Source organism: Mercurialis annua, linkage group LG1-X (genome assembly GCF_937616625.2).
Source record: "Mercurialis annua linkage group LG1-X, ddMerAnnu1.2, whole genome shotgun sequence".
Lineage (NCBI taxonomy): Eukaryota > Viridiplantae > Streptophyta > Magnoliopsida > Malpighiales > Euphorbiaceae > Mercurialis > Mercurialis annua.
This window is the reverse complement of record NC_065570.1, coordinates 53,152,337-53,222,689: the sequence shown is the minus strand read 5'-3', so window position 1 is coordinate 53,222,689 and position 70,353 is coordinate 53,152,337. Positions and strand designations below refer to the sequence as shown.

Sequence of the window (70,353 nt, the reverse complement as noted above, 5' to 3'; positions counted from 1 at the left end):
GGGATAATGTGATTTAAATCCCTTTATATAAGCATTGTAGTTTTTACTATATAACCCTTTTCACAAGTAAAAAATCCTTTAAAAAAAATAAAACATCAACATTAGGTATCAAAAACATATATTATAACACCAACGTAGTTTAAAGAATGGAAATATATTACTTCATTTAACTTTCTTAACGGTAATAGGTGTGTAATATAAATAAAAATGCTATTAACAGAAAGACATGTGAGAAAATAAAATAAAATAAAGCACAATTCAAATAAGATACATATATATTAGTAGGTTTAAATGTAAAAATTATAATTTATCAAAATTAGTTAGACATGAATATTATATGTAAAATTAAAACAAATAAAACATTCACATTTATTGCTTAAAAGAAGGTATTACCAAAACTAAATTTTAAAAAAATATTTTTTTAAAAATAATAATTTAATTAAAAATATTTAATATATATTGCAGAAATTTGAAATAGTAAGGAAAAATAAAATAAAAAACTGGTATATTTAAAATTTATTTGTAATTATAATTGAATAAAACTAATCAGCCTAAAAAAAACTAAGATTATAAAATCAATTATCAATTAATTTTGACTTTTTATCAAATTGGTTGATATAATAAAAAATATAATTACGTTTCTTTTCATAATTTTAAGTTGACACATTAGCAAATCATCAATTAAAGTAGTTTTAAATTACAATTGTAATTATACTTATATATTGGCTTAAATACATCAAAAATCATCAACTTTCGCGTGTTTTTGGTATCTAACATAATATTTTAATTTTGACATATTTAACATGAACTTTCCAATTTTTTACAATTAAGACTACATGACTTTTCCTTTGAAAAATAGTGTTATTTTACATCCAAAATGGCGTCGTTTTAATATAAAACGGTGTCGTTTTACATCCAAAACGGTGCATGTGTCTTTAATTGCAAAATTTTGAAAGTTCATGTACTTTTTTGCCAAAATTAAAAGATTATGTTAAATACTAAAAACACGCGAAAGTGGTGAATTTTGGTACATTGAAGCCTTATATATTTATCAAATCAAATTAAGTATTCAACCAACTAATACGATATATTAATAATTAATCAAGTGTTTTTCATATTAAGTTAGAAAATAACTTTAACATTGACAACTATTTACTTTCATATTAGGTTAGCAAATAAATAAAATTAGACAATAAAAAGACAATTATCATTTCTCTGATTGTAAATGAGATAGTGCAGAGTAAAGATTTAAAAAATTTTAATAAACAAATAAAAGAAACGTGAAAACTACATCGTTCACATATACATAAATTCAAAGAAGAAAAAATAGAAAAATAAAACAATCATTATCATCGGTATTTTGCTCTTGATGCATAAACTACAAATTTAGATACATATAAATAAAAAAAATTATCTTTTTCCCTTGTACTCATTTAATTTAACTTTAACACATTGCTCTTCCATTAAAATATTTATATCCACTTGAAAGAGTGAAGTGCAGTTGATTCTTTGTACTTATTTTTCACATATTTTCTATAATGATGGAGTAAAAATACTTGCAACCAGCCTATTTATATTAATTTGGTGAAAGAAATGATTAGGCATAGTTGTTACAATAATTTTGGCATATGAATTAATTTTAATTATGTAATACAAATAAATGAGAAGGTTATTTTTTTAGACTTAAATTATAAATTACTATCATTAACGCAATTAATGCAATCTTACGAAAAAATAAAAAGGCACAATCTTATTTCTGTAGATTGAAATTTATAAAAAAAATTAACAAAACAAAAGCTGTAATGTTAAAAAAATAATTTAAAGAATAATACATAATCTTATTTAGTTTTAAAATAATATAAATATATTTTTGATCTTTTATACTAAAAAAAACACATAAAAATATTCATTTATTCAGCAGATTTTTGGTTGCATATTCTGGGTCTGGAATTTTTGCTCTTATCTTTTGCATTTCCGCTGCTTACATTCTTTTTATATAAATTCGATGATTTATGAAATAACATCTAACAATATTGATATAAGGAAATTAAAAAGCTTTTATTTTAGCAAAAAATAACAAAACAAAATAATTAAAAATGACATATAATCCAACAATTTACTATATATAAATCAATTAATATATAAGAGATAAGACTTTTAATGAAAGAAATATTTTTCTTTTTCTACTTATTTTGTTTGTTAAATAATATTATAATTGTGTAATCATCATCAAGATATATCTCATTTGTTTCTTCAAAATTTCATCCCTTTAAATTCAATTATAGTAACAAACTTGGAGAGTAAAATAAAGGCAGAAGGTACAAAAAAGCCCTCGAATTTTTCTTAAAAGTACATATTAGCCTTTTATTTTATCTAGGCACAATTAAGCTCCAGTATTTTTAAAATTGAACAATTAAATCCTTATTATTTTAAAATCGAACAAATAAACCCTTTTAGTTTACTTTTAGGACACTTACCCCCTCATATTTTTGGTAAATATTTTAAATATTAAAATTATTTTTGAACTTTTTTTATATATGATTATGAGAGACATGTCAGCCATTATCGAGTGTTTCTAATGATGTTGGATGAAAGGGGTTATTTGCTCTATTTGAAAATAAAGAGGGCTTAATTATACCTCAAAAAAAGTAAAAGGGCTGATTTGTACTTTTGTAAAAACTACGAGGTTCTTTTTGTACCTTTTCCCTAAAATAAATAACCAAATGTTTATAAAAATTTGAAGATTTACAATCAATAAAAAAATAAATAAAAAATTATTTGAGAAATAGAAATATCTTATTTAGATATGTAATTGTTACCGAAAAATAATAAGATTTTTTTAAAAAAAAATTCATTAGTTCTTTTTTGTAAAAAAATTCTTTTTTATTTTTCAAACACAATTTCATTAGATATTTTTTGTAAAATGAAATGTCATTCAACTTTTTGTTATGGTGAATTACTTATCTATATTTCATATATCTCACGATCTAAGTAATATCAAATTTGTCAATACCTGCAATCAAACACAACATACAACACTTAAAAATTAAAATTGTAAAGATATATAGAAGTTCACTAAAATAAAAATGATAACCATCAAAATATCTCATTTACTTCATCAAAAATTAAATCTGTCAATACCCTTCAAATTTGATCACAATACAAAATCTACACAACAAAATCAAAATCAAAATCAAACTTAAAATCAAACTCATGATTGATTATTTTTTTATATTAAATAAGAGAAAAAAATAATAGAAATACTTACCTCAAAAGAATTCAGTATTGAGAAAGAACAAAAATATGAGAATGGTTGTGAGAATGTGAAGTATTATAAAGAAAATAAAATTAGATTAACAAACCAATTAAATCTTATCAAATCAATTAAAATGAAAAGTTTAAAATATTTAAAACAAATAAGAGTGACGTTAACCAAAAGATGCAAAATTAAAGAACAAAAATATAAAAATCGAAATTAAAAAAATAAAATAGAAAGCTAATGAAAAAAAAACAATAATTTTGGATGGACTTAATATTTACCTTCATTCGGAGTCTATTTTCTCTTGATGAGTGGATCTTTATTATGAATGAATCTTCACAATACCTGCATAAAAATATAATCAATCATGAGAAAATATTTCATCAAAATATAATCAATTATGAGAAAATATTTCATCAATAGATAAAAAGAAAAAAAAACCGAAACAACTAAAAAGCTACAACATAATGAAAAAGAAGAAGAAGTTAACTTATCTAAAAAGTTAGTAAACAAAGTAAAAGTATGAATAAATATATATATATATATATAATGATAAATTATAGGTTAATCAAAAGTTTTTCGACAGTTATTAGGGTTTAATACTATCTTTATAAAGTAATTGATTGAGTGGTTACCAAAAAGAACATAATTACCCCATTTTCTCAGTATTTAAATAAGGTAATTCAATACCAAATAATAGCATTTACAGCCAAAATAACCTACAAAATAGAAAAGCCTTACTTGACAACGTATTTAATAGGCTAAAAGTGTTTACTGATAATAAAAAATTATTGGTATATTCAATGTATTTTGTATCTACTTTCCATAATATAAATTGCAAAAATTAGTAACAGCTCTATAGTTATTAGCTTTCATTATCTCTGTCTCCTAATTTTATAATAAAAAAATATATAAAATTATTTTAGAAGTGCCACTTGGCATTTAAAAAAAAGGAAAAAATATTAAAAATACATGTAGAAATATCACATGTCAATCATAGAAAAAAAACACTCATATTTATCTATTTATTTATATATATATATATATATATATATATATATATATATATATATATATATATATATTAGAATGAGAAATCAAAAGTATGAAATCAATAAAATTAAAAAATATTTTAGGTTTAAGGAATGATTTAGTGTTAAAAACGGTAAGAATAAATAGCAATTAATTGAAAGAGAGGAGAGAGAACATAATTTGCCTTTCAAATTAGAAATGATTTAAAAAACATATATAAAAAGTAATAAGTCTATTATTATGAAAATATAAATAACTAAATCAAATTCAATGATGCTGAAGAAATTAACCTATAAGAATTTTTTTTTATTAAAAAAGATAGCTATTCAATTATTGATATAAATCTTGACAAAAAAAATCATTCTTAAAAAAAAAATTACTGTTATAATTTTATATGTCAAAGTTTTGAAAATTATTAAATATTAATAAAGGTCAATTATTGAATAGTTTAAATCAAATTCAATGATGCTGAAGAAATTAACCTATAAGAATTTTTTTTTTATTAAAAAAGATAGCTATTCAATTATTGATATAAATCTTGACAAAAAAAATCATTCTTAAAAAAAAATTACTGTTATAATTTTATATGTCAAAGTTTTGAAAATTATTAAATATTAATAAAGGTCAATTATTGAATAGTTTAAGTGCCATTTGGCATTTAAAAGAAAGAAAAAATATTGATAAATACATGTGGAAATGACACATGTCAATCATTTGGAAAAAATGTCATGCTTTATATATATACTAGCTTTAGGCCTGTGCGTTGCACATTTTTTATTTAAAAACTAATTAATAGTATTTTTTTTTATAATTGGATATGGTAAAACATATGTGGGAGATTTTGAATTTATGATCTAGCAGTTTGTTGTGCAATGCTAATACCATTTGAGTTATAGTCGTTGGTAATTAATATATTATTTTAGCTATAGTTATAGGAATTTGTTATGCATTTTGATAAGTATTCTTTTAATTAAGTATCAGTAGTTGTTGAATTGTTTTCAATAAATAAAATTTATAAATTTATTTTAATTAAAAGTGTTGGTTTGCTTCTTATTTTTTTTAAAAAAAATTCATCTCAAACTTATACAATTCTATCTTTCATATTTCAAATTTTTTTATTTACACAAAACGACTCGTCATTTCATATCTTTCATGCTAAATTAATTTCATAATAAACTAAAGAAAAAACATGGTTTCAATTATAATATTAAATTATCCATTGTAATTAAAATTTATATATTGTACACTTCTTTTATTAGCTATTAAATTAATTAAAATAGAACAAAACATAATGTATATTTAAACAGTCAATTTTCAATTACTTTATGGATAAATGAATATAGTCCTCTAGCTATATATTACTTAGAAATAAAGTATATATATATATATATAATTATATCTACATTTTTATTAATAATTATTTTAATACGTTATTTGGCAAAATAAGTTACTTTCAACATAATTAGACCTATCAAAAGGTTAAAATTAAACATAAAGAAGTGATAATAGACCGGAAGGTTTAATAATTAGAAGAAGAAAAAATAATATAGTCTATTTATATATATTATGGTGAGATTAAAAATTAAACATTTATTTTTAATAAATTTCATTTAATTGTCTTAATAAATAATCTATTGTAACTGACTAAAGTTAATTAAGATTTTATAATTGCATAATTTTAAAAAATATAAATAATAGTAATGTGAGGGTGAAATGAAATGTTAATATTATTTTTATATATTAGAATTAATTTTTTAACGGATATTAACATTAATTGATGATACATTGATAGTTTTAACTTTAATATTATTAATATATTAGCATTGTAACGTTTGAAACTCAGGGGGTTAATTAGCTAAGGAAATTAGTAAGTTAAAGAATATGAAAGATATACAAATTTTTAAAAATCTCTTCACATGCCTAAAAGTATATTTTATTTGACTCCAAAAATAACAATAAAGCAAATATGTCAATGGAGATGATTATTATTTTTAGGCGTACATATTTCACTCAAATTAAATTCATAATGTTTTTTAAAAAATGAACCAACACATATAAAATAAATAAAAATAATGATGATAATTATTGGCCATCAATATTATTTTATTTCTGTTAGTATTCAAAATAATAACATTTATATAAATAATTTACATAAATAAAATATCATGAATCATTTATAAAATAATAAAACAATGTCAAAAGAAAATATATCAAATTTGTTCAAAAGTAACTTTCAAAATAATTACCATTTATACTTTAAATTAGCATTTTAAATTTCCATATTTTAGCAAATGGTGATTATTTTAAATGTTAACATCTTTTAGAATTGTAATTAGTAAATGGTAATTATTCCAAATATAAATGGTATTAAATAGTGAAGAAATATATGCATTTAATAAGATAATTAATAGACATTATAAAATATATTTTTAAATTTAGCATTTTGAATAATACAATTTTAGTGACAAAATGATTAATTAGGAAAGAAAAGCCAAATAATTGTTTTTACAAACAAAGAAACATGAAAAGAAATTCTATTCTGTAAAATATAAAAAAAGATATAATTAATATTATCAATTAATTTTTTTTAAACAAATATTAGTAAATAGATTTATATTGAAAATATAAGAATAAAACAATGTGGCTATATTGCTCTTGCATGCTTTATATCTACTGGAATTGTCAATAAACAATTGAGATATAGGGTTATTGGTTGTTTTTAATTTTGATATTTTTATTAGATTATGGATATTTTACAGTTATAGATATTTAAAAAAAATGCAATATACATATTATAATAGATAATTAAATGAATAAATAACCACACGTATTATATAATAATATAACATAATATAGTTAAATTAAAAGCAAATAAATCACTAACCTTTTCAATGTCATCTAATGGCAAAAATGACAAATATTTAAATTTCAAAGGAGAAAATACTAATTTTAAAGAAGAGAGTGCTAAATGTAAAACACTGAAAAAGTAATATATTAACGAATAATACTAACTAAATCATTACATTTGGTAAATTTAAAAGAGAAAAGATCTTCTAAAATATGAATTGAATAAATAACATATTCATATTTTTTTTATCTTATATTGTAGAACTATATTGCTAAATTCACAATAATTTTTGTCAATTTCAATTGGACAAAAGAGCAAATAAAACATAAGAAGACAAAGAATAACAATCATATGAACAAATATGCAAAATATATTACAAACGATCTAAAAACAAATGATATAACCACAATATGAAAAGAAAGAACCTTAGTAGAAAAAAGGGTGAATAGTGGTCATCATATATAAGAGCAGAGAATAAGAATTTACAAAAGGAGCATTAAATTCACTAATCATACCATATTAAATAGTATTAATTAGAAAAACGTTAATTTCAATAAATTTTCTATAAAAGAGTTGAAAAAAACGTTATAGAAGTTTTAAGAAAAAAATGTTAATAACTTATAGTAACAATTTTAAAAAGGAATGCTATCTAATTAAAGTGCATTAAATTTATTAATTTTATCATACTAATTAAAAAGAAATATAATGAAACTTTACAAGAAAAAATGTTAAGAGTTAACTGTTTCCATAAAAAAATATTGGTAATTAATTGTTTCCATATTAAATTAGCATTACAAATAAACTTTATAAATCAATTAATATAATATTATAATATTCAAAAAAAGATGATTAAAATATTCTTGAGATATGAATTGTCTAAAGAATAATGTCAAATAATAAAATATTTAATTTAATTGTTTCAATTTCTTTATTAAGATGTGTAGTCATAATCATAGTCTTAATGGTTTCTTATTATTTAGATAAAAAGCTGTAAATGAAAAATATAAAATGTTTTTTTAAATCATTTCATTTAACTACTTCAATTTATTGATATACTTTTAAAATATGAATTAAATAAAACTTTAAATAGAAAGGCTAAGAAGTTTTTCCATTGGTGGCTTACCATTTATAGTCATATAATCATAGCTATAAATTTTTAAATTATAAAAGAATAAGAATCAATAACATTAAAATAATAGATGCTAATTTTTTATGGAATAGCTTAATTTTTTTATTAATTTTTAAAAATATACAATTAGTATGTTTATTTTTTTTATTTGTATAATTTTTTATTTATAAATTAATACATAGTTCATCCCTACTTTTAAAAAGTTCAGAAAATTAAAAAGAAATATTATCAAATATAATATTTTATATGTATTAGAAGTAGATAGTAGTAGATTGCACGTGGAAAGTTAAAATTTCAATTAAGTATGCCTTTTTTAGGAAGTGTATTTTTATATAAATATTTATTATATGATACAAAAATTAAAAAAAATTAAAATCTTATAGTAATTGCTAGTTTTTTTTAGAATGCAAATAAAAGTTATCAAATAAATGATTAGTCTATTATTAGCAATATTCTTATTTTCATATCAAGTTACCAATTTATGATGAAAGGTTAACAAATCAATCAATGTATTAAATTGTGAGAATAATGATTAAATTGCAATGGAACTGCACAGATGTACAGGGTGTTTCAAGCCGTGTGACTCCTAAACCCTGCAGTTCACTGCCTGAAAAAGCATCCGATTGCCCTTTCCCAGTAGATAAACTGCCGATCGAAAGCATTCAGCTCAAAACATGTTCAGCCAAGAGCATTATCCCTGGGATATAAATCTATCATTAAGAAATAAAATAAAGCACATTTGTAAGCTGCTGCTATTTAGGGTAGTTTATTGATACATGAATGACTTTTTGTTATTGTATGAAATAATTTCAATTATAAATAATATCTTATTTGAATCTATTTATTTAAAATCGGTAGTTTATCCCATTCTTTTTATACTACTATAATCTTTAATTATGATTTGATAAATTAGCTCCAATTTAGAGCCTCATTTGGAAACAATTTAATATTCTATATGGTTATATTTGCAATTTAAAGCTATATTGACTTCTCAATAGCCAAACTGCATATATAACCACAATATACTAATATAAATTTCAGAATTTATTGATTTTCTAACCTTATTTGTAATTTAAAGCTTTTGAAACGTTTTCTTGTTTGATGTTACTCCATTGCTAATGATTTTACTACTATTCAACTTTGTAACCCCAATTATAAAAATTTAATGCACCCTACTACACCTTATTATATATTCTTACACACTCTCTAATCATTCGAAAAAAATTCATACTAATCAAAATCAATAAAAACCAGTCAATTTTAATTTTAATTTTAATCACAGCAAAATTTCAGTAGATTTCATTTTTTTTTATGAATAGATTTAATTTCTTTGTCTTCTTAATATTTACATGCTACAAAATACGAGAAAATCGAACATGGTCGATCGTGAAATTTTGTGCACTTATCAGCTGCCAGTGCCAACCGTGTTCATTTTGTTTATATATGTTTCTTCTACAAGCTCAATAGATCATTGCTAATTAAAAGAGTATCATTTTCTTTCGGACAGTTATTAGCAACAGATCGCTATGATAAAAGTTTCAAATTTTTTTATTTCGGCCACAAGTCTTTTTTCACCAGTGGCTATTAGAAGGTAAATTTTAGTTTTTATTTTTACATTTTTTATTTTGAATACTTTAATTATGTAGTTTATTTTGTATTTTGTTTATGGACGTTTATTTTGTATAAACACGTGTCTAATTTGAAATGATTAATTAGTTTTTAACATTTTTTTAGTGCAATTTTGTTGATGAGAATAAATGTTGATGTTACTAATATGTAAACGTTATATTTCTATAAATGCTATTTTGAATAATTGGCTTTCTTATTAGTAATTACTTACGTTTTTTCAGATATTAAAGCTGGATATTTCATTTGATATAAACAATTCTCTAGACTATATATATGCTTCCCATAACATTGCATTACACTGTAATTTTTTTTTTGTACTAGCCCATTCTACAGGTAAACTTAAACTTTTCTTTAATAGTAGATAACAAATTTAATTATTGATTTCTGATATAATTTAAGCTTCTGTCTCTCCTAACCTTCTATTCTTTTAGATAGTTTAGCACTTTTAGAGGTAATTTCTTGCATTAGTAGTTAATATCCAATAAATTTGCTTGCTTTTCTCTTACATATTTGTTCACTTATATAATATAAGTTCTTTTTTATTTATATAATGTTGCCTTTTATTTTTTTATATTTCGACTATTGTTTATTCAGTTGTTAAACTGGTGGAAAAATAGTATTGTATGGTGATTAAGGTGATTCTCTTCTTCTTCTTTTAATTGGGTTGAGCTAATTTTTTAATATATATATATATATTAAAAAATTCTTTATTAGGAAATTTCTCTCTCTTAAATTTACAATCACAATGTATTTTCTTTAGATCATAATCTTTTAATTTATATTTTTAGATATTTTTAATTTATAATAGTATTATTATCTTTAAAAATCTCTAAATCTATAATTTAATTGGTATGAAGTTTGTAAAAAAAAGTATACTAAATATAAAAATGGTAATGTATTAGATTAGTTTAAAATATTTTGTCTTTTGCTATTATTTTTATTTTCAAATATAATTTAATTTTATAAAGTTTAAGTACCAATTATATAATGTGATTATACATCAAAACATGACACTTCTTATGGATATTCTCCAATAAATATAGATTTTTATTGCTATATATTTTGAGGTAAATTGTATAAAATTTTAAAGATTAACTTAAATGTACACACTATAAAATTTAACATTTCAGTTACAATTCATGAAATCCACCACTAACCCTTCTCTATTATTCCTCTCCCCTCATGCATTTTTCCTATAAAACCACTCAAATATCTAATAATTAGTTCACATTTTAAAAATACAACAAATTTATACACATGAATTGTAAAATAATGTCTCATTTTTTGTTTTTCATGTTAGTTATTTCAGGTACAGCTGCAATTAGAACCAGTGGAAGCTTAGGGGATTGCAATTAGAACCAGTGAACAATTCATTGGTCTTTCTATTTACGTTTTTTTTGTCGCAGGATTTGTTATGGAAACCATTTTATCATATCAATAAATCAAAAGGCCAAAAATAGTTCTTAAACTTTTCATTTTCGTTTGTCTCCTAATTTATTATTGGAGTTATTCTCTTTTTAACCTATAGATATAAAACATGCCAATAAAGTAAATATTTATTCTATGTTACCTTTTTTTATTTACCTTAACTACCATAGATGTTTAACACACTTTCTTTAAAATTGATTATTTTTCAAAAAAAAAAATCATATAAAGCGTTGATTTTTTAATTGATTTTTAACACTTTCTTGGTCAATATTTATAATTTTTCTTTAAAATTTAATTAAATTATATTAGTTGATTTGTTAACCTTATTTGTATACAAACTTGATATAAAAACAATTAATTGGTTTACAAGTTTTATTATTCTTACAATATCTATGGATTTGATGTTATTAATTAAAATAATAAAAATAAAGAATTTAGATTTGCAACTTATTTCGTGATGAAATTTATATATTTTTTAAACGTTGCCGTACAGTTAGATATAGAATAACTAATATTATTATTTTAAATTATAAATTTGTAGCTCACTAATTAACCAAAGAAAAAAGCAAAAATAAGAAAACAATTCAGATAAAAAAACAATTTATACAAAAATGGATTGTAGTTTCTTGATAAAAAAAAACAATTCGCCTTGATTGGTTAGTGATTGACTTATACATTGGTTATGAGTTACTTAAATTTAGCCTTTATAAATGCGGCATTAAATAATTCAAAAAATTTAATTTAAATAGTTTTTCATATATCTTTAAAAATAATTAAAATGAATATTAATTTGTCAAAATGAAACATAACGACATATTAAAACTAAACAAATATATAAAATATACCTTAGCTTATAAATATATAAAAATTTATCCAAATTTTGATAATAAGGGAGTCCAAATAAAAACAATATAAACAAAACTCTACTAATTCTAATATTTTAGAACGTTAAAAATTAAAAAAAAATCGTGCAACGCACGGGACTAAAGCTAGTAATACATACAAAACAGATGTAGACACTTATTGTTTGTGTTTCTAATGACATTTGAATGTGACATTCTACCTACTGCCTTTATTTTATGGCCTCTACAAAATAATGTTAATTAATTTAATGATTTTCTAATTAAAAGCATTTTGGATTACAAAAAAATTAAATGCATATGTGAAAGAATGTATATTTGGTATCTCATCAGGCTTTTTATAAAAATGAAAAAAATAAAAACTCTAGTCACTACTAAATATCTAAGATAACTATTTAAGCAAGATAAAGAAAATATCAATGCATTGAAAGATAAAATTAGTTGACCTTTATGTCATAATGTCCAAATCACATTTGGGATAGTATTTTGAATATGAAATAGTAAATGTTAATTTGGAATAGTAAATTCAAGGCGTAAGTGAGTTGATAAGTCGGTTTTCTGATTTAAGTGAGATCGCGGATTTAAATTGTACTCATATATGTACCCGTTTAAATTTTAAGGTCAGAGTTTATCTCCCATAAAAGACTTACACTATTCGAGTAGAGATTAATCTAAATATAATAAATTCAAATGTATCATAGTTAAAACCCATTCAAAAGACCTTATAAGTTATATACCAAACATAAATTATATTAAGAGGAAACAAAAATGACAAAGAAAGAATTGAGGTAGAATGTCCATGATAGGTATGTAAAAAATAAAAATCAAACCATAGTGAATAATAGAACAAAATAGTAAATTTGATATTATAAGAAAACTCATATTTAGAGTCAATTTGATTTTTGAACATAAAAGTTTTAAGTTAACTTTATAAATTGAATTGAATAAAAAATCAAACGAATCAACTTGTTTAATTTATATTAAATTATTTTATATTTTTATAGTTAGACTTTAATTATTATTTTTTAAAATTAAATTTTAATTTTATTAGATTGAAGCAATGTGAGAGTAAAGGACAATAAAGGCCCCAGTTTAGACGAGCGTAAGCAAATATATTATATATGGCTCTGTTGTCATGTTCACTGGATAACTGATGGGTTCATAGGTTTTGAAATGTTCAAATGGAGAAGTAGAAACTATCATAAAGGATAAAGTGAGGGTGACATTTTTTAATAAATTAGATAATCTGATTATGTAAATAATTATCGATCAATATAACATAATTACATTTTTTTGGAAAGAAAAAAATGTAAATTAAATTAATTAAAATTAAATTTTATAACTTTAATAATTTATTTTGTAATAAATATTGTAGATTTAATGAATATGACCCCTCATGTTCAAATGAACATGAGAGAATTCTAATTCAAAAGAAAATATGAAAATCATAGAAGTATTAGTAAAAAGGTTCTAATATTTTAATTTTACAGCGATCTATTTCTATTATTTAAAATATTAAAATAAATTTTAATTTTACAACAGTCTATTTTCATTATTTAAAATATTATAAAATAAGTATTTTTTTTTTCATTTTGTAACTTAAATCTATCTTTCGGCCATTTTTTCATACGTGGCATACTGAAGTTCAGACGATGTTTAAACAAATTAAATTCCAATATTTGACACTTTTGCATTCTATAGTCTAAAAATAATTAAATTAATTAAAATTATTGTTTTATTTATTTTTCAAGTTTATTCTTTTATAATTTTTAAAATATACAAATAGTTTATGAATGATTAATTATTTTATTTTTAATTAATTTTAAAGATAAGATATTTCAATTTAATTTTGATAAAAATTAAATTAAAAAAGCATATGAGTCTGATTGTTTAGTTTGGTTGTATTTTTTTATAAAGAAAATTCATTAATTAATTTGATTTAATTGAAAACTTTCTTAGTGTTATTTTGAATTTTTTTAGAAGTTTTTATTATTATTATATATTTATATATAATTTTAATAATATCCATGAATTATTTATGATAGTTTCTAGTCTCAAACATTAATTTAAATACGCTGCTAATTATATATTATTCATATTATAATATATTTTTTATTATAATAAATTATATTAATAATCATTGAAAAATGATGCGTAGCGTTCCTTGGATGGATGTCGTCGGCATCCACCATTATCCCATTTCATGAAAGACTGTCATGCCTGTATTGCTTCCCCTGCGAGTCGCAAATGCGAGGTAAGAACATTTCGACAGCCACATGTGCAAACAATAACTAGAAATAAAAAATGGACTATAAAATACAATACAAAATTGAAACTTGAAACGTTAAAATTTGTTTTGCCAATACCCAATAATATATTAGCATGTACTTCAAAACATCTTCAATTTGTTAGGTTTGAAAACATCAATTAATTAACAATAGTTATAAGATTAAATTATTTCACAAATGTTAAAATTAAAATTTCTTAAAATGATAAAAAATATTAATTTAATTTGATTCATTAAATTTCGTTAGTTCGATCTTTTTTTAGATTATTTTAATTTGATCGGTTAAGTCAAATATAATAAATCAGATTGCAATTGAATATATTTTGGTTTGTTTCAATTTTCAACTTATCAATTTATTTGAGTTCAGTTTAATATATTACTAATAGTTTAGATTTATTTCACTAATTATTTTTTAAATGCGCCAATGGGAGTGAAGGACTGCATAATGACTCGATGAGGAGTTGTTACAATAATCATCACTTTTATGCACACTCCGTAAGTATTGGCTTTATTTTTTCTTCCCATTGAAAGGGACCTTATGATTCTTCATATTTTGCAAAATCTAATATGTGGGTTTTCTTTTTGAAAATAATAATAACAATAAAAATAAGGTGAACGCAAAATATTAATATGGTAAAAAAAATTACATTTTGGTATTCACATTCATATTTATTTTATCAAAAATGTTATGCATTTTAATTTTATAAAATTAATAATTCATGTTTTAGATTATTAAAATTAAAATATGATAACGTTTATGATTCATTTTTAAAATGGGTCAATTTCAATAAAATATCAATTTAGCCCATTTTGAGATAGTATCTTTTATAGCCATTCGTGAATCAAACCGAAAGATTTGCCATTTGTGAATGGGATAAACTACCGATTTTAAAGTTACCATTTTTTATTATATTTAAACATTATTATTTAAAAAATAAGAAAATACAAAATAGATCCAGATTATTAATATGTTATTCATAATTCACATAATATTTATAACTTAAACCTGGTAAATTGCAAAACCGGAATACATGGAGTCATGGATATGTATATTTCAGTTATGGACAATTATATAGACCTTTCTGAATTGAATTGAAAGAAGGGAAAACCTTATGAATGGGTCTCTATACTGCACGCATACTCATCATTAGAAATTTGCTCAGCAGCGTCGGAGAAAGGACAGTCAGATGGTAAAGAGACGGGTGAAGTAAGAAAATGAAAAGTGAGGGTATATAATATTTTATATGTATTAGAAGTAGATAGTAGTAGATTGCACGTGGAAAGTTAAAATTTCAATTAAGTATGCCTTTTTTAGGAAGTGTATTTTTATATAAATATTTATTATATGATACAAAAATTAAAAAAAATTAAAATCTTATAGTAATTGCTAGTTTTTTTTAGAATGCAAATAAAAGTTATCAAATAAATGATTAGTCTATTATTAGCAATATTCTTATTTTCATATCAAGTTACCAATTTATGATGAAAGGTTAACAAATCAATCAATGTATTAAATTGTGAGAATAATGATTAAAGCAATTAAAGTAATATATTTTAAAGACCAATTGGAATGTGCCAAATGTCAACGTATCAAACCATGGGAAAAAACATCCTGCTTTATATATATATAGTAGATAGTAGATAGATTTATATGTATGTCATCTTAAATTTAAATTTTGTATTTTATAGTAAAAAAAAACACAAATGAATAATTTTCTTTTTAATAATGATTTTTATCTTTTTATTGTACTTGAGCTCGAATTTGAACTTGTATGACACATTTAACTTGATCTCAATTTAAAATTTTATTTTATTAAATATATTAAAATCTGTATATAATAACTGAATCAAAAGTTTACTCAACCCAAAATTATATGCCTAAATCTGCCACTGAATTGGGTTATATCCGAATGCTACACCCTTGGTAAATTTGATCAAACGGAAGGTTAAAAGCTGTACCATATTTTGACTTTTTATTTCAAAATGTATTAATGATTGAAGTGATAAAAAGGTTGATGAACTACATGTATGCTGTTGAGCAGAAGATACAAAAGGCCTGGAAATTGCCTCATAGAACATCATCTAGCTCCCTACCAGTTTTCCCATACTTTCTGTATTTACGAACATCCATTTGAGCTATTATGAGCAAACTGAGCTGACCAAGTGCCTACAAGCCAGGGGGTTTGAATAATGGGAGAAAATTGAACATGCCTTCCACATCAACCGGAACCTTAAGAGCACGCTTGAGAAGCTCCGGCGAAATTGTCTTTCCTTTCCAGGTATTAAACCATGGTCCTCCTCCAACTTCCACTGCTGCCATATCACTCGTAACATCCAAAATTTTCTACACACAACACAATAAAAAATGTATGAACAGCTATACCATCATAACGATGCAAAAACGACAGGAAATTGTTGGACCTTTAGCAATTCATGTCAAGATTGGTCATAAGGTATCTTTAGAGAGCCTGTGATCACTGAGGGATTAAGAAACACCCCGGCGGTTTTACTCATAACCATATAGAGTGGGCGAGATTTAAAAAGCTTTTAGAAAATAAAAAAGAAATTAGGTAATGCAACAGTTCAATCAGTATTGGAGTTAGAATAGTCACAAGTTAATGGAATATAGGGATGTGCAACACAATTGAAGTTTTATTTTTATTTTAAATTAAACAGACCAAATTTATAAGGATTTAAAATATTTCAAACTGAACTTAACTGAATCATTTTTCGGTTCTCTTTGTAACGAAAGTGAGCTGAAATTTTCTCACCTTCACACCAAACCAAACTGAAAAAAACCTATTTTTTATAATGTCAAATCAAATCAAATTTATCGGTTCGGGTTGGTTATTCAGTTTTGCACTATGCCTAATGTTATTCAAAGAGTTAGATAAGAAAATGAAAGCGTGAACATGCAAAATACAAGACGCACCTTGCCCTTAGTGCCATCATATCTGCGTTCCCAAATTTGCAATTTCAGATCAGCAAAACAAGTATCTTTGCAAGCTGGAGCAAGCCCAACTTCTGCTGTTGGAGCAAGCAAAGGTGACCCTGAGTCCTTTGTTGTTGCCTCCACTTCAACCTGCCATAAACGGTAAATTACACATCTACCTGATAACTCATAACCCCTATACATCCATTAGATCGTCCACAAAAGACTTAAAATAATCTGTTGGATTTCATGATTTCTACTTTTAGATTGAGTTCATGTCTTTAATGAGAACATAGTAGGTTTCCTATTGCGAATTAGCAAGAAGGCATAAGCTGTAAGAGATCAATCATTACCAAATGTGTCTCATTCTCAGCAGTAAAGAACCAGTAACCCCATGGAGAAACTTCCCAGCTTACAACACCATTCCATGGCACAAATTCATAAAAAATTCCATCATAATGCACTCCAACCTGCAGCACCAACGGGTCATCGAACAGTACTTTCAAGTATCAACTTGTAAAGAGGAAGCAAATTTCGGGGTTAAAAAAGCCTATACATATTAAGGCATATTGACAGAATGAGGTAGCAAAATACAAAGGTACAAGGATTGTACAGTGGGGGAGTAGTTCTAGGTTATCAGACTTCAGTAATAAATTTACTCGGATGAAGAGAAGTAGGGTAATATGGTATAGGAGATTCAATAGAAAAAATACCAATGCAGCATTTTCAAAAGTTTCAGTCAGTCCAGGCAATTGCCTCAAGCCACCGCCTACAGTAAGAGCAACTTCTCCACTTGCACCTTCAAAGACATTACATTGAACCTACAGTCAAACATTAAAAACTGAATATGCAGCCAAACAACAACTATTTTCTTCATTTAAGTAAAAAGGGTAGGTATGTTCAGACAATTACCCAAAACCATTTCCTTGGGAAGCCTCCACCCCAGTTCTTTTCTGAGTAAGAAGGTGCATCTTTGAACTCAAATCTATCACCACCCCACTCTATCCAGCCTGCAACCCAGTCAAAAACCTTATTGCCAAACGAATATATAGCCTCCATGCATAGCACTGTTATCAACTGGAAAAAAAACTAGGATATGTAAATTTCCTAAAATCTATACACTTCATCTAGCAAATTCTTCCCCTCGTGACCTTCAAAGAAACAGAAGCACCACAAACAGAATGCAGAACATCCATATGAACTGATTTATGCTACCTGAACAAGTTTTCCTAAGAAAGAAAGATTTGACTCATAAGTTTATAAGGCCCATTGTGAGATGTGAAATACTGAAGCTCAGTGTTCTCTGTTTAATATCATACAAGATAGCCAAACAGTTTTAATATGTCTAAATGCTGATAAGTGTGATAAGTTAAAAGGAGCTGAGCTAATGCCTGTTGAAAGTCCTCCAGCCATGCATGATTGCCAATGGGGTTCAAAAACAGGAAAAGCAGCAAGCCAGCCTGCAGTGGACTTTTGCTTGGATTCTACATCACCCCATCCATAAACAGGACGAGTACTGTATTCCCAACGTGCAGTTTTCACAATTTCTGCAAAATCTGACCTGCAATTGAAAGAAAATCCGGTCAGACGGTTTAATCCAAGATTTTAAAGAAGTACTAGGAAACAGGATGGAATTCTCTCTGAAAGTACTGCCACGTTTAAGGCCAGAGTTCAACCTGTTGCCACCATGACTTTCATTTTCCATAATGCACATTCATAAACATAGAGGAGGGGCCCTGCTACTTTGAGAAAACATCTCATTGTATCTTCCAACAGATGATAGATTACAATGCAGAATAATGTCCACTATTCGATCCTGGAACAGTGACTATAAGGTACTAAGATAAGTTCAAAGTACCTGCCATCATCACAAATAAAACCTTGGTGCCAAAGTGGGGTGACTTGAAAACCTTCTGAAACTCTTTTATTAAACTCCTGCATAAATCACAGATTAAAAAAATGTAGGTGATGCCTTGCACTAATAGCACTGATCTCAGATAAGTACATGTTTGTCACATTAAAATTCCAGGATCATAATTTGACCATAATTTCAGAAAGGAACCAACTGTTGCAGAACTTTTACATAACTGCTGATCAAAGACTGAGAAGGACAACTGTATAAATTGTTAGAATATTAGAACCACAAATCTTTTCCAAGTGAGATCTTAAGCACTCATTATCTTCCTTGCTGGACAAGGAAACTTAAAAAAATGAACATAAAGCATTTCAACGTTTTAACTAAAAAGGATAAAATTAAATGAATATATATATCAACCTGAGGAGGAACCTCCGTGGTAGGAGGCTGCATGCCTTTCTCGGCCACAAAAGTATTCCCTAGCATCAGTTCATGCCTATCTATGCATTAAGAACCAGTAGTTAGACACTCAACGGAGAAGTTTCCCATTAAAAGCATCAAAATACAAAAAGGAATCGAGAAATACACAAATGCAAAGATGGTGTTAATATACGTGCATCAAGCTTCTTATATAGCATTAACTATAATCGGGAAGTAATGCGATTGCTTCGGGAACAAAATCCTGAAACTTTTAAAAACTTACTTCCCCAGAAATTTTGAGATTCCTCTGAGCGTTGACATATATATTTATCATCAGCCCCAAGAATTTGAGCCATAACCCCAGTTGATCGAGGTCCATACTGTGCAATTTCCAATGGTGTTAATTTCTTACGAAATGCCGGATTTTCTACAGCATACATAAAACAAAAACTCTGATTCTTTTCAGGAATTGAGACCCTGAAGTACCAACCCTCGAAAAATTTCCGCGATGTTCCATCAAAATGGTACCTGAATCAATCAAAAAGCGAGAGAGAAAGCCGATCAAATCAGCATTGGAAATGGATGCCTAGACCCCTATCAAAATTTGGCTTTCATAGAAACTGTACATACAAATAGATAATCATTCTCCTTAAATTCAAACTAATGGAAACAAGACCATTATTAACAAAAAATAAAAACTCGTAAAGTACTCTAATAAAACTAAAAACCAAAACATAAAAGTAGATCTTACTTCTACTAAATTCAAGCTATTTAAATGTAAGAGAATCAAAAGAAAAAATAAAATTATTAATCAAGAACTGCTGTTTTTGGCAGAACACGCCTAAATTAATCAAACAATGCTCAATCATTCTAAAAAAGAATTACCCGCTGTGAGGAGTGCGAAGATGGCGATCAGTAGGAGTAGGGGCATAGACAGGAGTAACAGAGCTCAGTGTTTCAGCAGCAGAAGTGGAAGAAATTTGGCTGTTAGTTAGGGAATTGGAAATTGAAAATGGGAACCCTAGCTTCTTCTTCTTCTTCTTTAGTAACTGAAACTTAGAAGATCGAAAGGGTTTGAGCTTAACAATGGAATTAGTGTTGATAGAGCGACTAAACCCTAAGTTTGGAGAGAATTGGTGCGAGTACGGCACGTTTATTTCCATTCGAACAAGTTTTACTGTTAATCGTTCAATTCGAAGTTTCTTGTTTCTGGGTCAACTCAGTTGTATCTAAAGAGTTGAGGCTGCAGTTGAAACAACAAGTGCCTCTAAGGTGGCGCCAAATTGGACACTTGTCCCAAACATCTGAATTTAGCAGACAAGTTTTTTCAAAATGAAAAGTTCATCCGTCGCCTAAACTTCAGTGTCAATTTTCATCGCCGACACTTTTTTGTTAGAAATTAAAATGACCAACCCTTTAAGATTTAGCGACAATTACCGTCGATTTTGTACTCGTCTTATACTTTTTATAATTACTCTCAAACTATTCCATTTTTATAAAATAATTAAAAAAATTAAATCATAATTTATTAATTATATTTATCCAATTTTATAAATATCTATAAAAAATATATTTTTCTTAGCCAACGTGTTGTACATCATAAATACATCATAAAATACCAATGCAAAAATAAAAAACAATATTAAAAAAATAAAACATAAAAAAATATAAAATGTCATTATTTATTAAAAATTGATATCTTTTATTAAAAAATATAAAAGAGTTTGACCCTTATATGAACGGTGGAGATGGCCCTGGGATGAGAGTAGAATATAATAGAGAGGGATACAGAGAATGAAAACTGAAGCATCATACAGTCTTGAATAAACAGAGTTTGTCGAACAGCATCTTGTAAAAACTTCATCAGGTCAGTTTGCTCTTCTGTACTTGTTCTAATTTTAATAATTATAATCACTAATTACCTTTTACTTTCTTGTTTTAATTTCGTTATTTGATTCGATCCACGATTAAAGATTGCCATTAATCTGTTTGGAAGCCGAGAAACTTACGAGGTTGAGATTGTTTTAAACTATGCGATGGGGTTTTTAATTGTATTTTGGCTTTCTTTTTTCTCTCATGTGCGTTTTGATTAATTAATTTTTGGAATTGAATGTTTACAAAGGATTCAACTTTTTCTATTTTCTTTGTTGCTGCTGCTGTTTGTGATTTTAAAGAAATTGTGTGATTTTTACTGCTCAATAAATTTGTTTTACATAATTTTATTGTAATTCTTTTTATCCAGTAAACTGTCTTCTTAACTCAGTTCATTTATGCAGTTTCTTGAATCTCTGTTGGTTACCAATCAACAACTAGCATGCAGGTCAGCCAAATATGATTTCTTTTTAGTAAATTTTAAAGATTTTGAAACTGTTAAATTGAAAAGTAATTTTTTGTTGTTGTTGAAGCTATGTGTTTGTTCAATTTATGGCAATTAGTTTGTGTTTTATTTATGTATGTTTTTATGCTTACTTACAGGCATCAAGGGCAAGGCTTTTCAAGGAATACAAAGAAGTGCAGCGAGAAAAGACAGCCGATCCTGATATTCAACTAGTTTGCGACGATTCCAACATCTTTAAATGGAATGCTCTTATCAAGGTTTTTTTTTTTCAATTTGTTGAGAGTAATGGTAATTGAGTCAGTTGAATTTGGTTTAATTTGTCTCTTATTATTCAATAGGGACCGACTGAGACGCCTTATGAGAGTGGAGTTTTCCAGCTTTCCTTTAATGTCCCAGAACAGTATCCTTTGCAACCTCCTCAAGTGCGGTTCTTGACAAAAATATTTCATCCGAATGTGCACTTTAAGGTATTTATTATATTGTGTCATATCTTAATTTCCACGCACTCCATCTCTCTGTTTCTGTCGGTATTTGGATGTTTAGCTGAAGACTATTAGGCTTTTGAAGGATTTACCTGGGCATAAAGTTACAGTTGCTATTTTGTATTCATTCCGTCTGTTTTTAGAGAATTAAACGACACTGTATTAGCCTGCCGTAGTCATAATTAATTTTTTGTGACCTGTTTTTTACCAAAATCACATGAATGTTCGGTCTTTTTTATGCCCCTATTTTGTTGGGGTGTACTAAGATAATTGACTGAATAAAACTGTTTTGTGAACGATTTCTCCAGACGGGGGAGATATGTCTCGATATATTGAAGAATGCTTGGAGTCCGGCTTGGACACTTCAGTCTGTTTGCAGGGCTATAATTGCTTTGATGGCCCATCCTGAAGCTGATAGCCCTTTGAACTGTGATTCTGGTAAGTTGATCGATTACGGAATCCTTCTGTCTCGATGATTACAGTTACAGAGTGATTAAAGGAAGTCGTATGGAACTATGTGATCATTGTAGAATTAGTACAGCACATCATATGAATGGGAAATAAATAGATAAATGAGTAATTAAACTATTTTTAATAAAGCTTGACGAAACTTGGAAGATATCTGTTTTTTATTGTGTTACACGTGTACTTGCCCAAGCACCCCTTCTCATCAATGTTGCTGCTCTGTAAGGTTAAGGTTAATGAATAGAGTTAAAGGTTACAGATATATTGTACATAAACTTTTTGAATCCTACGTTTCAACATTTCGTTTTTATTTCCAAAAATACTTTAAGAACTTTAAAACTCCGGAACACCTTTTTATAAAAATTGTCGTTGACATTACATGTGTTTTCGTTGGAGTTTAAATATCTTTTTGATATCACATGCGGTTTTCTCGCCTATGCCCTGAAGATATTCCGTCTGACTGGTTTGTACAGGCAATCTTCTACGCTCGGGGGATATCAGAGGTTTTCAATCCATGGCAAGAATGTATACTAGACTGGCAGCCTCGCCAAAGAAAGGATGAACTTCTCAGTTAGTAAGGCCAATGTTATTTATGTTCAGTGTTGAAATTTGATGCTTTGCTGAAGAGAGTTTCTTACCACACCAAACTATTGTATTTGTATCTTGTATTCTGTGGCTTTAAACTCAAACTGTTTAAAATATTTACCAACTAGCGTAGAATTATGTGAAAGAAGACCTACAAAAGACAAAGGCGAGATTTACATTCACCTTTACATTAGAGGAATTTACATCCTCTACGTTCTTTTTTAGTTTTATTTCAAATATACCTTCATTTCTTCTTGCTCAACACTTTTATGCTTTGTGTCTTATTATTTTACAGATTTACGCCTCCCTTGTTCTCTAACTGCTTCTATTCAATTTTTTATCTTTAAAATCATTGATATTTATGTTTCTTTCATCTTTCCATCAGTTAAACCCTTTTTATTATTATTATTTTCAATAAACAGAAAATATTATTACTAAATGGCAGAATGAGAAAATCACCGTGATAACTCAATAAATTCAAGATCAATTAATTAAAATGCGGGCTTCTCTTTCATTTTAATTAGAGCTTTCTGCGTGTTGACCGTTCCGCTGGCCTGAGGTATCTTATTGATCTCACAAATAAGCTTATTCTATTTGTCCTTGTGTGCGCTAATTGTAGCAGGTTACTAATAATGATGAGAAGTTCAGTATAGGACCCTCTCTCAGTACTCATGATGAGTCTTGAGTGTAAAAACATAAAATGATAAAAATATAATATGCAGGTCCTGCAATTTTCATAGCTTTTAGTCTGTATATGTGGTCAGTGATTACGAAGTGGCTATTGTATTGAGCTGTATTCATTTGATAATTATGATGTCTTATTAGAGGTATGCCAATGGTTTAAGTCTCACTCTCAACTCGCGATTCTCTGTGCCATATAATTTATTTTTCTTTGTTGCTCATAGTGAAGTACAACGATTTCCTTTGTTTAGGTACCAAAATATGGAAAAGGAAGAACAAGACAATGCTAGATAATAAACTCGGATTAATTAGTAAGATGTTTTTTGGCTTAACGTATATTTGGGTCCCTGCACTTTCACACTTTTAACAATTGAATCCATGTACTAAACAATGTTCATGTTGGGATCCTACAATATCAATCTCATCCAAATAATGTCCTTCCGTCCATGCAAATACATTGATCAATACTGCATTGGAGAGCCACTATAGATAATTTACCATCCTGATGAAGCTGGCATCCATGAGCTTTTTATCTCGTCTCTGATGGAATATGCCTCTCCATAACAAACATCCTCTTTTTTTTGCTTCATTGGCTTGCATTCTGGATCCATTCAGCCTGTAGAATACAACACTTGGGTCAACCCCCTTTATCTAGACTGTCGGTAAAGTCGTCTTTGTTTTTCTTTAGCACCCCTAATATCTCTACTTTTCCTTTCTTTGGTAATCCTGCTCCGCCTTTACTATTTTGGGGATATATCCTTCTAGTTCTCTCTCTTCTAGTTCACCATGCGGCTCTACCTTTAGTTCTCATTCATCATCATTCATAACCTCTGTTATTTATATGGATGGTACCTCATACGCACCCGGTAGCATTACCTTGCTACCTTTTGATTTTCTTTTAGCGTGACCATTATGAGAATTTTCATGCATGGTGTACAATATTGGTCTCCTCATGATTGTGTTGTAAGCCAACAGTATGTCTACCACAATGAATAATGCTTTTGTTTTCATTTGTTGCTCCTTTTAGGCCTCCCTCTGCTTCACTGCTCTCCTCTCCAAGTTTTAAGGTTAATTCAGACGCTTCTTCTCGTCTGACAGTGTTCCTCCCAAACTGACTAAAGATGTGGAGACTGGTTTGAGATTTAGGACCGAGCAGCCCAACGCTATGTAAACTTGCTAGCATATTATTTACCAACATCCTTTTTACTCAAAAGAATTCCGCTAAACCTAACACTACTAATACATCCTGATGGGAGAATTCCATCCTTGCACCATCCTTGGCCCTAAAAGATACTTCAGATAATGGTTTGGTTTCTAATACTTACACGATCATTTTTTGCTTCTTCTTTCTTCCTCTTTTATATTCATGGCCAACAATTCCTCTCCTTATTGTATTAATTACTCCGCCTCATTCTATTTTTTGGCTTTTAGGGTTCTCCTTCCCTGTTGTCACTTGGCTCCGACGGAAATTTCCTTCTCTCCGGCCTCCTTTGTTTCTTGGTTCATGAGCTACAATATTCTTTCATCCGATCAATGCTGAATAAGACGATAAATCTCTCGTTTTAGGTGCCTGCATGTGTATATTATATTGGACCAAGATTTGTTTAATGGGGCACATTATCTATCTTCCTTTCTCATTTTTGGCCTGGGAGTTGGCCTTGTATCCCTTCCTTGGTATGGGCATTAATCCCTCAATTCATATTTGTCATTTCCTTTGTTATTCAGAGAAGAAAAAAAGGCGAGGTGTCGAGCTTTGTCCTGCTGAGCTAACAATCTTTCTCTGTTTGCTCGTTATCTAGGTTGATGTAATTCCATGTTTGATCCAATTGGGTGTAGCTGTACACCAGATTTACAATTAAATTGTCTCTTAAGGCTAACACAGTGGTGTTGTCTTGTATTGTGTCAATTGCAGTGTCGTCATTTAGATCCTCAACTATTGTTTCTTAATTATTGAACCTTGTCGTAAAGCTTTTCAAGCTTTCTCCAGGCTTTCGATAACATTTTTTTTCTCTCTCTGTATGCTTACTGCAGAATGTGTTCTAAAGGTTGTAGCTTGTTCATAAAAACTGTTAAGGACCTCTTTTTAAACTTCAGTATAACTTTTGTGTCAATCCGTTCAGTGTTGTTAGGATTATTTTGCAAACTGATGCCTATATATGCTTTGCACCCTCATGGTGACCTGAAAACATGTTGGGTAGGTCATTGGGTCACCCTTTCCATCATAATTATTTAATTGAGGGATTTTATACTTAGTTGGGAAAGGTCCATCTCTGATTTCTCGAGCCAAGGGGGAGCCGATTTGCAGGTATCATGTCGCCCTTGTTTTTCTTTTTCCTGCCTTTAGTTTTTCAATCTCGTATGTCACCCTGTTGGATATATCTCAATCCAGAGTCTGTCTCCAATTGGAGTCGGCATCTAACTTGTGGATGCTCTCTATCATCTTTCTTTTTATCGATGTCCTTTCCTTTGATTAAGGTCTCTTTATTAAGGGTGCTCGACAATTCTACTTAATTCCTACAGAGGCTTGCGATATTGTTTGTCCCTCTTCCAATCCCGAGCAGTCTTAAGAATTTATCCAAGAAACAAACTTGTCTGTTCTCTAAACGTTGCTTGTTGGTATAACTCGTCGTTGGTGGTACTCAAGTCTGAGGCATTGTGTGACTATTTGGGTTGCCAGAAAGGCGGCTTGGTTTTGCTATTGGAGCAGAGTTGCTTGCATTTTCGTAAATGCATATAGATTATAACTATGGTAGTCTATGCATTCTTGGATTTGGAGTAAAGTAGCGTTTAACATTTCAGTCTGTTTTGGGGCCCCTTATCGTTCAGGGGATTATCTTTTGTCGTCGGGTAAGGTTATTTTTTGTACCTTTGACTCAGATTTCACTGTATCGTTATATCTCAATCAGTTTTAGGAATCTGAGTCACAAGTCGCATTGTTTCCCGAGCTTTTGCAAGTTGGGGTACACCTTGAATGAGCCTAATGTGAAGTTGTTTACGTGTACCTTTTTATAATTGGGAAGGAAAGAATGCTTATGGAAAAAATTAAACATAAGTTTGTTAGTTTGCTATTAAACGCTTATACTATCTGAAGTTGTTTCCATATACTTTATTACCGAATATTCTATCCAACTAGATTATAGTATTTACTTATAAACATAAATATTAATAAAAATAATATTTTTAAAAAAATTAAATTTTCGGTCGATTTGGCTTAGCGATAATAAACATATAAAACAAAGAGTAAATTAAATTAAACCCTATATCTCAATTTCTATAAAAGTATACATTAGCGACTCAAAAAAATATTATGTGCAGAAATCTCTCATTTTATTTTTTATCTTTTCATTTATACCTCAAAATATTTTTTTTCCCTTTTTATCCCTGTTATCCTCAAGCCAAGGCAAAGATCCAACATTCAAACTCTACCACTGTCGCTAACCATATCACATGCTCCGACGACCGTCCATGACTTCCGTTTATGCTCTGACGACCACCGATGACTGCCGCAATCAACCAAAAACCTTCCGTCTAATCTCAATCAAGCTCTTTCTCGATTAGGCCAAATCAATTAAATCTATAACATCCCAGAAAATGAGGAACAATCATTGTTTGGATTTTCTCAAAAGGCAAGCCTCTAATCTCTTTTCAATTTTTTTAGGAATCTTTTGGTTTTGCTTTTAATCTTCTTATTTGTTTCCTCTCCTTCTTTCTGTTTGGTTGTTACCGAAAATAAATCTGAAAATATAGATTGATAGTTTTGTATACATAATACAGGAATAGTAGAGGGTTTTAATTAGATGATAAGATCTATTGATAGTATTTTTGTTGATATTCAATCATTTTCATGATGATCTTTGGATTCCGGTCCATGTTATGAGCAAATTCTGAAGTTGTGTGGTAATGTGTTCTCATAGTATTAGGAAGCTAACAAAGGATGGGAGCATCAAAATGAAAAACCGGGTATAACGTGGAAGCGGCCAACCGTTGGTTGGATAAAACTCAACTCGGATGCGGGGAAAGCTTCTGATGGTTTGCGTTGTCTTGGGAGTATTATCTGAAATGCAGATGGGAATATGATGGATGCAACAAGAAGCTGATTGAAAACTGTATTGATATAATTTCTGCCAAAGAAGAAGCTATGTTGGTACTGCAACTTGCGAAGGATTGTGGTTGTTCGAAGTTAATTGTGAAGAGTGGCAATGGCTAACTTATTTTTGCTTTGAATTATGAAGCAGACTGTTTAAATGAGTTAGACGATCTTATTAAGGAACTACATATTTTAGCGAGTAGCTTTGATCAATTTCTTTGGTGCTTTACTCACAGAGAAGAAAACCAGATAGCCCATGAATTGGATGCAATAACGGAGTAGAATACGAGTAGAATATGGTATAAAGAGCATCCTGCAATTTTAGATCCAATTTGGCAAAGAGATAAGATGGTTATGAGTAGTGAAGGGTACTGCTGGTTTGGATCTTAATTGTTTGTTGTTTTAGTGTTTCTTTGAAAAAACAAAGAAAATCAATTGTTATGATCTGTAAAGACAATCTTACTAATTATAAATATGCAAATGTTGGATGTTTGTTTAAATTAACCTTATATCTTTATCATTTGCATTTTATTCTTTTTTTTGGTGTGATTTTTATTCTAATAGATTTATGATTTCTTTTAAAGTCAAGTGGGTGTTTGTTTGTTTATTGGTTTTACTTTTCTAAATCTGTTAAATTTATATTTTTGACCATGTTCTATATAAGGCCAATAAGTGTTTTTTTTTGTAATATGACTAATTTATAATATAAATTAAATGTCAACTTAAAATCAACTACTAATCAACTGAAAATCAACTAAATGTCAACCAAATATCAAAATTTTTTTTTCTTTCGCACTACATTTCTAGACAATTATTACTATTTTTCCCTTTTTAATGTTGACAAACGTTGATTTCTACTGTTTTGACGGATTTGTTTTAATCTGTTGAAATTCTTATTTTATAATTTTTCAAATTGTAAAGATCAAACAAATGTCAATAAAAGATCAATCAAAAATCAACTACATGTCAACCATAAATCAACCAAATGTCAACTAAAATTCAACTACATGTCAACCATAAATCAACCGAATGTCAACCAAATATTTTCATTATCTTTGGCAAAATTTATTTATTTAAATATTAGTTATTATAATTTATTATCACTCACATATAAATTTAAAATCAAGTTAAATTTGATCTCTACATGTAAAATGTCATCTGCAGTGGTCGATCAACATTTGTGATAAAATACTTAAAAAAAATAAAATAAAATATCATTTTGCTCTCAGTGGGATTCGAATTCAAAAATTCTTCCGCGACACATTTTAAAACTATTATTATCTATTTTTTTCATTTCTTAATGTTGACAAGTGACGATTTTTACTGTTTTGACGAGTTCGCTTAAATTTGTTGAAGCCGTTATTTTAAAATTTTACCACTTTGTAAAGATCAATTAAATGTCAACTATAAATCAACTAAATGTCAACCGTAAATCAACTAAATGTCAACTTAATATCTACCGACGATCAACCAAATATTTTTATTGTCTTTAACGAAATTTATTTATTAAAATATTAGTTATTGAAATTTCTTACCAATTTCATTTAAATTTAATGTCTACATGTAAAATATCAACCGCGACGTCCGGTCAACAGTTGTGGTAAAATATTAAAAAAATTAAATAAGAAATAATTTTACTCTTAGTGAGATTCGAATCCAAAACTTTTCTCACAACACATTTTTAAACTATTATTATCATTTTTTTCACTTTTTAATATTGACAAGTGACGATTTCTATTGTTTTGACGAATTCACTTTAATTTGTTAAAACTATTATTATCATTTTTTTCACTTCTTAATATTGACAAGTGACGATTTCTATTGTTTTGACGAATTCACTTTAATTTGTTAAAACTATTATTATATAAATTTACCAATTTTAAAGATCAACCAAATTCAACCGAAGATCAACTAAATGTCAACCGAAGATTAACCATATATTTTATGTTTAAAATATTATATTAATTTTTAGTACATTTGAATTTTTTTGTGTTTATAGATTAACTAAATGTCAATTAAAGATTAAACAAACAAATATCAACTAAAGATTAATCAAATGCCAATTAAAGATAAATTAAATATCAACCAAAAATCAACCGAAAATCAACCAGATGATTTATTATTTTTGACGAAACAGAGAACATGAACCAAAACATGTAATCCAATATTTTAAAAATCAATAACACAACCAACAAGAGTTGATTCTCAATATTCACATTGAATATACATGGCAGTATGCCATAATCAAGATTGGAATGGAATCCATCTTGAAATGCTACAGAGTTATTATATGGTATAACCAAATAATATTTCTGAATAAAAACTCGGGGTTTAACCCATCAGGAATGGGAGCCTTGTCTTGATGCATATTAGAGACCACAACTTTGCTTCTTCTGGATCAATATTTCTCATTGACATGGAATTTTGCTCCAGTATAACTTTTTTATTCACACACTCAATAAAAAAATCACCAATAGAGGTATTAGAACTAAACAAATTCAAAAAAAAAGTTAAGCATCAAGTTATTTAAATTTCCATTAATAACATGCCAAACAATGATAGGAATGATAGTACCTAAAAATTTCCACCAGCCAATTGTATTTTCAACATCAAATCCAAAACCTTTTTGAAATTTTCCAGCTTTATGCATTTCAACAAGCTTCCTTCCTAAGACAGACCGCCACAAGCAAACAATTTAGTCCTACAAGTATAATGTGATAATACCACAATAAGCCAATTAAAGTTTTACCATCCACCTGATTGCCTTTGGATGCACCAAATTCAATAAATTCCATGATGATACATGTTACACTTAGATAATCATACAGATATATAACATAGGTTAGCTGATAAGCAAAATCCAATACAACAAGAAAAGAATCAGCTTAGACTATTCTCGCAATAAACAACAAGAAAACAATCAGCTTAGACTATTCTCGCAATAAACAACAAGGACATATACACATCATTTAACCTGTATAATTCTAAATGTCTTTTTACAATGTTAGTCAACAACAAAAAATTTATCAAAAATTAGAGTTAACTCAGATCACAAATTGTATCAACATTGATAACTACTAAGAAATTTAAAATGCATTAAGAATTCAAAAGGATTGGCAAAGATTCATTCTTTCAAACAAAAGCTTACTAGATCATAAATGCCAATAAAAAATATGTTGAATCTACAGGCTAAAGCAAAAGTTAAAACAAAATGAAAAGAAATATGAAAAATAATAAAAAAATGAGTTATTATTACCTTTCTGATAGTGTGAGCGAGAGGCACCAACGATGCCAGCACCAACATTGATGAAAAACGATAGAACGGAGGAGCAGTGGAACGACGAAGTGGATGGACAAAGGTTTGGCGGAACGGCGGAACAAAGGACAATAGAGTAGAGGAGCGAAGGACATCGGAGCAGAGAAAGGAAGGATAGTGGAGCAGAGGAATGGAGATCGCCGCTGCCACTTCTAGGAGATCGTCGTTGCCGTTTCTAGAAGATTCTCGCCGCCTCTTGAATGAGATGATGAAGCCAGCGATATTTACAAATCTTGTAAATGTGGATTCTTAAAGAAGGGTAATTTTGTCCTATTTTTAATGAAAACCTCTATGTTTGGTGATTTTATGTATTTATGAAAACTATTTTTTTATTGTGAGAGATTTTTGCATTTATTTATTAGCTGATGTATTTATGAAAGAAAGGGGACCATTTGGGTTATTTGTGTGCTTAACCCTAAAACAAACTCAAAAACCACACTTTACACAAAAATCACCAAATTAAAATAAGTTTTGGGTTAATCCAGATCAGATTGATAGTTTAGTTTGATGTATGGACCTAGATGTAAATCCAACAATATAATGAAGAAAAATTAGAAATTTAAAATTTAAAAATTTAAAGGGAGCCGCTCCCGATTACATTATTTAGAGAACTATAAATTAATGGACATTTTATAGTTCTTAAAAGTGTGTTTGGATACATGGATTTGAATTTAGAATTTGAATTTCAAATTTTACATTTCAAATTCTACATTTCAAATTCATGAATTTCAAATCCATTATTTGGATGAACAAAAAAATTTGAACTCTTAATATATATAATAATTAATTTTAAGTTTTCTATTTTTTAAAAAAAAATCTATTTTTTAAATAATAATTCAAAAAATGTATCTTTTTTTACATCGAACCAAACTTTTTTTTTAAATAAAAAAGAATCAAAACTTTAAAAGTAATAATTTTTTTTAAAAATATTGCACCGGTTAATTTTTTTGGTTTGGTTTATATTATAATTTAACTAAATTTTTTATGTTCAAAATCGAACCGAAAAACAAAATTTTTATAAAATTATATTTATCTGAACAATTATATTTCGTTCTTTTAAAATAAAACCAAACCGAAATTTTGAAAGAAATAATTTTTCAAAACAAAAATTTTCCAATTTTATTAAATTATTTTTAAATATTTTTTAAAATTAATCCGAATAAATTTTTAAAATTTTACAAAATAAAATTTCCAAACTTTGTTTTCACGAAAAAGGAGCTTGCTAGCTCCTCCTCTTCAGAGGTATTTGCCGCCGCCCTCCGATAAAAAAAAAAATTCTCAGGAGGGACCTGCTCCTCTTTTTAGGTATCCGCCACAGCCCTCTAACAGATTTTGTTTTTTCAAAAAATTTGGAATTCTTTTTTTAGAAAAAATTATAAAAATAAAAAATTTACGGGGGGGTGGCGGTGGGCATCTTAGAATCTCCTACTCAGAAAACAAATTTCGTCTAACGGCTGCATGGGGTATCTCGAAAGAGGAGCCAGATCCCCCGGGAAATTTTTTTGAATAAAAATTTTCAGAAAAAAATTTCAGTCGGATTGCGGCTGCAAGTACCTCAAAAGAGGAACCTGATCCTCTAGAAAAAAATTCAGAAAAAAAAAATTTATCGGAATTTTTTTTTGTGTTGCGGGCATAGCGGGTACCTCGGAAGATGAAGAGCCTGATCCTTCGGAAAAAAAATTTGGAAATTAATTTTCAAAAAATATACGTGGATTAAAAAAATTCGAAAAAAATTACCGAAAAAAAATCTCGGTCGAACGCCGACAGCCAGTACCTCGGAAGAGGAGGAGTCTGATTGTAATACCCCGTAAGTTCAGGTGTCGTTTAGTGCAACGTGTCCGGCAGAGAAGGACTGGAGTTGCAGAGATAAAGATTTTGGATATTAAAGAAAAGGATAATATGGAGTAGGACGTAATTGTTTATGGAATAAGAAAATAAGGAAAAATGTCAAGAAAAGTCACAAACTAGAGTTCAGGGACTAAAGTGGTAATTTAACCAGTTAAGTCTGAAAATGGAATTATTTCGCCACGGTCCGCGAAATGTTTTATAGTATTGGTGGTAAAAGTTTCAGGTCAATCGGAGACCTTTTAAAATTTGGACGCGGATTCATTTTGGGCTAAATTGTCAATTTTGAAGAGTTCAAGGACCAAAGTGCAAATTAGCCAATTTAGCCTCGAGAATAGAAATTGGAAGATTATCGACGGAAATAATTATTTTTGGAGTAGTATTATTTATTGGGATATAAATAATACGTAGATAATCGAGTTAAAAGGATAATTTAACCGTTTGGTTAAATTAGAAAGTTTAAAAGAGAATTGGTTTAAGTTAAAGAAATGAAGGATCAAAGTGGCTAATTAGCCAACATATATATAAAAGAAAGAAAGGAATCAGATGATTCCAGAGAATGAAAGAAGGCAAGCGAAGGAAAGGCTTCAGTGAAGGGAAAAATGGCGATCGATTACGATCCGCCGCGGTTTCGCCGTTTCTCGTCCGAATCGAGTTCAAGCGGCAATTTCTTCAGAATCGAATTCTCTATCGATATCAAGCATCGTTTTAAGGTAATAATCTGAGAATTTGGTGGAAAATTCGAGTATATAGCCGTTTTGATTATAATTAGGAATTTAATGATTTTGGATCGTTTTTAACGTTTTTGGAAAAAACGAAGTTGCGGGTTTTGAAGGAAATGAGGTTTTATACGTGTATGGCGGAAGATAGCACGACGGGAAGCCGGAAACGCTGTTTCCGGGGGCTGCGTGCAGATCGCACGTGGTGTGCGATCGCACACCCATGGTGTGCGAACGCACGCCTGTGGTGGTGTGCGAGGGACTAAAATGGACTTTTTGCCCGAGGGGCTAAAATGGACTTTTAGCCATAAAGAAATGGGATTTTGATATTTTCAATATTAGATCCTAAAAACGATTAAGGACTCCGATTAATTAAAAAGAGATATAACAAGTATCTCGACTAAGTGTCAGAACACGACCAAAGCTAAGAGTCGTATTGGGAATACGATCGTTTTGACCTAAGTTTATAACTTAGAGTTTTAGTATTAAGTTTACGTTTATGAATTAAACGTACGTATGATTTGAATAGGAAAAGGATACATCGACGAGGTACGAGATCGACGAGCTGGAATAGTTAAAAGAGTGAATGACGTGTGGAGCTTACGTTTGGATATAAGGAATAGCGATCATTGTGAGTTAAACTTTACTTTGAGTATTATTACGCAATAGATAGTTTTTATATTATAAATATAATATTAAACTACATCGCATGCTATAGTATTTTATCGATAGAAATGAATTTGTACATCGTATTATCGAACATATATAGATTGTGAAAACTAGTATATGATCCGGGGGAAACAAGCTACCTATTGGGTGTCAATAGGCTGTGTGATCACCAGCGTCCGGGTAAGTCATAGATAGAGATTGCATTGATTGGTTATCGTACTTGTTCGTGCATGCGATACAAGGCCTACTTGGTTGAACTATCCCGGGGCTTGTATCTGCGAGTTGACTGGTTGAATTATCCCGGACTCATATCGATCGATCGTTAGATGTTGTGATAATGTTCATTATGCATACTAAGATATTAGGGTTTCGATCGGATCAAATGCTTGAAGTATAATATGTGTGTTTTGTTTTAAATGCGATGTTATTTTCTCTAATACCCTAGTAATGTGTTTTCTCACTCAGTATTTCCCCAAATACTGACCCCTCACATTGATGTTTTCCAGGTGTATAGAGTCGGATCAGACAAACCGTCTTTGGTGTGCTGGGTACAAGACCCCTTGGTGCTGCAGTAGTATACGTGTGACGAGTCTTAGCCTAGTATAGTTAGGTCTTATAGGTTGTGTACGTGTTTAATGTTCGTTTGATGTGACATCTTTTGGTTGTCAGTTTTTGTATTGATCGATAGATGGGCTAGTACGTACCAGTTACGGAAGTGAAATGCCCACTATGATTGTATCGATGATGTGTTTATATATGATGTTATGTTATGATTGTAAACGTGTCTTTCTTATTATATGTCTACAGGATAGTTCTGTTTGCGTTTCCGCGAAAAAAAATTAGAGTGGTTTTAGGCTTGCTACGGGTTTCGGAGCTACCACTCCCATTCCCTAGCGCCGGTCTCGGCTCAATAATTTGGGTCGTGACACTGATCCTCTGGACAAAATTTCGGAAAAAATGTGTGGATTAAAAAAATCGGAAAAAAAATTGTCGGAAAAAAATTTTCGTCAAACGCCGACAGCGGTTACCTCGGAAGAGGAGGAACCTAATCCTTCTGAAAAAAATTCGGAAATTAATTTTCAAAAAACATATGTGGCTTAAAAAAAATTCAAAAAAAATTGCCGAAAAAAAAATTTGATCGAATGCTGACAGCGGGTACCTCAAAAGAGGAGTCTGACCTCGGTCGAACGCCGACAGCCAGTACCTCGGAAGAGGAGTTGTCTGATCCTCTGGACAAAATTTCGGTCGAATGCCGACAACCAGTACCTCGGAAGAGGAGGAGTCTGATCCTCTAGACAAAATTTCAGAAAAAATGTGGATTAAAAAAATCGGAAAAAATTGTAGGAAAAAAATTTCCGTCAAACGCCGGCAGCGGTTACCTTGGAAGAGGAGGAACCTAATCCTTTAGAAAAAAAATTCGGAAAAAAATTTTGTCAGACGGCGGCCGCATGTACCTCGAAAGAGGAGGAACCTAATCATTCAGAAACAAAATTCCGAAAAAAATTACTGTCGAACAGCGAAGGCGGGTATCTCGGAAAAGGAGAAACGTGCTCTTTCTCTAGAAAATTTTTTCCGAAAAAAAAAAATTTCAAAAAAATATTTGCCGAAATTTTCATTTTTTTTCTCTTTTCGAATCGGGTTATAGTCGATTTTCGACTGAATTAATTCAATCGGTTAATTTTTATAATAATAAAGATAATGAGATTATAGGAGTTATTTCAAATCCTCAACTTTCTGTGTTAAAACTAACTTGGATTTGACTCAAATCCAAAACCAACAAATATTACAATCCAAACAGAGGATTTGGCTCAAAGCCAAATCCACCCTTATCCAAACGCACCCTAAAGGAACTTGTCGAACCAATCAGCCGCTTCTTTCACCATAAATGGTGTCATCAGATGCCCAATCCCAGGTTCCGCGATTAGCTTCATGTTACAATCGCAAAATCATGCACGTAAAATGAAAACAAATTGATAATATTCTGCAATGTTAGAACTTAGAAAGCACCAAATCAGCTATAAAAGTCATCAGCATAATAGGACCCATAATTAATAATCCTTATAACATGATTTGCTGCTGGCTTTCAGCTTGTGATACCGACAATTATATGTTCCCAAATAACAGAGGCAGGTGTGCAGTCGGTTCAAATCAAACTAAACCAGATTAAAACGTTACAATTTACTCAAACCAAACTGAACCAGTTCAGTTGAAATTTTTGTTTGGCTTGATTTACACTAAAATTTAGTTGAATTTTTTTTATATCCAAAATCGAAACCAAACAAAACCAAATTTATTGGTTCGTTTGATTATTCAGGTTTGTTTGTTTTGTTCAAACTCTACGGACATCCAAAACAATTTGTAAAAATCCAATTTTGTAAAAAGAATCTAGGATCACCACAAAATCATACCTTGAATTTATCCTGGCTACGGGATTCTTCATATGCCTTTTGTGCTCTTAATTTAGGAATTTCTAAACCCGCAATCGGGCAATAAGGATCTTCTGCACCTGTAATTGCAAAGTTCAAACAAATACTCATAATAAAAGAACCTTTTGAAGTGGAAATCTTAGGACGACAGTACAGCTGCATGTCATTATATACCATAGTAGATGACAATCAACATAGACAAAGTTAACAAGAGCAACACTGGAGTTATTGAGTCCTAGGTTTCGCCATTTTGTTTCTGTTTTCAAAACGCTTCTGAAACTATATTTAATAATTTATTGTAAAAAAAAATATCACTTCGTCTTTTTCAGGTTCAGTGTTTATATTTTTGTGCTACATAAATCCAGATCAATTTAAACATCCAAATAATCACCAATAGAAAATTTTGGCAGATATTTCCATATGCATTTTGAACATATTTTTTCATTTTGCACATGCCTTCTGGATAGCAGAAATGAAGTGAAGTATTTTACCATTGAGAATAAGCAGTGGACGTGGTGCAATGGCGGGAATTGTGTACGGTAAATCAAAGCTGGAGGTCAGACCTGGAGCAATTCTATCCCACACCTAGCAAGGAATGTAGAACTGTAAGTAAATGTGTAATATCAAAAACACAGGTCTAATGAAGAGAGGCCAAAACGAGACATATCCATGAGGCCTCCACAGCTAAGTTTCATATGTGGTGATATAAAGACTTTGATAATGAAGAAAATAGAGCACTTATACGCCACATATTGTTTGCTTCAGTGCAGTAGTTCTAAAGCGTAACTGAAAACATGCTTTACAAAACCCGCAGGAAAAAAAATTAAAGGATCATTAAACCCTGAGATCCATGATATAGCTCACTAGCAATCACATAAAACTTATGTAGTAATCCCAACAGGGACACGTGTCTAAAGTGAATTTGTGACTAACCTTTTCCGCCACTTCTTTGTCAATTGCGTTCTTCCCCAAATCTTTTTGTGCTTCTGCAACCAAAAATATTTTACCGGTCAGAATAGTAGAAGCTGCTGGGAAGCCACGTAGTTTTAAACTAGACAGAATGGAAATTTATATCTGAACAGCATCTCTAAATTTTCTCATCCGTCATTCATATGTAATATATAACAACTTGATGAATTTTTTTATAGAATGGGTTATATCTATCAACGAAGAAAATTATTTAATATTTGAATTTTGAAGGATTTCTACATCCTATAAGAAATGCTATTTCACAATGAAACAAATGGAGCAGAAGAGAACCACTAAAATAGCCATTGGATTGTTTTCAGGTGCTTCTCATCACAACTGATTTTCTGTATTACCTTCAAATAAAGGCCTTAAAGTGTCAACCCGAGTTTGCCACTTATCATTGTCAATGGCCCAACGAAATCCCTACAATTTCATTGCGTAAAAATCAGCTAGTTATTCAATTTTAATTAGAAACACTCTTTTATTACATTATACATACTTGCACACCTAACATAGGGACAGTCACTGCATATCTGGTGTCAGCAGCAGCAGCAAGCCATGAAAGCATTCCTGCAATAATACATTAATGCACTAGTTGTTAACAACATGGATGACCTTAATAGTTATCTTCTTCAATCTAAACGAACCAACCTCCCAGTGATATGCCAGTAATTCCTATCCTGGCGGAGTCAATATCTTGTCTCTGGGTGAGGTAATCAGCCAGTTTTATCAAGTCCCAGACCTGCCATAATCGTTATTTGAAATCACCATCTTGTGAAGTACAGTAGTCATAAAGTTAGATCCCGATAGTCTTATCGGATTCGAAATCTGAAAACTTTTCATTTCTTGATAGTCTCAGTTGACCGGAAGAATAAACTAGACAAATGACTAAGATATTACCGTGTCGAACAAGAATGGCATTGTGTCACCTTTCTTCCATGCCGATACAAGGGCCTGCATTTGAATAGTGTAACACATGTCAAAATCATTCTTTAACAGGCAGTCACTTTGGCCTAGCTCATAATAGTATTAAGCTGCAGGACCATAAAAGCTTACATAGAGATAAATTTTATACGCATGCCGATAAACTAGTCTCATAAGTATCAGAAAAAAATCTGAATAAATTCTATAAGAATGCTTCATTTATATCTCTTACTCACATCTTGGTAAGTGGTTTTACTACTTGCGCGTTCACCATGGTAGCGACAGTCAATTGAAATGGCTATGTATTCGCGTGAAGCATAGGCCTGCAGCAACCGAAACCATTACCAACAGTGCAATGCAATTTCATATACAGTGAACAAATCAACATGAGCAGGGTAGCAATACCTCAAGCATAGGGCGAAGCCATTCTTTGCATAAATGTGTGGGATGCAAGAAAACTATAGCAGGCCTTTTATAATTTCTCTCTTTCAAGCTAAGAATCAGCATAGGCAGACGCCCTTGATCTCCAGCCTATATAATTAGTAAATTAACTACTCTTTCTTCATCACATCATAACAATAACAAAACCTCCGTTTCTAAATTCTTGGAATTGAAGTATGATAATATATAATTCTTTTTACCTCAGTAATCAAATAAAGATTCTCCTCTTTAAGTAAATTTTTAAAATCCTTTATCTCTGCCTTCGGACAATGCACCATCGCCTGCGAAATGGAAAACCAAACACACTAGTCTTCAGAACTTGTTTGAACATGAAATCCATTTATTAAAGTAGATGATTGATAGAATTTGCAAATGAACTATTAATATTCAACAAACAATTGAACATGGAAAAAAACAAAAAAAGAATGAAATAATATTAAACAAACAAAAAAGGCGTATATAGAAATTGAAGGCGACAAACCTCGCCATGCGTCCTTGGAGGCCGATTTCCCTGAAACAAAGGATTCACAAAAGGCATAACTATAAATAATTTAATGATTTATAAATAAGTTAAATATTATTAGATATTTTTAGTATTAATTATTTCATTTAAACATTTAGAGCATCTTCAAAGGGTCTTTAAAAATGTCAAACTCTTTAATTAAATATCCAATGGCCTATTTATTATTTGAATTTTCCTTCTCAAGGATAAAATTTAAATTCTCCAAATAAATTGATTACTTTTTCTTTTAATACATAATATTTTTCTTATAATAAATTAACATTCTTAATATTTAATATTATTGTTTATAAAAATAAAATAAAGAGTTAATATTAAAGAGTGTATTGGACTAAAATTATCTTTATTTTTAACATGCTCTTTAATAGAAAGATTCTGATTGGTGATGCTCCTATAAAAGTAAAAACTTTAAGACACCCTTTGGAGGTATAAAATTTATTGATTTTCCTGAATCCATGGAATATAAAATCCATGGATTTATACATTACACCGTTTGGATTGTGTATAAAATCCATGATTTACAGGGATATATTCAGGATAATTGAAGTTGAAAACAATCTATCATTCATAAAAAAATATGATGGATTTCAAGTTTCTCACTTAAGAGATGGGATTTTAAATGATAAATTTTGAAGGATGAGGGTTTTTTACAATGTATTGATTTTCATCCTATTTTTTTTTACCAAATGATAAATTTCGGTGAAATCCATGGTAAGTGCAGAATCCATAGATTCTGTCTCTTAAGAATCCCTCAATCCAAACGGTGCAAAAGAGAAACTACTAAAAAACTTCAACCTTTCATGTAATAGACAAATTTGTTGTCAAAATCGAAAAACATAGTGTATTTGTAAGCTTGAGGCGTGAAATGTTTCACTGCCCTAAAGTACAATTCTCCGTGTTAGCATATACCCCAAGATACAACAAGACCCTCTACAAGATACAACAAGACCCTCTACTTAAACAAAAGTAGGAGTAGAAGCAGCAGTGTTTCAATATTTGATACGATTTTCGTATATCCATTAATCTAGTAAAAAATCATTTTAAAGTTTAAATAAAATGGTAGTGGAGTAAAACGTGGTTAACAAGATAATGTAAGTAGACATATATACAAGTAGGTTCAATATAATTGTATATGCAAAAATATCAAGGTAGGAGATAGTGGGTTAATAGTTCAAACGTGATTTAAAAACGTGCGAGGCTTATTCAAGTTTGTTCCGAATTTTAAGGTGTTAACCAAAATAAATTTATACTTGCTCAAATATGGATTTTCTCAGATAAGTTTTAAATTATGATTATATTTTTTAGCCAATTCAATATCCATCCCACACCCAACACCAACTCTAAAGAGGAGCGGGGGGAAGTGAGCCCATTTCCTTTCCTTTATCATACTTATAGAATTCAAATATTAAAAAATGTAATTTTATTTTTTAAGAAATAACAAGTTAAAAGCAAGATATTCTACTTTATTAAAAATATAGATTATAAATATTTTAAATTATTATATTTTTAAATAAAAATATCAGATTAATTTATAAAAATAAAATAACAAATTAATTATTTAGCCTAGTGTTATAAATTCAAGATGCGAAATAGCCTCTCTATTTTAATAAACTAAAATTATATTACTCACGAAATAAAATATTTATTTAAAAAAAAAAGGCAATGCACAAAATTGAAGGAGAAAACCTGGGTATGAGTCCTTGGAGGTAGAGGTCCATTACCCTGAAATAAAGGATTGGCAACACCCTTTCCTTCTTCAACTGATAATGGAACTGTCACTCCAAATAAAGATTACCCAACCATCAAAAACTAAAAATTAAAACAAAATAAGAAGAAACGAAGGACATTCTGGTAATTAGAAGTTAGAACCTTGAGCAGATCGTCTGCTATGAAGCACTTTAATGAAGTCCGCTCGTATCTTATCGGGATTCAATGATTCGTTTTCCATTCCACCAATTTACCAGAATTTGCAGCTGATTGTCACTTTCTTGGGGTTCAGTTACCGGAGTTCAGTCTTTACAGGAAATGAGAACTTGGCGGTAACAGGTATTTAGGGTTATTTACCTTTTTTATTAGTTTGCTCCCATGTTTTTAGAACCGGAACGGGATCAACCCAGGCTTTAATTTAATAAAAAGCTCCAGTTCAATCGGTTCAATAGATTTAATTTAGATTTTTTAATTTAAATACTTAGCCATTATTAAGTTAAAAAAATAAAAAATGTTATTTAACCCACCATTTTATACCTCTTGGATTTTACATGTCAGCATTTAATTCGTTCAATTACTCTCCAAAAATACATATTTCAAATACCAATTTTTTAATTAATCCACTTTTTTAATGTTACATCATGTGGGTTAAAAAATGTGGTTTAAAAAGGATGATTATATAATATTACTCAAAAAAATATGACATACAATTCTATAATTAAAAATAAAATAATTTAATTAAATAAAAGTTAATTTCTAAAATTTATTATGTTTAATTGTTTTTGTCTAGAATTTAACTACTTTAAAGATATTTAAATGTATAAAACAAATGCAATTTTAAAGCTGACATTTATAAAAATAATTACAATTATTGACAGTAGAACAATTAAGATCAAGTTTATATCTTTTAAAAAAAACACTCTAAATTTGGTATGTTATTTTGTTTTACCCTTTTTAGTAATATTATGTCATGTTAGCTCCAATTTTTATAAATGCTCCAATCATTGTTTCACACATCATTTTGGAGGAGTAAAATGAGTTAAAATGTCAAGTTAATGGTGTTTTTTTTCTCAAAAATATAAACTTGGTCTTGATTGATCTTTTGTGCCAAACTTTTAGGAGGTGATTTTTTTTTGTCCGAAAATCACATTCTTTTCACCTTTGTGTGCATAAATAAAGTTAGACCTATGAGTTTTTTTCAATAAATTCATACTCTTTATGGAGTTTTGGCTTGTTTTTTGTATCGTTTTAATTATAATTTTTATAGATGAAACCATCCTTATGTGATCTATGAACCTTAAGCAAGCTAATCAGATCGTCCAAACCGATACGATAGCTCGCCTACAATGAGTTCACCTTATAGGGACTAACCTTCGCCTATACGATCATGCAATGCCATCGTCCCACTCCCTGCAAAAAGTGTAATACATTTATAATCTCCACAACGTACAAATAGCGCGAGGCGTGGCCTGGATACTGTTACCGGGCCACCGGCCACCAAGTATCAACACAATGTGATCATAAACTGCTCTAAAAGAGGCTGTAAATACCTCTCATTATATGCTAAGACGAGTAATGCATTATTAAGAGAACTATAAAATGTGCACTTATTTACATTCCCCTTGGGACATTCTAAGCAAGAGCTCTTACATTACTGGCAATATACATAAAAAATAACATCACTTGAGGAACTTGTCGAACCAATCAGCCGCTTCTTTCACCATGAATGGTGTCGTAAGATGCGCAATCCCAGGTTCCGCTACTAGCTTCATGTTAAAACCGCAATATCATGCACGTAAGATGAAAACAAATCAATATTATGGTATGTTAGAATGTACCAATTGAACTATGAAAATTATCAGGATAATAGGAAGCATATCAGTGCATCCCTATGACATGAATTGATGCTGGCTAGACATCAAAAAACAACTTGTAAAAATAAATTTTCTGTGGGACTACCACAAATTCATACCTTGAATTTATCCTGGCTATGGGATTCTTCATAAGCCATCTGTGCTCTTTCTTTAGGAATTTCTAAACCCGCGATCGGGCAATACGGATCTTCTGCACCTGTAATTGCAAAGTTCAGACAAATACTCGTAAATGAACTTTTAGAAGCGGAAATCTCGGGACTGTCACTATAGAATTCGTGTATAAATCATCATCGAGTCTTCAAGAGAAACTAAACGTAATGTTGCATAAATCCAGATCAATTCGAACATACAAATAATCACCCAGAGAAAACTTTGGGAGTTACTTCCAAATGCATTTTGAACATTTTTTGCACTTCACACTTGCCTTAAAGGATACCAGAAAAGAAGTGAGGTGGTTTACCATTAAGAATAAGCAGTGGACGTGGAGCAATGGCGGAAATTGTGTTAGGTAAATCAAACTTAGAGGCCAGACCTGGAGCAATCCTATCCCACACCTAGCAAGGAATATTAAACTGTTAGCAAACATCTAATTTCAGAAAACACAGCCATTAGACCAGTCTACTGAAGAGAGGCCAAAACTAGAGAGATCAATGAGAGCTCCAAACTCGTGTTTCATATGCGGCGGTATAAACAATTTGAAAGTGAAGAACATATTGTTTGCTTCAGTGTTGTAGTTTGAAAGTGTAACTGAAAACTTGCGTAGTTGCCGATGACAAGACCGGTAGAAGAAAAAAAGTAAAAGAAGCATTAAACCCTGAAATCCATTATCTAGCAATCACATAAAATTCATGTAGTCACATGTCTAAACTGAATGTGTAACTAACCTTCTCCACCACTTCTTTGTCAACTGTGTTCTTCCCTAAATCTTTTTGTGCTTCTGCAACCATAAACATTTACCAGTCAGAGTAGTAGAAGCTGCAAGGAAGCCACATGTAGTTTTATGCTAGACTACATTATGGAAATTCACATCTATCTGAACAGCATCTCAATTTTCTCATCCATCATCCATTTGTAGTATATAACAACTTGGTGAATTTTTTCATAGAACGGGTTATATCTATCAAAGAAGGAAATTATTTAATATTTGAATTTTGAAGGCTTTCTACATCCTATAAGAAATGCTGTTTCACTATGAAACAAATGGAGCAGAAGAGAACCACTGAATTAGCCATAGCCATAGGATATGAAAAAGAGCAGCAAACTAGGTTACTTTTCAGATGATTGTCATCACAGTTGATTTTCTGTGTATGATACCTTCAAATACAGGCCTTATAGTGTCAACCCGGCTTCCCCACTCATCATTGTCTATGGCCCAACGGAATCCCTACAATTTTCATCGTGTAAAAATCAGCCAGTTATTCAATATCAATTAGAAAAACTCTTCAGCTCATATTAATCTTCCATTAGATATACCTGCACACCTAATATAGGGACAGTCACTGCATATCTGGTATCAGCAACAGCAGCAAGCCATGAAAGCATTCCTGCAATAATACATTAATGCACCAGTTGCTTTTGAACATGATGATCTTAATAGTTATCTTCTTCAATTTAAATCAACCAACCTCCTAGTGATATGCCGGTAATTCCTATCCTGGTGGAGTCAATATCTTGTCTCTCTGTGAGATAATCTGCCAGTTTTATCAAGTCCCAAACCTGCAATAGTCGTGATTTAAAATCATCATCTTGTGAAATAAAGTAATCAAGAAAGTAAATCCCGACCATTTTATCGGATTCTAAATATAAAGAATTGTCATTCCTTTGTAGTTTTACCGTGTCAAATAAGAAAGGCATTGTGTCACCATTCTTCCATGCCGATACAAGGGCCTACATTTGAATAGTGTAACACAGCATGTCAAAATTTAGTACACATGCCGATAAACTAGTCTAATAAGTATCAGAAAAAAAGCTGAATAAATATAATTAGTCAAAATCCTATAAGAACACTCTACTTTTATCTCTTACTCACTTTTTGGTAAGTGGTTTTACTACTTGCACGTTCACCATGGTGGCGACAGTCAATTGAAATGGCCACGTATCCGCGTGAAGCATAGGCCTGCAGCAAAACCGGAACCATTACCAATAGTGCAGTGTGATTCAATTTCATAATCCAAGAGAACAGAACAACATGAGCAGAGTAGCAATACCTCAAGCATAGGACGAAGCCATTCTTTGGTTAAATGTGTGCCATGCAAGAAAACTACAGCAGGCCTTTTGTAATGTCTCTCTTTCAAGCTAAGAATCAGCATAGGCAGACGCCCTTGATCTCCAGCCTATTAAATTAGTAAATTAACTACTCTTTATTCATCACATCATAACAACAATAGAACTCCCAATTTTAAATAGGCAATTTAATCTTAACCTACAAACTCATTTGCCTTTTCAAATTCCTGGAATAGAAGTATGAGAATATATAATGAAGAAAGCAATTAATTTAACCTCAGTAATCAAATAAAGATCCTCCTCTTCAAGTAAACTTTTAAAATCCTTCAACTCTGCCTTGGGACAATGCTCCATCGCCTGGCAAACGGAAAACCAAACGTTCACTAGTCTTGAGAACTTGTTTGAAGATGAAATCCTGCAAATGAATTGATGAACCAGAAATATTCCACATGAAAACAAAAACAATGAAAAAACCTCGGTTGGAGGCGGAGGTCCATGACCCTGATATAAAGGATTCACGACAGGTTTTCCTTCTTCAACTGATAACGGAACTGTCACTCCAAAACAAAGTTACGGAACCATCAAAAACTATAAATTAAACAAATAAGAAGGACAGTGTGATAATTTGAGGTTAGAACTCTGCCTTTGGCGGATCGTCTGCTACAAAGGACTTTAATGAAGTCCGCTCGTACGTTATCAGGATTCAATGATTCGTTTTCCATTTCACCAGTTTACAAGAATTAGCAGCAGATTGTTCGGTTAGTTTTAGTTTCGGTAACTGCTGCTTCTGCTACTATTTTTTTCATGCTTCCAGTTACCAGAGTTTAGTCTTCATACGAAATGAAAATCTGGTGATGACACGCGGTCCAATTATCGGCGGTGCACTTTATTAGTTTTAGGCCTAATTACTTTCGGCCTTGATATTGTCGATATTATACATACATATGAAACTTTATTTTTTTCTTATAATATTTACAGTGATTATTTAAAGTATAGGTAAAAAAATAAAAATGACACTTTTAATTTAATTATAACACAAGGTACAAAAAAAATAGTTAAAATTGCAATCTCATATAGAATCATGGAAATACCTTGTATATATTAATTTATTTTATAATCCATTAACTTCATTAATTAAAAATTAAAAATAAAAATTTAGATAAAATTGACTATTTTATAAAATAAAAATATAATTAAAAAGGAGTTAAAAAAATGGATGTTTTTAAGATATTTTGCCTAAGTGATAAACTTTACGGATTTGCAAAATCGTTAAAAGAGAGTGAGAGTTTTGTTTCTACACAACTTACCTTAAAAGCAAAAGGTAAGCTGAAGGAAAGGATTTTGTCAAATAAGTTTCATATCACAACCAAACTAAAATTTCCATCCACGCATTTTTCTAATTTTGAACTATAATTTCCAAGCTAAAGCAAAGTATAGAATATCAAATTGTTATATTTCAGGATTGCTTGGTTTAAAATAGTAAAATTTCCAAAAAAATAATTTATAAAATTAGCTACAATTTAATATCTCTTTTATTGTCAAATTATAGAAATTTGATTAACATACTCTTTTACTTTACATGTAATAGTAATATTCTCTGACGCTTTACTTTAAATTTGAATAAAAAATTAGCTATTTTTGTTCCACATATAATAAAAAATTATCTATAAATCTTCAGAGTTTTCCACTTTTTGCTTCTACCCAGATTTAAACCCAAGGTATTGGACATTTTTTTGACACGACAGTTGAGCTAATTTTAAAATATAAGGATTTTTTTGAGATCAAAAATTCGAACAAAGGATCAATTCACCCCCTCAACTTGACACGAAATATCAAAAGAGTGATTTTCGTCGTTTTTTGTACAAATCAACCCAAAAGTTGCGTTTTTAGCTCAATTCAGCCCCTCTGACACAAACATTCTCTAAAAAGAGAGTGAGATTACTAATTATATTAATTAATCTTAATTAATCACAACTAAAATTTTAATTAGACACAATTAAAATCTTAACTAAATCTAATTAGTATAATTATTTTAATTAAACACTCAAATCTAACCCGCCGGAAACCACCCCTACAACCCGCCGGAAACTGCGCCCGAAACCCGCCGCCCCAATCCCATTCCACCGCAAACCGCTCCTCAGGCGAGGAGCCGCTGCTCCTCGCCTGAGGAGCAGCACTCCTGAGGAGCAGATCTGCTCCTCCATGTTTGGAGGAACCGATCTGCTCCTAAGGAGCAGATCTGCTCCTCAGCAGCTCCTCCACGTTGGAGGAGCAACGAGGAGCAGCAGCTCCTCGTTGAAACGAGGAGCTACTGCTCCTCGATTCAGGCGAGGAGCACAGCTCCTCGCCTGAAATACGATCTCAGGCGAGGAGCTCTGCTCCTCGCCTGAGATACGGGAAGATCTGCTCTATGAGCAGATCTGCCGCTCCTCAGGCGAGGAGCAGCAGCTCCTCGCCTGAGGAGGAAGAAACTGAGGGGGGTAGTTGGCGGCGGCGGATAGTGGTCGGAAAATGGAAGAAAGAGAAGAAGGGAAGAAAAGGGAGGAAGAAGAAGGAGGGAAAAAAGGAAAAAAAGATTCCTTCTTTTTTTATTAAAAAATAAATTAATTATTAACTTTTTAAAATTAAAAGATAATTGAAAAATTAAAATTATTAAAAATTAATTTAAGAGATGAGTAAAATATTGAGGGTGTTTTTATTATTTTCACAGAGAGTGCATCTCACTTGCATGAGTGAGAGTGGGGGAGGGGTTTTTTGAGCTAAAAACGCAACTTTTGGGTCTGTTTGTACCAAAAGCGGCGAAAATAACTTATTTGATATTTCGTGCCAAGTTGAGGGGGTGAATTGATCCTTTGTTCTCAAAAATTCATTAAGAGTTTAGTTGTTTTCCACTATATGCCATAAGGGCGTATTTGTCCCTTTTCCTTTTATATTTAAGATATAGATGATAGTTTATATTATAAATATTTTATAATCAATTATATAAATTCAATATATATTTTATTTTTTAAATTATAATTTTAAATACTGTCATTAGCCAATACTTATTTAGCATAGATAAAAAAATTATCTTTTTTTTTTGTTTATGATCGATTTAATATAAAAGCCAATGTGGTTTTTAAACCGGTTAAATATGAATTAAATTAGTCAACATCAAAATACTAATATGTAAACAAATATTTATCTAATTTTTTTTTTCTATAAATTTATTGTACTTAGCTATTCATCCGTCAACATCAAAAAAAATTATATGATCAATAAATATATAAACATGTATTTTGAATTTTACAATCAATTATTCGTCTCATTAGAAAATCGTAATTTTTGGAGTAAATTTTTCCTAAGACTCTTATACAAGAAAAGCTCTTACCTAGAAGAAATTTATATTTGCACGTCTTGACAATTTTAGACATGACACCGTTAAAATGGAAAAATTCTTAGGTAGACTCAGTCCACCACGTCATCCGTGGACTAAACCTATTACATAATGACACGACGTCATCAAAATGATGGCAATATTGTAAATTTGTTGATTACTTATTTACACATTTGAATAGTAATATTATAAGATTGACATCATTTTAATGACTTATCATTATGTGATAGTCTTAATTTACGGATGACGTGGTGAACTGAATCTATCTAAAAATTTCTCGTTGAAATGATACGGCATGATAGGAAGTTAAAGGAATTGTAATAATGCCAATATCTTCATATCTAGAAGAGTTAAATACACCTAAACTGTTTATACAAGTTACAACACAGCATTACTTCTTGAGGTACTTGTCGAGCCAGTCGCTTGCTTCTTTCACCATCAATGGTGTCATTTGATGCCCAATTCCAGGTTCCGCCATTAGCTTCATGTTATGGAACCAATATCACAAAAACACATAAAATCAGAAGAGATTAATAACTCGATAAGCTTTTAAATTCAGATCAAATGAATTGCATTGATAAACACTTCATTGCATGCACAGCTCAAATGCAAGCATTTTACATATGTGAACCATTCGAAAATGTATCAGTTGGATTTTATTTTTCTTCCGTTTTCTTTAATGGGTTATTCATAATTATATGTTATTAGAGGAGAAAATAATGTAGAAATCATTGAACTCTAAATTGTTAGTCTATATAGCTCGGAAACAAAAATGTTTAAATGGGAAGTATCAAAATAGAAAACAGGAAATAAAATATTTTATAAGAATTTTTCAAAATATAGAGTTTTAGAATTTATAAACTTTTTTAAAAAACAGAAAGGAAACACCCTCAAAAGATAGGATTTGAGAAATTTCAGTGCAACATAGGTTAGAGCGCATTGCATGATAGACAATTTTGAAGAGAAAATGCAGACATAAGTTGAGTTCGTACCTTGAACTTATCTTGACTATGGGCTTCTTCATAAGCCTTTTGTGCTCTTAGTTTAGGGGTTTCTAGACCTTCAAGTGGGCAGCGGTGATCCTCTGCGCCTGCATTTTCCAAACCCAAACAAATATTAAATCTTAAACAAAGTGGCATTAAAATTAATCTTCGGAAACTGATGAAGTTTGCAAGTATATAAGAAAAAATTAATCAAACACAGTTGAACAAAGAGACGCAACTGGTCTCGAGAACAGGAATGAACAGCATATAAACATGCAAATTAAAGCTCATACACAAGATTGTCTGTCAACAAAAATAACTTCACAAAATTAAATTTCAATCATTCCATATGCATTTTGATCTGTTTTTGCACTTTCCTACTTGCAGGAAAATTAGCTTGAGGGCCCTATCATTACCAGAAATGAGGACAAAATATCCTAGTATTAACAATCAGCTGCTGCACTTGCCTTATGAATACCAGAAAGGAAGTGAAGTGTTTTACCATTAAGAATCAGCAGTGGGCGTGGTGCAATGGTGGTAATTGTGTATGGTAAATCAAAACTAGAGGCCAGACCTGGAGCAATTCTATCCCAAACCTAGCAAGGAATGTAAAATTATAAGAAAATATCTAATTTCAAAAAACACAATCACAATATAGAGAATTTGAATGTGAAGAAAATGGAACACTTGTAGGCCACATTGTTTGCTTCAGTGTTGTAGCTCTAAAGTGTAACTGAAAGCTTGCGTAATTGCGGATGACAAAACTAGCAGAAAAGTAATAATTAAAGGAGCATTAAACTCTGAAATCCATTTATATAGCTTACAAGCAATCGAATAAAATTTATGTAGTCGCCCCAACATGGACACATGTCAAAAGAGAATTGTAACTGACCTTCTCCACCACTTCTTTGTCAATTGTGTTCTTCCCCAAATCTTTTTGTGCTTCTGTAACCAAAATTCTTTAGCAGTCAGAGTAGTAGAAGCTATTACACAAGGAAACTAATGGAGCAGAAGAGAACCACTTAAATAGCCATTGCATATGAAAAACAGCTGCAAACTAGGTTTCTTTTCAGATGCTTGCATCACAACTGATTTTCTGTGTATGATACCTTCAAACACAGGCCTTATAGTGTCAACCCGACTTCCCCACTTATCATTGTCAATGGCCCAACGAAATCCCTAGAATTTTCATCGTGTAAAAATCAGCCAGTTATTCAGAATTAATTAGAAAAACTCTTCACTGCATTTTAATCTTTCATTAGATATACCTGCACACCAAATATAGGGACAGTCACTGCATATCTTGTGTCAGCAACAGCAGCAAGCCATGAAAGCATTCCTGCAATAATACATTAATGCACCAGTTATTATTGAACATGGATGGTGTCAATAGTTATCTTCTTCAGTTTAAATCAACCAACCTCCTAGTGATATGCCGGTAATTCCTATCCTGGTGGCGTCAATATCTTGTCTCTGTGTGAGATAATCTGCCAGTTTTATCAAGTCCCAAACCTGCCATAGTTGTGATTTGGAATCATCATCTTGTGAAGTAAAGTAATCACTAATCAAAACATTATTCCTGATCATTTTATCGAATTCTAAATATAAGGACTTCTCAATTCTTTACAGTTTCAATTGACCAAAAGAATAAATTAGACAAATCTGACTAAGAAAATACCGTGTCAAATAAGAATGGCATTGTGTCACCTTTCTTCCACGATGATACAAGGGCCTACATTTGAATAGTGCAACACAGAAATAATTTTAATATACATACTGATAATTAGTCTCATAAGTATCACAAAAAAATCTGAATAAATATTTAGTCAAAATTCTGTAAGAATACTTTAATAATCTATTACTCACTTCTTGATAAGTGGTTTTACTACTTGCTCGTTCGCCATGGTAGCGACAGTCAATTGAAATGGCTACATAATCGCGCGAAGCATAGGCCTGCAGCAGCAACCGAAACCATTACCATCTAAACTATACAATGCAATTTCATAAACAATGAACAAAAAAACATGAGCAGAGTAGCAATACCTCAAGCATAGGACGAAGCCATTCTTTGCATGTATGTGTGCAATGCAAGAAAACTATAGCAGGCCTTTTATAATTTCTCTCTTTCAAACTAAGAATCAGCATAGGCAGACGCCCTTGGTCTCCCGCCTAATTAAATTAGTAAATTAACTACTCTTTCTTTATTCACATCATAATAATATACTAACAATAATGAAACTTCGATTTCTAAATTCTTGGATGTGAAGTATGACGAAAGAAAATATGTTGACCTCAGTAATCAAATAAAGATTCTCCTCTCTAAGTAAACTTTTGAAATCCTTCATCTCGGCCTTAGGACAATGCTCCATCGCCTGCCAAACGGACAACCAAGCATTGATTAGTTTATTAAAGATAAAATCCAATAATAAAAGTATAATGATTGACAGAATTTGTAAATGAGTTGATGAACTACTAATAAACTAGAAACAATTGGACATCAACAAAAAAAGAAGGAATTTTTTTAAAAAAAAAAAGGCATATTAAAAATAGAAGGAGACAACCTGGGTATGAGTGGTTGGAGGTGGAGGTCCATTACCCTGATATAAAGGATTTACAACAGCCCTTCCTTCTTCAACTGATAACGGAACTGCCACTCAAAAAAAAAAAATCATAAAACCGTCAAAAACAAAAAATTGAACAAATAAGGACTATCTGATAATCAAAAGTTAGAACCTTGAGCAGATCGTCTGCTATGAAGAACTTGAATGAAATCCGATCGTATCTTGTCGGGATTGAATGCTTCGTTTTCCATTTCGGCGATTTAGAAGAATTAGCAGCAGATTGTTAGGTTCGCTAGCTTCTGCTACTACTTCTTCATGCTTCCACTTAACACAGTTTAGCCTTTACATTAAGAAACGAAAATTTTGCTGATAGACACGTGGCGGAGTTATTGGGCAATTTCTTTTTCTTATTTTCCTTTAACAAACGAAAATTTCTTCCTCTTTTGACATTGAGATTGAATTATTACAAAAGTGAAAAGTTGACATTTAATTTGCAAATATCCCTATTTAAATATAGTGATTGTTTAAAACGGTGATAAAAAATAATTTATTTCAAATTGATAATATTATTTCTTAATTATATTGATAACTTGTATATTTATTTTAACTTTTATAAAATAAATATAATTTGGTTTGTAATCATTGAATATAATAAATACTTTTCTTGGAAAATATATAAAATATAAAACGATAAAATAATGAATTATTGTTTTATACATTATAAGTATATGTTAGATGATACATATTTTATTCTTAATAATTAAATTATAATTTAAAGATAATATGTTAGCAAAGATAAAAAGAATTGAAATTCTAAATTCTTTTTATAGTTTATTTTCAATTTAAAACCGGTTTGAAAATGAATTGAATCGGTCAATATTAAAATATTTGTCAAATTAAATAACGTGTTATATATTATAAACCTATTATACTTAAACATTGAATGAATGGCGTATATAATTAATTATATTTGAAAATGTTTTGTATGTGATCAATATATATATATATATATATATATATATATATATATATATATATATATATTGGAATTTAATAATCAATTGTTCTGTCTTATTTGAAATAACACATTTTTGAATGAATACATTTTTCCTAAATCTCCTACAAAGAAAAACTATTACCAAGAAGAAATTTATTTATAAAATGGAATTGGACAAATTAGGGAAGAGCTCCTTGAATTTAGTACAAATATTGTACAAGATGAAATTCTGAAGTAAAATAGACAAACAAGTAACAAAACAGCATCACTCCTTGAGGTACTTGTCCAGCCAATCACTTGCTTCTTTCACCATCAATGGTGTCATTTTATGCTCAATTCCAGGTTCCGCTATTAGCTTCATGTCATAGAACCAATATCACAAAAACACATAAAATCAGAAGAAATGAAGAACTCCACCAACTTTGAGATCAAATGAATACAGCAAACAATATTAGAGGTGCTAATACATTTTAGTAGTCTAGTTTACACTTTTGAAACAAGTTGAGTTCGTACCTTGAACTTATCTTTACTATGGGCATCTTCATAAGCCTTCTGTGCTCTTAGTTTAGGGACTTTTAGACCTTCAAGTGGGCAACGGGGATCCTCTGCACCTGTAATTTCCATATCCAAACAAATAGTGAATCCTAAACGAAACTTCAGAAGTGACATTAAGATTAATCTTCGGAAACTGATGAGGTTTTCAAGTGATAATGAAAGAAATTTAGTGAATTCTTCATGACTAATCAAACACGGTTAACCAACGAGACACAGCTGGTATGAGCATAAAAATGAACTGCATATCTTATTTAGAATTTTTTTTTGAACATGAAAATTTAATGCTCATACACAAAATTGTCTGCAACAAAAAAATGACTAGAGTTTTATTTGGCTATTTCGAGTATGACAGAATTAACTTTCCATATGTATTTTAAACTGTTTTGCACGTTACTACTATCAGGAAATGTGGCTTACGTGCTATATCGTTACCGGAAATTAAAGAGTATCTTACCGTTAACAATCAGCAGCGGCCTTGGCGCGATGATGGGAACTGTGTATGGTGAATCAAAGCTAGAGGCCAGACCTGGAGCAATCCTATCCCATACCTAGTAAGGAATATAATGCTGTAATTTCAAAATAGAGAAACCAGTACAGGAAATTGGTATCTGAAGAAAAATGCAGCATTTATATAGGCTGCATATTGCTTTGCTTCAAAGTGCTAATTTTTACATATAATTTCAAAAAGTAACCATGAAATTGAAATTGGATTTTGAAGAGAGTATATATAGGCTACATATTGCTCACTTCGAAGTTCTAGTTATGAACTAAAAACTTGCCTAATATGCTGATGGATTTTAATTGATTAAAAGACCAGCACAAAGACAGTGACGTAAAGTAGTCTTATAGCACCATAGTGAACAGGCATTAGAAAAACGTTATCCAGTCATCCAAACATTGATAAATATGTCTAAAGTGAAATAGTAACAGACCTTCTCCACCACTTGTTTGTCAATTTCTTTCTTGCCTAAATCTTTTCGAGCTTCTGCAACCAAAAGATTACAGACAGTCAGAGCTGCAGGAACTCCAATTAAAGATCCGCAGGGTTGCCACAAGTAGTTCCATGCTAAACAGTATCAATAAGAATTATGTGGGACAATCCACGTAATAGTATCTATACGTAAATTGCATCCGAACCGAGAATGCATATAGTATATTCAACAATCCCTTAATTATAGATTGAATTTCTTCAAAGAACGGTTTGTTCAAAAAGAATGAAAAAAAAAATATCTGAAAACTTGCTAAGTTTCATACTCAATGCTGCTTCAAAAAAAAAAAATGAAACAAATACCAGTAATAAAAACAAAAGATAAGCAATTAACAAAAATGTTGCGAACCCATGTTTAGGTGCTTTGCATCACATCTAATTTTTCGACATACCTTCAAATAAAGGCATTATACTGGCAACTCGAGCTTGCCACTTATCATTGTCAATGGCCCAACGAAATCCCTATAATTGCATCAAATATGGTACAAACAGGAATAATTCAATTAATCATTGAATATGCATTTGTCAATTCTTCAACAACATTTTCTTTGCTTTAAACAAACCTGCACGCCAATTATAGGGACAACCACTGCATATCTCGTGTCAGCAGCAGCAGCAAACCATGCATGCATTCCTGCAAATCATCGGTAGAAAGTTGTCATATATGGTAATGAAATTTAATCTCAATTACTCATTTCTTTCAATTGAAATGACTAACCTCCCAGTGATTCTCCAGTAATTCCTATTCTGGCAGGGTCAATATCTTCCCTCTGTGTAAGATAATCTGCTAGTTTTATCAAGTCCCAGGCCTGCCATGTTCAAGATTTTAAGCCACCAACTTGTTAAGTAAAGTAATCAAAAAACAATAATCAATTACTTAATGGAATTACTAAAGTTATAAATATAGACTTCAGACTGTTACATTTTATTTCTTCATAGCCTCGACTGATTGGAAGACTGAACTAAAACAATCCCACTTTACTTACTATTCACTAGTTTAGAACTTAAATTCATCAAGTATTCTAAGCTAAAAGCAAGAAATAATTTGGGTAAACCATATGGAGAAAATAAAATAGTGAACGGAGAAGTTACCGTGTCATATATGAATGGCATAGTTTCACCTTTTTTCCATGAAGAAATAAGGGCCTGAAATTGCACAATGTTCATTCAATGTGTCAAAAAGCATTCGTTCAAAGATGATATAACTTTTATAAAAACATTAAAACATTTTTCTATTCTAGCCTTAGACACTTCATACAAACAATAAAACAGGATCGATGTTCAAACTAAATGCTAAAACCAGTACTAACATAGATTCTATATCTCATACTCACATCTCGATAAGTTGTTTTATTACTGGCGCGTTCCCCATGGTAACGAGAGTCAATTGCAATAGCTACATATCCCCGCGAAGCATAGGCCTATCAAATCAAACATAAAAAGAAAACATAAACAACAACTTGTTCTTCTTGAATACACAATTAATAACACATCCAGCAAAATCAATCAATATAAAACAGAGTAGCTACTAGATATACAACTACAAGGACAGAGAGAACGATCAGTGAGGGGAGCCTCGACCCGAAGTATCATTATTCATTATGGTGGCCTCAAACTTTATAATGTGTTATTTTGGCCCCTCAGAATTAAGTTTTCTATGAAAATATAGAATATACCTCAAGCAAAGGACGAAGCCACTCTTTGCACTTATTTGTACTGTGCAAGAAAACAACAGCAGGCTTTCTCTCTTTGCCATCTTGCAAGCTGACAATCAGCACAGGTAAACGCCCTTGATCTCCTGCCTATTATTTAATTAATTAATTAATTAATTAATCAGCAAAGTAGCATTGAATCACAATTATATATAATAAATAAGAAAAAAGTATTACCTCCGTAATTAAATAAAGATTCTCCTCTTTAATCAACTCTTTAAAATTCTTAATCTCAACCTTGGGACATGACTCCATCGCCTGATCTCACAAACAAAAAATTCACAAATCATAATTAGATTTAAAAAAAGAAGTGAAAGATTAAAAGATTAATTAACCTCACTCCTCGTATCTGGCTGCGTATTATCCTGATATAATGGATTGGTAACAGGTTTCCCCTGTTGAACTGATAATAAAACTGCAAGAAACAAACAAACAAAATCATAAAAGGAAAAAAGATTCAAAATGAGAAGCTAATTAGAAATGAATAAACCTTGAACAGGTCGTCGACTGCGTAGAGTTTCAATGAAGAGAGATCTGATGTTGTCTGCATTCAGAAACTCTTTCTCCATTGCAATAATGGAAGCAGAAGCAGAAGCAGGTTGAGTCACTGCTGATAATTTGCTTAGAGTGGTTGGGGTTCGGTATTTATTAATAACGGAATTTGGCGGGTGCCTCATGAAACATGACGAAGCAGGAGTACACGTGGAGGGCAAAGTGTGGGACCAAGAAGGGCTGGGTAGTAAGAGTAGTTGAGTGAGCATTGTGGTGAGGGCAAGATGGGAAATTAGCATCCTTTCTTCTTCTCTGAAATTGTTTTGTATTTGAAAGCAGCTATGAGAGGTTGGGTTTGTTGAATAGTATGAGTGGCCACATGGCTAACTATGGCTGTCATAATTACTTTGCAGTCAGTGTTCGGCCTTCATTATTTCACTGCTTTCTTTTCTCAATACACTTCCTATCCACATAATTTGAAAAAAATAATTGAATTTATTGCTCTAATTAATAATTTTCATTTATTTTTTAATACATATTTTTAAAAGTTAATTTTAAAAAAGTATAATGTACTTAATGTAATAAAATGTACTCCAATAAAATGTGATAATTAAATTATAATTATATAATTATAATGTATTTTAAAATAATATAATATAGAATTCTATCGATTAGATTATTATAAAGAAAGTATATATTATTATATATTTAGTTAAAGTATTAGCTTCAGCATAGCTTTATTTTTATTTTTATTTTTACTTTAAAAAAAATTATAATAAATTTTTGATTTAAAATTTCACATGATTATATACGATAATTTAAATAAAAAAAATTACGAATTCTATTTTTTATAATATATAACAGAAATAAAAAAATTGAGTAGGTTACCGTCAACTGCTTAGAAAAAAAGTAATTTACATTTAAATTTTTAAATGATTGAGCGATTATATGGATAATGTTATTTGCAAATTGTTTTTGCTCTAACATAATAAAAATTTAATTTTTAATTTTATAATAGAAGAAAACTGACAATTTTTTTATAGAAACAAATAAAGTTTTGTAACTTGAGGGATGGGATATCCATTTTCAACTTGTCATAAAAATAGTCACACTTCAGTTTACGATAATATGCAGATCTCTCACCACAATGCTCGAAAAGACAAGCTAAATTCTAAAAATTCTTTTACGAGATAGAAGCCAAAAATATTAGGAGAGGCCATTCCAATGTAGAGAAACTTCCATTATAAAAACGAAACTACGTTTTTGTTTGGAATTGCCAAGGAAAGTAAGAGGAAACTTTGCTTGCTGCATCTAAACAAACCAAAACTGTTTACAAATTTACAAGGAATTCATAATCAAATAGCATAAACAAATATTTGTATTATTAGTAATTCCTCAACATGAACGTGTAGATCAGCGAGATTGTCGACTGAATCCAGTGGCGGAGCAAGAATTTATAGTTAGGGGGGACAGATCTTTTTTTGATCTGAACAATACGTAGTTTAATATTTCAATATCAACTTTTTTGATAGTTGCAAAATATGCATATATTCATTTATAATTAATTTTATCTATATATAAAAGCACGAATGAAAGACTTTTTCTTGTCCTTTTCCATTTCTACTCTCTTTTTTCCTCTCTACTCTTCAAATCCATGACATAATCTACCTCCGCCGTCCAACCCATCATCCACAACCCGCGCGGCGTTCACAACAGACGAACAGAAGTTTGTTCGTCTGCGAACGAACAACGGTCTATATGTTCGTTGACGAACCGTTGTCGACAAAACCGATGGCTGATGGTTTGTGGGACTAGGTGTAATTAGATCAAACTATGTTTAATTTGAGTTAATTGGGATTTTAATTATAATTTAAAATTAGAGTTATATAATTAGGTTAAATTAACTATTCCGCCCTTTTTTTTATCAGAGAGATTGAAATAATCCAATTTGGAAATTCAGGGTGAAATGATCGTGATTCGCTTGAAAATTACTTTTTTAATATTTCGTGCCAAGTTAAGGGAGTGAATTGATCATTTGTCCAAAAGATAAATTTTAGAAATTTCTGTTACGAGATAAAAGCCAAAAGTTAAAATATTTGATTTGGAGACACAGTTCTGCTTCAGAGAGCAATTCCAATATAGAGAAACAACCATTATATAAACGAAACAGAAGTTTTGTGTGGGAATTGCAAAGGAAAGTACATAAGAGGAAACTCCATGAAAAAGACGGGGGAAGAAAATTATTAGATTAAGAAGGAACCAAGAAGATCCCTATACCAAAGATTCATTGCATCTGTCCTTTTCCACCTTGCAATGAGAGCTTGAAAGAAGGTTATAGCACTTTTTAATTAAGATATTACTGAAATCAATTTGAACTAATTAGGATATTACTGAAATCAATTTCAAATAATTATTGTTTCTGAGTATTCATTGAATGAGATGAGATATTATTACCAGGATAGGATCTCCAGGGATCTGCCAGTGTTGCTGCAACTAAGAAAGCAAAACTGTTTAGACATCTACATGAATTTACAATCAAATAGAACTTCATTAGCATAAACCAGTCTTTATAACTTATTTTAAAGCCAGTAATTCCTCAATAACAACATCTAGATCGGCGGGATTGACGACTTAATCAAGATTAGCATTATATTGTAGACACGTGAAGCTGATTGTTCCAAGAATTAGCTCTTACTGTCCGGATGAGTTACTCCATTTCTAACAGGCAATACAGCTTTTACAGGCCGATCCACTGTTGAAGCAGAAGTTGCTACAGGAGATTTCACTATGCCATTAACGCAAGCCTTCTTGTGATTTAGCGTCTCAACTCCAGATCTCGTGATCTCTCTTGCTGCAGATTCCTGATGGAGTTTGCTCCTGGCTGGTGGAGAACATGCTGTTTCTGCAATTTGAAGGTTGAAGAACTACTCTTAGCATAATCAAGTTGTAAGAATGTTAGAAAGACTAGCATCTGCTGCACTTAATGTTTGGAAGAATCATATTCTTTTTACAATTCATTTCAATACTATGTCGGGGTTTAGGATTCAGATATTTGACCTTAAGCAACACGCGTATCAAAAAGCTACAAATCAACACTACCCGCAAGTGAATAGCCTGCATCTGAATTTAACGGACTGCTGGCAGCAAAACTAAGCAGAACTCTTCTATTGAAATATCAATCTAGTTACGAAATTACCATATTGTGGAAAAGAAAAAAATCAACTGATAAAATTAATGGATATAAAGAAGTTACTGCATGATTTTCCAGGATGAAATTTTTGCTGTCAGGACACTTCTGACTGATTGATCTTAGTTTAACCAACCATGGAAATGTAAAGGGGTAATTGCAAAATAACTCATGAGCTTCAGCGTGTTTTGTAATTTTAATATGAACTTTCAATTTTGGTAATCTAAAACATGAACTGTCATTTTCTGCAATATAAAACGCTGTGCAATTTTTTGTTAAAAAATTGTTGATGTGGTTCTTGTGTTCACGTCAGCATTTTTTCATTAAAAAATTACTTAGTGTTCCAAATTGTAGAAAAATGATCATTTGTGTATTAATCTGCCAAAGTTGAAAGTTCGTGTTAAGTTGCAAAACACTACATGATTAATTTTGCAACTAACCCAAATTCAACACAAACTTTCAAACCAAGAGACTTACCTTTTATGCTTCCGCAAGTGATAAGCCTGTTAAGGAAATCCCTGAAATCAGTCAAGATGAGCTTCTCTTGCTCTGCATAAACCTCTGAGTACTCGCGTGTACTGGATGATTTATCATTTTTGTTTTGGCTAAGTTTTTCCATCCCAGTTGCTGTCTCACCTTCTGCAAAAATCACCTCTTGCTCACGGCACATTAAATCAATTTCTGGCGACAATGGCCTTCCATTTTCCAAATCACCTTCATCCATTCTCAAATCACTACTTCCACCCCTTTCTGCCGCGTTCCTAATTACATGATTACCAGGCACACTTTTGTGGACATTATTTCCTTTTAGATCTTCCCTTTCTCGTATAGATGAAGTAGAAGAAGATTCAGAATTGTGATTACTTTCTCCCCTGGATTTCATATCATTTTTGCCTGACCATGTTTAATTTAACAACAGGTTTAGAAAGAATATAAACCAGGTGTTTTTTCTTTTAATAAAGGATCATATTTACAACCTATAATAACTAATCATAGCAGTAAGTCACACAGCAGGCAACACAAATATGTAGACTATATATAAACTGCAGAACAAGAAAATTCAAATACATTTACCGTTTCACTTCTAAAACTATCTAAACTTATTTGATTTCATACTTGATAAATCAATACCCAAGATTCTAAGAAAAACAATAAAATGTACAGAGAACAAGAACTAATAGAATTAATATCTCTCGAGCACCAGTTTGATAATTGTACAGCGTTTTTAAAGAAAATAACTTAATATTTGGTTGGGACCTCTATGGAAATCTAGATTAGTACAATGCCGTACTATCTAACAAAGCACAATTAAAGTTGCAGGTACAAGTAGCAATGGGGACAGGGGACACAGTTCCCTCTACACAGGAAAGTCTTATATCTCTTGAGCACCAGTGGCATTTTCCTCATCTCCCTCCAACTAATAATTGCCCTTTATTTCTTGATAACTGAATTTCTATGAACATAAGTTCAAATCTCATAACAGGATTTCAAATGAGGTCTTTATGTCATGGTTAGAATCCAAGTGAGAAATGCTTAGCTAGATTCAATTAATATGATAAAACCATATCTTACTTCTAACGACAGAGTTATCGGAAATTGATATCTATAAAAACCAGAAAATAACTTGTTAGCCAGTTCACTGAAAGTCTCAGAAAGCTGTTGTTAAGGATCTACTGAAGACACAAAAGTAGAAAGAAAAATTTGAAGATTCAATAGTTAAATTCATTGCAGTTACGTAATTCACAATAACTTTAAGAAGGTAAACTATGCTAAGAAATGTTCAAAAGATATATTATTCTGGAAATTAATCAGAACCTGCAAATGCCTTCGTAGCTTCTTGTGAAAGCACAACCAAGAGCGAGCAGAGCTTGTTCACATCTTGTGGTTGAAGTATGCCTGCTAATGGAGACCTTCAATCAAATGGATTAGCACATAAGTTCTCGAACATGAACAGGAAAACATGACAAAGAGAATGTTGCAATAAATCAATTGAGGAATATGAAAGAAAAGGGGGAACGCTTACTTGAACGCCAATTTTGAAGATCCTAGTGCAGATGTGTTATGAGAAACAGGGTTAGACAAGGGACAAGCAGAAGATGCAGAGTTCCTTTGATGATTTTCCTGAAAGAAAGTTTGGAAGAAGAAGAATATTTATACAATGTAAAAATATTTTAGATGTGTGACCAGAGAATACATGGAACTTTTGGACATATCATGTTCATGTTCATGTTCATGTTCATGTTCATGTTCATGTTGTCAAATATTACATAAGCTTATCCTATAAACGTAGCAGACAGAAAGAATGTCACTCTCAAAGATTATCAGAACACCAGTACAGAAAATCAAGAGCCTAGAGTAACACATAACCGCAAGTTTTGGATGAAACAAGCCCAAACTACAAGAGCAAAAATTCATCAACAGCTGACCTGGAAACATTTTACATTCATCGGGTACCACTAGAACTAATACAAAATTTGTACCTATCATTTGTGAGATTTTAAAGATGTTCTCTCTAATAAAACAACTTTAAAAAAGTTATAATACATGTTAACTAAATAAGACAGAAGCTGTTAAAATGACTATGAGTACAATAAAGACAAACCTGTTGGAATTTTGCATTGCAACTTAATTGATCTCTGTTTATACTGCTAAATAGTTCCTCACTTTTCCTTTTGTTGGACGGAAAAAGGGTTCCATAGCCAGATGATCCAATAGCCTCACAAATGGCTGCATTTGCGGCTTGTTGCATGAAGGCCATGCCATTATGATTACCATGAACAAGAGCTCCTCTTTCTATGCTCCCCTCAAAATTCTTGCAGTCCACACATTTACAATTTTCAGAGCACAAGATATTGGCTTGGAAGCATTCACAATACTTCTTGAGGCACCCTGATTTCTTGCAGTGACATCCTTTATTGTGCTTCCCTACCAATTGAACATCCATTGGTTCTTCCTGGAATTTATTATAGTGATATCAGTTGCATACGAGCATAGACAGAGTAGAGCACATGCTTTAGAAAGAATTCAAAATCCAAAAAGAAGTAACTTAGTTTACTTTAACCAAGGAATAAATATATCACTCCCTTTTCATTCTAGCTTCCTAGGTAGTGAATTACTTTTTCCAGGATGTTATTTCAGCAAGGGTAAAAAAATATTATTTTGTAAAGAAAGAAGCAAAATTTAATGCTTTATGTCTTTATGCAAACATCCGACTTAAAAGGAATAGAAAGAATTCAAAATAAGTTTGGATTTCTCGCGCCAAGCCATTAATGGGAACCAGGCAACATTCTATAAACCAAAACAATAAAAAAAACTTAACAAATTAAATATAGCAATTGTTCAGTATTTAGCTAGATTATCAAATACCATATTATGAAATGTTTACATTATTGATTCAAACTTCAAGGACTTAAACATACCTTAGCATCCCTAGGTCCATGTGGGCTGCTAGCAATCTTTGGTCTAAAAGCATTTGGATTGCGATCTAAGGTTATCTCGATTGCCTCGTCTCTTACTTTCTCATGTTCCACGTTGTTACGACAATTTAAGCAGTTGCAACCGTTACAATAAACCCCGGCAGCAAAGCACTCACAATACCTAAAAATTGTAAAAGCTTGCTTCTCATGATAGTGAAAAGAAAAACACGATGCGTTATCCACAATTTATATCACCTGAGAAAACTTTGGTGATGTTCTACAATAGTAATACAAGTGGAATAAAAATATCACTACACAATGAAATATGAATTCATTATAGAGGAATTGATGCATACCAGTTTTACAAGCTAATTGTCTAGAAAAAGCTCTATCATAGAGAAGAAAGGATAACAAAGCTCCAAGGAGAGGATAACACAGATCAAGAGGCAAAAAAATAGTGAAGTTATTGTCTTTTGTACTAAAAAGCAGTCTGAAGTGTAAAATTTAAATGATAATTGTAGACATCATATGTATCTCAGTATCTCTACAACAATTTACCATTGCAAAGTCCTTGGAGAAAAAGTTGATTGAAAAGTAAATAACAGAAATTGGGAGAAAGCAATTCCATCTTACGTGGACGAAATCCAGTGCAACAATTCAATTAAACCATGCCAAATTTGGTATAAGATTTCATTTCATTCAATTGCCTAGTCATTTGTAGTTAAAGAATCAAATTCTAGCAATTACCGACTTTCCAAATAAATAAAAAGAATTAAAAATCGAACTTAAATTTTGTGTATAAATTTTGTGTATTAAAGGCTTTCCAACCAAGGGGGCATTCTTTAGAAAAGACTAAGGTTCTTCAAGATTCAGCATGATAGCGCAAACAAATCAGCTTCAATAATCACATTTTCGGAGAAAACAATTTCAAAAACAGTACAACATTAACATCTAGTGTGGCTCTCAAAATGTCAATGGAAACACTAATGAACTAGCAAACAAGTCGATAAAAATAAATAGAAACAAATTTACTTACAACTTCAAGCACTTTGAATTCTTGCAATTACATTGCTTTGCTTTCTTAGGAGTACCACTAATACCATCTTTTGCTTCACTAACATTTCTCGGTCTAGCACTAGGTGACTGTGGTTTGCTGAAATAAACAAAATAATAGCTGTTTATTTATCTAATTTAAATTCATACAATATTTAAATTCAAATTCTGAATCGACAGAAAATTACATAAAAAATTAAGAGCAAAAAAACTTACGTTAGCTGCATTGACTGCACAGGGAGTTTCTGAACGGGGTGAGGAATCCGCCGCACCACCTGCTGAGGCCCTACATGCATTTGCTGCTGCGGCGGCGGCGGCATTGCCTGTGACTGTAACTGCATCTTCGTCGGCGCTTCTACTTTTAATTGCAATACAGGCGGCAGATGTGGTTGTAAATTCAAATCCGATTGTGATTGCAGCTGGTCCACCACCGGCGGTCGTGGTGGAGTTGGCGTCGGCGGTGGCTGCTGCAGCTTTGAATGCTCAGATAAAGCTGCATTCGGTGACGCTCTATAAATCACCGTAAAATCTAACTGTCGCGCTAATTTCTTTGGCGTAAAATCTGAAACTTCACTCTGTTCCATTAAAAAAATTGAATTAAATATCACAAACTCACAAAATAAATTCCTCACTGCAACAATTAATTTTTCTTTAATCACTCAAATCCAAACAATAAGCAAACGATAAACTCCTTAAGCTCAAAGCTTCAGGGTTTTTCTTTTTCCTTTTTCAAATTATTTTTTAAAATTTAATACATAATCTGTTCTTCTTCTCCATTTAGCTCCCTCGTTAGTTTTTGAATTTTTAATTTTTTATTGTTTGAAAGCAAGAGTGATCTGACGGGTGAAATTAAAAGATGTAATCATCGGTTACCATAGAGTAAAAAGAGTACGGTTGGTCAGCAGCCGTTGGATTATACAAAGATGTTTTAAGGCGTTTTAGGTAATTTCTGAAAGAATATGATGCGAGGGAAATTTGGCGCTAATAGTCTGTAAGAAACGTGGACGGTTTGGATTAGGTTTGACTTAATTTTAGATTTAAATCGACGGTTTATATTTGAATGTTTTGAGGATGAGTGTGATGAAGTGTATCCATGTATCTCTTGGCGAATTTTGAAATTTTTTGGGTAGAGCATAATCAATTTTGTGATGTACAATGTAGAGCCCACTATCAGGATTTTACCATGAACGATCTGACATAATTTCAAAAAACAATTTGAATTTGGCTCCATTTTTTTGTTTCTATTTTTATAGTGTCTTTAAATAAATTAAATTTTTTATTTTTATAAACAAATCATTTTTTAGGCTTAATTGCAATGTTTTAAAACCCGGACCGGTGACAGAACCGGTGTCGCTACCGGTTCAAGGTTCAACCGGTTCAACCGGTTTAACCACCGGTCCGACCTTTTAGCAGATTTTACTTTGTTAGAATTTTAAATTTGACGTTGACTGCATTTACTTGTAATATTTTTCATGTTGTCAGTTATATACCTTTTCAAAGTCTATAAAACTAAAGGCCTATATATAAAAAGCCCAAACTAATACGTATCTGAGTGTTTGAAAGTAGGGTTTCCTTTGAACACTTAATTTTCATCTGCTATTCCTCTTCTTCCCTTTTTACTTTGTGCCGTTTTTCTCGTTTTGGTTTAAAACAGTTGAAATCACCAATTTATCAAATGGATGTGCATCTTGAAAACAAAATAAATATATTAAGTATCAACAGTAAGTAATATTATGTTTCATTTTAGATTTAGATCTTTTGGTTCTTGAAATTGATTGTGTTTTTGTTGTCAAAAATAGCTTTTATTTATTTCTTATCCACTCTTCACTTTTAATTCCATAATAATTCATGAAGAAACAAAAATGACTTTACAATTTCTATTGAAGGTTTACAGTAGATTTCATAAAACCCGGTCTTTAAGGTTGAACCGGTTTTAACGGGTTTCCGGTTATTGCCGGTTTTTTCCGGTTCAAACTGGTTGAACCGGAAATCCGGGTTTTAATACATAATTGGATCGGACTGGCCTACGGTTCCCTGTCTAACCGGTTGAACCGGCCGGTCCGGTCCGGGTTTTAAAACACTGCTTAATTGCACCAAAAATTACCAACTTTCGCGTGTTTTTGGTATTTAACAAAATCTTTTTTTCTTGGCATATTTAACATTATCGATCAGTTTTAGCATATAAGACCACGGGACCGTTTTTGATGTAAAAGGCGCCGTTTTAAATGTTAAACGATACTATTTTTCAAAGTAAACTCAACAAATGTTAAATATGCCAAAAAGATCTTAAATATGCTAAGAAAAAAAGATTATGTTAAATACCAAAAACGCGAAAAAGTTGGTGATTTTTTGGTGCAATTAATCCTTATTTTTATCCAATTCATCAAAAAAAATTCTAATTTTATTATCATTCAATATTGCATTTGTTTTACTATTTTAATAATTTTATTTTATATCTTCATGTCATATTAAATACCACATTTGTTAAAAAATATTCTTTTTAAATGCATTAATTAAAAAAAATATTAAAAATATTCTATAAAAAATAGAACATTACAAAAATTGTCTTCATTTGAAATAGAATAGTTATTCTAAAATAATTAAAAGATAATATTGTACTAATTTAGTTTATTAACAAACTTTTCATTTACTAATGAGTTGTAGGCCGGATAACATTTTATTGAAGTTATATGAGTTTATTTTTTTCCCACAAGCGCTACGGTTCTTTTTAATAAATATATATAAAAAAGTGCTAATTTTCCTAAATACATGTTTCGCCAAAATAATTACAACTTTACATTGCAAGTTTTTAGTTTTATTTTTTGACTTTTTGCCCTAACTTTATTTATCTGTTTTGTTTTTTTATTTACCAAAATACCTTTTTCGGTTTTTCAATTTCGGTTTTCGGTTTTTTCGATAGTGTAAGATTAGTGTATATATAGTGTTAATTTTTATTTTTTATAGATTTTTTTCCTGGAATTTTTTATTTTATTTTTTATAGTGTAACAGTAGTGTATATATAGTGTTTTTATGGTGTTTATATAGTGTAAAATTAATGTATATATAGTGTATAAATAGTGTATAAGTGGTGTATAAGTAGTGTATAAGTAGTGTATAAGTAGTGTATTTATAGCATTTTGTAGTGTTTTTTGTGGTTTAACCATGAAACACTGCAAATACACTATAAACACTGCAAATACACCATAAACACTGTAAATGCACCATAAATATACTAAACAACGGCAGAAATAATACACCAAAAATACACTAAAACGTAAAGATATTATAAAATTATTACAAATGCACCATAAATCAATATTTTCTTTACAAAATCAGTAGCAATAAACAAATATATGAATAAGAGAAGACAAAATAAATAATTATATGAACAATAGAACAATTTTATAAACAAAAAATTATAGATCTGCAATAATTTATTTACAAAATATTTAAATCATTAAAAAAAACCTAAAAAATTACACAAATCTAAATACGAGTCGAGAAATCCATAGCGCGAACGGAAAAGATGAACGGAAAAACGACCGGAAACGACGAGAAATCCATCGGAAGTAGACGAACAGAAGCGCGACCGGAAAGACGAACGGAAAAGTAATTGGAGAAGATAAACTGAAAATCAAATGAAAAAGAAGAAGAAAGGAAGAGAGAAGAAGAGAGAGAGAGAAGAAAAAGGTGGTTATGTGAAAATTTAACCTAAAATGAGATAAAACTTCTTTATATAGTGGGTATTTTTGGTAAATAAGTTAGCTTATTAGGTAATGTAGGATAAGAGGAAAAGATGGGCCAAAATGGTGTAAATATTTTACCCAAAACAGGTATTTGGAAAATATTCCCTATAAAAAATCCTTGATTTAATTATTTCAACTTTTTTTTTTGACAATCGAATAATCTTTCATTAATAATAAAGAGCAGTTACAGGTGTAAGAATTCATAAAAGGTATAACCGTTTCTAATGACCTGACATGTAACAAGATATAAACCTTGATTCGCAGATCGCCTTATAGAATAAAATCAAAATTACATAACTGCTATAACGCAATAAGATTCAATTAGTTTATGTCTAACAGAAGACTCACAAACTCTTTATAAAAAATAACAAATCTTTCATATAAAAAGAACAGCAAAACTTTCAAAAAAGAAAAACAATCGCTGTAAAATAGTTATCAAGAAAAAATTAATATAACCTAAAACGATTTCATCTTCAATCTTGAAAGGTCTTGATCCATCTCTGCTTTTTTATTTGTATATATATTGAAATTGATGCGTCTCGTCGATAGATTTACCAACCAAAATGAAAAGGATGAAAAGAGTCGGTCATTTATTTTATTCTAAAGCAATAAAAAAGAAATGGCTACCGCCAACGGCAAAAATAAACCATTTACGGCAGCCGAAGCGAAAAATAAATAAAAAACGCTTGACGGCCAAGGTTTTCTATTTGAGAGAGAGGGCAGAGGAAAAAAAGTTTTTAATTATTTCAACTTATAAACACCATTTGGATTTAGAATTTTTAAAAACAATAATTTTTACCATATTTATGGATTTTCAATTAATAGTTATGTTTTGAAATATTAAAAATCTAAAATAATTTATTATTTTTAAAATGGTCGATTTAAATATTTTTCCCTCTTAAATGGGAAATCGAAAGATCAATTTTAGATGATGGTGTATTTTAAAAAACTATTTTTTGCAACTATTTACTATCCCGCACGATCAATTCCGATAAAATATATAAATTGTAAAATTCATAAAATTTATCCATCTCAGTTTCTTCAATTCAATCAATTCAAACGATACCCTAATTATTTTAACTTTTAGTCATGTCAGCTGTGCGGCGGTCACCATTTTTCCGTAGCTGCACTAATATTTGATTCTTGGCTAACTAAATGTATTTGTGTTTGTGGCCAGCACCAAATCATCATCTTCCGATTAGGAGAGATTTTTAGGCAGATTCAGTTTATCACGTCATTCGTGAACTATCCTATCATATTTTAACACGTCATTAAAATAGTGGCACTATCGTAATTTTGTTTATTACTTTTTACACTTTTGAATAGTAATATTATAA

General features: G+C 30.4%; 7 protein-coding genes across 11 annotated transcripts; 1 reads left to right on the top strand and 6 right to left on the bottom strand.

The window, feature by feature from the left end:
• Positions 1–16,418: 16,418 nt before the first annotated feature.
• On the bottom strand, positions 16,419–21,099 carry LOC126664264 (tocopherol cyclase, chloroplastic). The gene is made up of 10 exons (XM_050356570.2): positions 20,565–21,099; positions 19,963–20,207; positions 19,680–19,759; positions 19,263–19,339; positions 18,796–18,965; positions 18,317–18,414; positions 18,118–18,225; positions 17,758–17,874; positions 17,405–17,554; positions 16,419–16,816 (listed from the first exon to the last, which is right to left on the bottom strand). Exons 1-10 carry the CDS (start codon positions 20,840–20,842, stop codon positions 16,640–16,642), a joined length of 1,500 nt encoding a protein of 499 aa, XP_050212527.1. The 5' UTR covers positions 20,843–21,099; the 3' UTR covers positions 16,419–16,639.
• Positions 21,100–21,437: 338 nt separating this feature from the next.
• On the top strand, positions 21,438–23,811 carry LOC126665486 (protein PEROXIN-4). 2 transcript variants are annotated; one of them, XM_050358301.2, is made up of 6 exons: positions 21,438–21,546; positions 21,956–21,999; positions 22,155–22,274; positions 22,356–22,484; positions 22,808–22,937; positions 23,438–23,811. In XM_050358301.2, exons 2-6 carry the CDS (start codon positions 21,994–21,996, stop codon positions 23,524–23,526), a joined length of 474 nt encoding a protein of 157 aa, XP_050214258.1. In that variant the 5' UTR covers positions 21,438–21,546; positions 21,956–21,993; the 3' UTR covers positions 23,527–23,811. The 2 variants fall into 2 exon arrangements, with proteins under 2 accessions (XP_050214258.1, XP_050214259.1); XM_050358302.2 differs by lacking the exon at positions 21,438–21,546 and adding an exon at positions 21,569–21,691.
• A 6,661-nt stretch (positions 23,812–30,472) lies between these two features.
• LOC126666280 (uncharacterized) lies at positions 30,473–42,276 on the bottom strand. Of its 2 annotated transcripts, XR_008789609.1 has the most exons (16): positions 42,016–42,276; positions 41,833–41,918; positions 40,108–40,137; positions 39,827–39,907; positions 39,591–39,716; positions 39,422–39,508; positions 39,162–39,215; positions 38,913–39,003; positions 38,761–38,831; positions 38,615–38,684; positions 38,226–38,278; positions 37,784–37,877; positions 37,275–37,372; positions 36,714–36,791; positions 31,574–32,278; positions 30,473–30,984 (listed from the first exon to the last, which is right to left on the bottom strand). XR_008789609.1 is itself a non-coding variant. In XM_050359294.2 (14 exons), the coding sequence occupies exons 1-14, from the start codon at positions 42,092–42,094 to the stop codon at positions 36,708–36,710; spliced, it is 1,104 nt and encodes a 367-aa protein (XP_050215251.1). In that variant the 5' UTR covers positions 42,095–42,275; the 3' UTR covers positions 36,528–36,707. The 2 variants fall into 2 exon arrangements, 1 of the variants encoding a protein (XP_050215251.1); XM_050359294.2 differs by lacking the exons at positions 30,473–30,984; positions 31,574–32,278 and having other exon boundaries at positions 36,528–36,791; positions 42,016–42,275.
• A 988-nt stretch (positions 42,277–43,264) lies between these two features.
• Positions 43,265–46,818, bottom strand: LOC130014443 (uncharacterized). The gene is made up of 13 exons (XM_050359297.2): positions 46,594–46,818; positions 46,425–46,501; positions 46,227–46,307; positions 45,935–46,060; positions 45,757–45,843; positions 45,561–45,614; positions 45,353–45,443; positions 45,201–45,271; positions 45,042–45,111; positions 44,612–44,664; positions 44,188–44,281; positions 43,826–43,923; positions 43,265–43,619 (listed from the first exon to the last, which is right to left on the bottom strand). The coding sequence occupies exons 1-13, from the start codon at positions 46,670–46,672 to the stop codon at positions 43,533–43,535; spliced, it is 1,068 nt and encodes a 355-aa protein (XP_050215254.1). The 5' UTR covers positions 46,673–46,818; the 3' UTR covers positions 43,265–43,532.
• A 2,823-nt stretch (positions 46,819–49,641) lies between these two features.
• Positions 49,642–53,226, bottom strand: LOC130014441 (uncharacterized). Of its 2 annotated transcripts, XM_050359296.2 has the most exons (13): positions 53,043–53,218; positions 52,871–52,956; positions 52,601–52,681; positions 52,353–52,478; positions 52,176–52,262; positions 51,988–52,041; positions 51,731–51,821; positions 51,578–51,648; positions 51,419–51,488; positions 51,202–51,254; positions 50,812–50,905; positions 50,319–50,416; positions 49,642–49,807 (listed from the first exon to the last, which is right to left on the bottom strand). In XM_050359296.2, exons 1-13 carry the CDS (start codon positions 53,119–53,121, stop codon positions 49,718–49,720), a joined length of 1,080 nt encoding a protein of 359 aa, XP_050215253.1. In that variant the 5' UTR covers positions 53,122–53,218; the 3' UTR covers positions 49,642–49,717. The 2 variants fall into 2 exon arrangements, 1 of the variants encoding a protein (XP_050215253.1); XR_008789610.1 differs by lacking the exon at positions 50,812–50,905 and having other exon boundaries at positions 53,043–53,226.
• Positions 53,227–54,005: 779 nt separating this feature from the next.
• On the bottom strand, positions 54,006–58,007 carry LOC126666279 (uncharacterized). Its single transcript, XM_050359293.2, has 13 exons — positions 57,613–58,007; positions 57,458–57,537; positions 57,300–57,380; positions 57,087–57,212; positions 56,745–56,831; positions 56,503–56,556; positions 56,129–56,219; positions 55,974–56,044; positions 55,803–55,872; positions 55,355–55,407; positions 54,877–54,970; positions 54,381–54,478; positions 54,006–54,222 (listed from the first exon to the last, which is right to left on the bottom strand). Exons 1-13 carry the CDS (start codon positions 57,911–57,913, stop codon positions 54,133–54,135), a joined length of 1,296 nt encoding a protein of 431 aa, XP_050215250.1. The 5' UTR covers positions 57,914–58,007; the 3' UTR covers positions 54,006–54,132.
• A 1,746-nt stretch (positions 58,008–59,753) lies between these two features.
• Positions 59,754–66,070, bottom strand: LOC126665887 (protein tesmin/TSO1-like CXC 7). 2 transcript variants are annotated; one of them, XR_007637718.2, is made up of 9 exons: positions 65,487–66,070; positions 65,254–65,370; positions 64,221–64,398; positions 63,404–63,754; positions 62,825–62,922; positions 62,617–62,711; positions 61,279–61,695; positions 60,069–60,516; positions 59,754–59,973 (listed from the first exon to the last, which is right to left on the bottom strand). XR_007637718.2 is itself a non-coding variant. In XM_050358820.2 (8 exons), the coding sequence occupies exons 1-8, from the start codon at positions 65,852–65,854 to the stop codon at positions 60,299–60,301; spliced, it is 1,842 nt and encodes a 613-aa protein (XP_050214777.1). In that variant the 5' UTR covers positions 65,855–66,070; the 3' UTR covers positions 60,041–60,298. The 2 variants fall into 2 exon arrangements, 1 of the variants encoding a protein (XP_050214777.1); XM_050358820.2 differs by lacking the exon at positions 59,754–59,973 and having other exon boundaries at positions 60,041–60,516.
• Positions 66,071–70,353: the final 4,283 nt, after the last annotated feature.

Excerpts from the sequence above, each read along its gene's own strand:
- LOC130014443 (XM_050359297.2), bottom strand. The coding sequence starts at position 46,672 with ATGGAAAACGAATCATTGAATCCTGATAACGTACGAGCGGACTTCATT. Across the intron at positions 45,615-45,756 it reads GTAAAACCACTTACCAAAAA|GCCCTTGTATCGGCATGGAA; the intron begins GTGAGTAAGAGA and ends ATTCAAATGTAG. Across the intron at positions 45,272-45,352 it reads TACCGGCATATCACTAGGAG|GAATGCTTTCATGGCTTGCT; the intron begins GTTGGTTGATTT and ends GTATTATTGCAG.
- LOC126664264 (XM_050356570.2), bottom strand. The coding sequence starts at position 20,842 with ATGGAAATAAACGTGCCGTACTCGCACCAATTCTCTCCAAACTTAGGG. Across the intron at positions 20,208-20,564 it reads CTTCGCACTCCTCACAGCGG|GTACCATTTTGATGGAACAT; the intron begins GTAATTCTTTTT and ends TGATTGATTCAG. Across the intron at positions 18,966-19,262 it reads TTTATTTGTGATGATGGCAG|GTCAGATTTTGCAGAAATTG; the intron begins GTACTTTGAACT and ends TTTCAATTGCAG.
- LOC126666279 (XM_050359293.2), bottom strand. The coding sequence starts at position 57,913 with ATGCTAATTTCCCATCTTGCCCTCACCACAATGCTCACTCAACTACTC. Across the intron at positions 55,873-55,973 it reads TCCCTATAATTGGCGTGCAG|GGATTTCGTTGGGCCATTGA; the intron begins GTTTGTTTAAAG and ends ATGCAATTATAG. Across the intron at positions 54,223-54,380 it reads ATAGTAAAGATAAGTTCAAG|CTAATAGCGGAACCTGGAAT; the intron begins GTACGAACTCAA and ends TATGACATGAAG.
- LOC126665887 (XM_050358820.2), bottom strand. The coding sequence starts at position 65,854 with ATGGAACAGAGTGAAGTTTCAGATTTTACGCCAAAGAAATTAGCGCGA. Across the intron at positions 63,755-64,220 it reads ATGGACCTAGGGATGCTAAG|GAAGAACCAATGGATGTTCA; the intron begins GTATGTTTAAGT and ends AATAAATTCCAG. Across the intron at positions 61,696-62,616 it reads AGCTACGAAGGCATTTGCAG|GCAAAAATGATATGAAATCC; the intron begins GTTCTGATTAAT and ends AAACATGGTCAG.
- LOC130014441 (XM_050359296.2), bottom strand. The coding sequence starts at position 53,121 with ATGGAAAACGAAGCATTCAATCCCGACAAGATACGATCGGATTTCATT. Across the intron at positions 52,042-52,175 it reads GTAAAACCACTTATCAAGAA|GCCCTTGTATCATCGTGGAA; the intron begins GTGAGTAATAGA and ends ATTCAAATGTAG. Across the intron at positions 51,489-51,577 it reads TCCCTATATTTGGTGTGCAG|GGATTTCGTTGGGCCATTGA; the intron begins GTATATCTAATG and ends TGAAAATTCTAG.
- LOC126665486 (XM_050358301.2), top strand. Across the intron at positions 22,275-22,355 it reads AATGGAATGCTCTTATCAAG|GGACCGACTGAGACGCCTTA; the intron begins GTTTTTTTTTTT and ends ATTATTCAATAG. Across the intron at positions 22,938-23,437 it reads CCCTTTGAACTGTGATTCTG|GCAATCTTCTACGCTCGGGG; the intron begins GTAAGTTGATCG and ends TGGTTTGTACAG.
- LOC126666280 (XM_050359294.2), bottom strand. The coding sequence starts at position 42,094 with ATGGAAAACGAATCATTGAATCCCGATAAGATACGAGCGGACTTCATT. Across the intron at positions 39,717-39,826 it reads ATCTTTATTTGATTACTGAG|GCTGGAGATCAAGGGCGTCT; the intron begins GTAAAAAGAATT and ends CTAATTATATAG. Across the intron at positions 37,878-38,225 it reads ACAAAGAAGTGGCGGAAAAG|GTGTGGGATAGAATTGCTCC; the intron begins GTTAGTCACAAA and ends ATTCCTTGCTAG.